This window comes from Erinaceus europaeus, chromosome 1, assembly GCF_950295315.1.
Source record: "Erinaceus europaeus chromosome 1, mEriEur2.1, whole genome shotgun sequence".
Taxonomy (NCBI): Eukaryota; Metazoa; Chordata; class Mammalia; order Eulipotyphla; family Erinaceidae; genus Erinaceus; species Erinaceus europaeus.
Genome location: NC_080162.1, coordinates 136364072 through 136436160, shown reverse-complemented (window position 1 = coordinate 136436160; position 72089 = coordinate 136364072).

The following is a 72089-nucleotide window of genomic DNA, read 5'->3' as shown; positions in this document are numbered from 1 at the left end:
GCAATTACAGAAGCCAGACCTTCAACCTTCTGCACCCCATAATGACCCTGGGTCCATACTCCCAGAGGGATAAAGAATAGGAAAGCTATCGGGAAGGGATGGGATTCAGAGTTCTGGTGGAGGGAATTGTGTAGAGTTGTAACCCTCTTATCCTATTTATCAATGTTTCCTTTTTATAAATAAGAAAATCAAAAAAGTAAAAAAAATAATGAACAAAAAAACAGACAAAACAAATGCATCCACCTGTGGGTTTTGTTTTGTTTCTGAAAGTTGAAATATTTTTTTTTACTTTTTTTTTCTTTTTTTTTCTCTTTTGCCTCCAAGGTTATCTCTGGGCCTTGATGCCTGCACTACGAATCCACTGCTCCTGGAGGCTACCTTTTCCCTTTTGTTGCATTTGCAAAAAAAGAAAAAAACAGTAGTCAAATGTTACCAAGATTTAGTAAGCGCTATGGTGGTTATAATTGGGAGTGGTAGTGGAGAAGGAAGTTTGGTAGTAGGTGTGGTCCACATCATATCTATAATCTTATAATAATTTAATCCATGATTAAATTACTAATAAAAATAGAACTCAAATAACTCAAAATAGAGTAAATGATCTGAATCAGTGAAAATATGTTTTCTTCTTCCTGGTATGTTTCTGAAGAGATGGCTCTCATAATGGGCAATGAATTGTCTATTATTTTAATAGTTATTATAATCAATTTCCATAAAATTATGTGACTTATAACAACAGAAAATAGATACACTGTTTCTCAATTCCAAACACAAATCCAGATGTCAGTAGGAGTATGCTCCCTCTAACATGCTAAATAGAATGCAACTTTTTCTTCCTTAGCTTCTGGAGAGAGGCATAAATCCTTGGCATTTCTGGACCTGTAGTCATATTACCCAAATTTCTACCTTTCTCATATTCTCATGACTCGTCTCATGCCAGTTTCTCTTCCTGTGCATCTCTGTCCAAACGTTCTTTTTGTGAGTGTAGCTATGCATTAGATTATAACCTACCCTAGTCACCTTAATTTAGTAAAATCTGCAAAGATCCTATTTCCTAAGGGCATCATATTCTGTTGGCGCTGCAGGTTAGGACATCTTTTTGTTTGGTTGTTTATATTTTAGAAGAGTGGCAGACCCAACTGGACCCATATTGACTGGTTTTAATAAAATATTTAGTAATAAATTAGATTAGTATTATCTGGAATCAAAAGTTAACAAGTATCTTGAATAAACGATAGTTGCCCTAAAATGGGGGGAGGGGATCTATAGTACGTTTCCTAAATCTTTTTTCCACTTCAGCAGACTTCTAGTGCAAATTCTATGCTTTGTTATTTTTAGTGACTTTCATTCATGGAACATGAATTTTCAAACTTTAATGAGTTGATTTTAAGGGCTTTTGTTTTATTTTATTTTATTTTATTTTATGCCTTCATGACCATGTAACTTTTTTTTTTGCCTCCAGGGTTATTGCTGGGGCTCAGTGCCTGCACCCTGAATCCACTGCTCCTGGAGGCCATTTTTTCCCCTTTTGTTGCCCTTGTTGTTGTAGCCTTGTTGTGGTTATTATTGTTATTGTTGATGTCGTTTGTTGTTAGATAGGACAGAGATAAAAGGGGGAGTCAGAGAGGGGGAGAGAAAGACAGACACCTACAGACCTGCTTCACCACCTGTGTAGTAACTCCCATGTAGGTGGGGAGCCAGCCTGGGACTCGAGGGTTCTTAAGCCAGTCCTTGTGCTCTGCACCACATGAGCTTAACTTGCTGTGCTACCGCCTGACCCCAGGCCACATAACTTCTAATAGAAATTCACTGAAATCAGAAAATAATACATACCTTTCAGTCTGGTTTCACAGTTCCAGGCGAGTAGGAATTAGAAATGTAATTAATCTTCATCTGAGAGGTTATGTACCTTATTCCATAAACATGTTTAAAATGTGTCTAACTTGAGGAACAGCCTATTTTTACCTAATGAAAGCTTTTGATTTCAGCAGCAAAATGAAAATTGTTAGGCTAATGCACTTCATTAGCCAGTAACAAGCCCTACAAAGAAAAAAAACTACAAGCAACATGCAATGCTTAGCCTTAAGATATTGCCCAGATGTTGGGAATTCGTATCTTGAAGTCATTGTTGAACGAAGTCACTGAGTTAAGTTGAAATTAATGTGTTGGTACACAGGCTTTACAAGGAATATGAACATTCTGTCATGTATAAAGAGGAGAAGATGAAGAACAAACACCTAATTCTAGTTAAATTATCAAACATCATGTTTAGAATTACTCTAAAAAGTATACATAGTGAAGTATAAACTGTGTTTGACCCATCTATTATCTGAAAGTTAAATATTTCCAAATTCATTTATTTCCTCTAATCAGCTGCTACACAATCTTCTCCAGCTTCTAACATCTGCTTTTAATTACCCAATCTGCGATCCAAATTGAATTGATAAATACTTAATAATCACAGGATTTCAGCCTACAGGTGTACTCACAATGGAAAGAAATAAGTATGTTTAGGAAGTTTCAGAAGGAGTCAAACTTAACATAAAATCCAGAACTTGGCCAAATTACCTTATTTCTCTGACTTTTTTTAAAAGAATTCATAAACAAAAATCCACTATGCATAAATAGTTACAGAATAAATTTGGAATAACAAGATTAACAGATAATGTTATTGTAGAGAGGATGGTTGAAATTAAACTGAAAAGAACCCAGCAGATTTCATAAACAAAAGTATGCCTATGAATAAAATATAACACATCTTCCAACAACAACTAAAATCTTTGAGCATCCTGAGCTAGCTGTTAATTAAAAGGCAAAAATAACAAATACATTTTTCTTCATATTATATTTACATTGACATTTTAGGCAAAGATAACCAAATGTATGTATTTTGTTCTAAAGGAAATCAAAGTAAGAGATTAAAAAAAATAACACTGTTGAGTGTCTGCCATGTGTATGTCACAGATACAATCCTGGAGATTCTAGAGGTATAGTCTAACTATATCCCTCCTACTTTAAAGATGAGAAAACTGAGCCTGAGAGATAAAATAAGTGACTTAGTAACTTCAGTACATCTGATTGTCTTCATTTTCCAAGTACCATATCCTGAAGACTACCTCTAACAAACCAGGTGACAAGCATTGGAGGTCTTTACTGGGCTCTTGTCAGTTCTACAGTATGAGAAAGAAGCAACATCTTAAAAGTAGGTTCAATAATGCCAACTTTTAAAGAGACTAAAAAATGTGTATTAAATATAGATTAATACAATATTTTCAGCCCTCTAGGAAAGTTGAATACTTCGTGTTGCCTGGTGATATGTCTGCTGAGGATGACATTTCAGAAAATATAATAGAGAGAGGGCTGGGTGGTGGTGCACCTGGTTAAGCACACATATTACCAAGAGCAAGGACCCAGGTTTGAACCCCGACTTCCCACCTGCAGGGGGATGCTTTTCAAGTGTTGAAACAAGTCTGAAGGTGCTTTTTTCTCCCTCTTTCTATCTTCCATTCCTCTCTCATTTCTCTCTGTCTTATCTAAAAAAAATTAGAAAGAAAAAAAAGGGGGGGTAATGGCTGCAGGGAGCAGTGGATTCATAGTGCAAGCACTGAGCCTCATCAACAAATCCTAGTGGTGGGAGTCCGGTGGTAGTGCAGCTGGTATGACCAGCAAGGCCCGGAGAAAGGATCCCGGTTCGAGCCCCTGGCTCTGCACCTGCAGGGGAGTCACTTCACAGGCGGTGAAGCAGGTCTGCAGGTGTCTATCTTTCTCTCCCCCTCTCTGTCTTCCCTCCTTTCTCCACTTCTCTGTCCTATCCAACAATGACGACATCAATAACAACAACAACAATAATAACTACAACAAGAGCAACAAAAAGAAAATAGATATTTTAAAAACCCTAGTAGCAATTTTTAAAAAAAAGAGAGAATATGAAAGAAGAATAAAATTGAATGAAAAGGTAGGACAGACCCAAAGTAAATTGATAGGAGCGGGTTGTCAAAATGGAAGTGAAGAAAAGAAGATGAAATACATTTTAAAAAGAGAGAGAGAAGGGAGTCCAGTGGTAGTGCAGCGGTTTAAGAAAGTTATAGTTAAGGGGCTAGGTGGTGGTGCCCTGGTTGAGTATACATGATGCAGTGCACAAGAACTCAGACTTGAGCCCCAGTCCCCATCTGCAGAGGGAAATCTTTGCAAGTGGTGAAGCAGGGCTGTAAGTGTCTCTCTGTCTCTATCCCTCTCTATCATACCTTTCCTTTCAATTTCTGTCTGTTTCTAGCCAATATGCAAAATAAAGATGAAAAAATAAAAGAAAAAGCTATATTTACTTCTTTTAAAATTATATTTATTGGGACAGGGGAAACGGCATAATGTTTATGCAAAAATACTCTAATTCCAGAGGTTTCCAGGTCCCAGGCTTACTCCGCACTCCACCATAAGCCAGAGTTGAGCAATACACTGGTATCTCTTTCTCTATGATATAAAGTATAATATATATATATATATATATATTCTTTTTTTGCCTCCAGGGTTACTGCTGGGTCAGGGTGGCCATTTTTTTCCTATTTTATTGGATAGGACAGAGAGATATTGAGAGAGAATGGGGAGATAGAATGGAAGAGAGTAAAACACCTGCAGACCTGCTTCACCCCTCATGAAGCACCACCCCTGCAGGTGGGAAGTGGGGACTAGAACCCAGATCCTTGCAGGAGTCCCTGTTCTTACACAGGTTCTTGCACTTCATACTATGTGCACTTAACCCGGTGCCCAGCCCCCTAATTTGTGACTTTCAAAGAATCATCCTACTAGTTATGTCTCCTTATCTTATATAAAGTTGTTCAGTTTAGTTAATTCCAGTTATATCTTTCTATCTCTATCAAAATAACATTTTTTTCTGTGAAACCTCACCAACAATATTATTTTGCATATGAATTATACTTTAACTATTGTCCAGACTCCATTATAGTAACTCCTACATTTTTCACCCTCCTGAAAATGTCAATATTTTGAAGAAGTATATGATTAAAAATAAGGTTTTTTGTAAATCATTGTATTGGGTTGTTAACAGTTTACCATACAGTGTTGACATATGGTTACACTTTCTCATCTTCTCCATGCTAGATGTCTACAAAACTCTCACCCCCAACTTGGTTTCTTGAAAAGTAGGGTTTTTAAGCATAGTTTATATGGGCTTAAATCTCAATGCTATGACTTTTTAAAATTTTATTTTCCTTATTTTTTTATTTTATAGAACAAAGAGAAATTGAGAGGAGAAGGGAGATAGAAAGAAGAGAGAGAGAGAGAGAATGAGAGAGAGAGAGAGATTCGCAGCACTATATCATTACTTATGAAGCTTCCCTCCTGTTAGGTGGGAATTAGGGACTTGAACCTAGGACCACTGCTGTAACTTTCTGTGTGACTTTAAATGAGGTAACGGACTTCTCTGTATTCCAGCGTTCTTTAGTAAATAGAGTAAAAGCTAATGCTTACTTTCAGAATTGTTGCTAGGCTTCTCTGAATGGACTTAGACTTGACAATTAGAGCTGCTGTTTTGTCATACTCATTTTAGAATCTTCGGAATCTCCTTCAGGGTAAGTGCTTGGGATATATTTGCTGAAACAAATCTAATTTCCTTAATGCTATCTATATGTTTTTGGTGTGCAATTTCTTTTCTTTCATCAAGAGTAAACATAGTTTAAAAAAAAAATGGAGTGGGGGTAGACAGCATAACAGTTATATAAAGAGACTCTCATGCCTAAGGCTCCAAAATCCCAGGTTCAAGCCCCTGCACAACCATAAACAATAGTTGAGTAGTGCTTTGGTAAAAATAATTTTTTAAAAAAGAATAAATAAATAAATAAATAAGGAACAACTCGTGAGTGGTGAGCCAGAACTGCAAGTCTCTGTTTGTTTATTTATTTATCAACTATCATCATTCTCTATCAAAATAAATTTAAAAACAAAAAAGCAGTGAAGTCTCTATAGAAGCACCGAGCCCCAGCAATCACCCTAGTGGCAAAAATAAAAATTAAATTAAAATAAAACAAATAACAACAAGAGAAAACAACAACAACAACAAAACAAAATTAACTATAGTGACTAAGAAAACCCAAATCTATTGCTCATAACCCTGCTATTTCAGATTCTTATGCATGGCCTGCCCTAGAATTCATAATTTCAGTTTTTGTTATAAAAACTAAAGTGAAAATAGAAGAATTAATGTCCTTGGTTTGAAAAAAAAATACTTCTCCATTTTGATATCAGGAAGTATTCCAAACTTGCATACAGATCTTAAAAGTCTATACTACGAAATTCATTTTTCAAATTTATTAAAGCCCATTGCATGTTGGTTAAGAGGAAAACATTTGTGCATTTAGACAATAAATTCCCTCTATAGAGAGAAAATTTTGCCAAAATGAGTATAAAGTTGCTTGGCCTGCTAGGGGTTTGTTAAGGGTCTTGAGACTAGTGATAGATGAATCTAAAAGAACTGCTTTAAATAAACCAAACCTCTTGGATTAACTGCAGGGACTTATAGCCCCCTGGGAAATGACGGTCTCTTATGATTTCCAGTATACTCTACTTCCAGTGAGCTGGAAATACCACAAAAAAAAAAAAAAAAAACTGTTCTCACGGTATTTTTGACTTTTCCAACTCTGATTTTAGCTAATAAAAAAGAAAGAGAGAGAGAGAGAGAGAGGGAGAGGGAGAGGGAGAGGGAGAGGGAGAGGGAGAAAGGAAGGAAGGAAGGAAGGAAGGAAGGGAAAGAAAGAAAGAAAGAAAGAAAGAAAGAAAGAAAGAAAGAAAGAAAGAAAGGAAGGAAAGAAGAGAGAGATGGTATGGGAAGATCAAAAATGTCATGTGTACATAACAGAAAAATCTGAGTATCCAAATGTGTGATCTTCAAACTAAATAGAATTCACTATGTGTTTCAAATAAAATAACTTGGAACATATCCTCATAATGTTCAGTTAGCCAGATTTCTTAAGCAATGACTATCCTTAAATTACTTTGTGTTGATACGTTGATTGAAGGCAAAGTGACAAAGTACCTAAAATTGGTTAAATTCCCTGAATTTTTCTTTAGAGATAAGTACTAGTACTGTGCTATTCTGATTAAACATATTTAATAAAATACTGTAGTATTTTTCTTGGCGAGAACCACTTTAGTCTACTTATAGAATTTCCAGATAGATTTAATTTCATGTTTAGATTATGCTTCAGTAAAATGCAGCAAATATTTATGAATTACTAATTATGTGCAAGCAGAGTGTTAAAAGCTGGGGACATGCTTGAGGGCACTGTTGACATGTGCTAATTCTTTTTTATTATGCGCAAGTACATTTATTTAGATAAAATAACCAAAGAAATTTAAAGGGAAAATAGGGAAAAAAAGGCACAAATCTTCAAAGAATAATTTGAGACTCATTTCTCTTTGATACTGTCTAGTGTTTTATTTACTATTAGCTATAGAAAAATAACTAAATTTAAGTAAAAATTAATAGGTCTTTATCCTATAAAATCTTGATTTTCACATATAGTAAGTATATAAATTTACTACAAATGAAAAAAAAAAGAAGAGGGGCCAGGCAGTGGCGCACCTCGTTAAACATACATAGTGCTAATCACAAGGACCTTGAACAAGGATTTGGCTTCCAGCCCCTGCTTCCTAAGTGCGAGGGAGACACTTCACAAGCAGTGAAATAGATCTGCAGATGTCTGTCTTTACCTCTCCCTCTCTATTTCACTCTTTCCTCTCAATTTCTCTCTGTCCTATGCAGTAAAAATGGAAAACTGACCTCCAAGAGCAGTAAGTTAGGAGTGCTGGCACCAAGCACTAGCAATAACCCTAAAAGCAAAAAAAAAAAAAAAAAAAAAAAAAAAACAACGGGGATGGGTGGGTGGGGAAAGACAATTTCTGTTTGAATTTTCTGAACAAAAAACATAGCAGCTAGTCAAAGAACAGTCAAACAGATCATAGGACTCAGGTGATAAGTAAAACCATTGTGCATATATGTATTTATTGGACTTTTCTGATAGCCCGATATTAATTATGCTACTGAAACTTAATTTTAAATGAGTTATATACATTAAAATGATCCTTCTAGTGTTTCAAAATATGTTGGTTGGGTTTGCTAGCATCTGAATATTCTTTCTATTTTTTTCCTTGCTGTGTGACTGTGTGTGTGTGACTACAATTTTGTTTTACTACTCTTTTTTTTTTTTTATCATTACTGAAGCTCCACCTCTCCAAGATGACTTTTCCATATAGAAAGACAGACATAGAGACAAAGACAAAGACAGAGACAGAGACTGAAGGAGATATACCACAGCACCAAAGCTCCCATCAGTATGCTAGAGGACTGTAAACTGTACTTCCATGATTTGTTTAAATTCTCAATCTACGGAGTCTACAAGTGTAAAATAAGAATTACAAGAATTGCTCCCCGATAAAGTTATTGAAGAGAATGAAACCATGATACACCCAGTTTAGTCCATGGCAATAATACAATATACACACGCTTGTTGTAATTTGGTATAGTGATACTAATGTTAATGAGGAATTGTATTAGTAAACTAAATTTTTTGAAAAAATTGAGAGGAGAAGCTCATGATGGGGCCAGGTGGTGGCACATCTGCTTAAGTGCTCACATTACAATGCTCAAGGACCCCAGTTCAAGCCTCCCGTTCCCACATGCAGGAGGAAAGCTTCACAAGTGGTGAAGTAGAGCTCCAGGTGTCTCTCTGTCTCTCACCTTCTTTATCTCCCCCTTCCTCTCAATTTCTATCTCTATACAAAAGGAAAAGCTCATGATTATAAAATATTTCCATTTAATAAGAACAGAAAATGTGATAATTGTATGTCTTTGTGCACTGTAAAGCAAGCACTCAACCAGGTGCGCCACCACTCAACCCCACTATTAGTTTATTTTATAAGTAGAAAAGACTTTACTGCTACTACTCTAAATTAACGGTGAATATAAGTATGTTTGTATACAAAATGACAGAGTTAATACTCAGTGACTCTCCATTAATGTAAACTTTTTCAATTCACTAATCTGTCTCTCGATGAATCCTTTAAAGCACTTTTTGCACTATATAAGCCTTAGACATACGTATATAAATTCCTTGTTATGGTAAACTACTTTTTGTGGTGAGCAATACTTTGTTACTGCTCAGGACTATTGGTCTCCTGAGACCAGAAAATAGCTCAACAGGCCACAGCACTAGGGAAAGAACTAGTGTTGTAGTATATCTCCCCCTTTTCTCTCTCTCTCTCCCTGTTTATCTCTATATAGATCTGAAATAAAAGGAGCGAAAATGCCAGACCTGTATAGTGAAGTTACACATGCATGGAGAGCAGGCACCATAAAAACAAACAAACAGGTTGCCAATTATCTAAAAAAATAATTGTGTTTTCCTAATATTGTTGGGTAACAGGAAACATACATGTACTATTCAGTATTAGCAATGGGGATTGTTTGAAGTTCAGGTTTTTCCATATGTAAATCAGGAATTCTAGTAACATGCCAGTTGCTCAAGGCTCACAGAGCTCACAGCAAGAGAAACAAGAAATAGAGCAATTGTATCTGTATATTAACAACTATTAGACACATTAAATTGCAGAGAAATATCTTTGGGGTGGATAATTGCAACTTATGAATTTATATAAGCTCTAGATACAATCAATGTTCAGCAATTAAATTCACAGATTTTCATATGGCTTTGCAAGGTTAAGTTGCATATTTTCATTTTTATCACATGGAGTAGTTTCACATGAAAGAGAAAGAATCCAAAACATCACTCTGGAACATGTGGCACATTTGAGTTATAGCTATGAAGTACTCAGATGATTGTTATAATTTCTGTTCTTATTAAATGGAAATATTTTATAATCATAAGCTTTTCCTTTTGTATAGAGATAGACAGAAATTGAGAGGAAGGGGGAGATAAAGAGGGTGAGAGACAGAGAGACACCTGGAGCTCTACTTCACCACTTGTGAAGCTTTCCTCCTGCAGGTGGGAATGGGAGGCTTGAACTGGGGTTCTTGATAGCTGCACAGTATTTCATTGTGTATATATACCACAGCTTTCTCAGCCACTCATCTGTTGTTGGGCACCTGGGTTGCTTCCAGGTTTTAGCTATTATGAATTGTGCTGCTATGAATATAGGAGTAGACACCTCTTTTTGGTTGGGTGCTATGGCGTCCTTGGGGTATAACCCCAGGAGAGGAATTACTGGGTCATATGGAAGGTCCATGTCTAGCCTTGTGAGAGTTTTCCAGACTGCTCTCCACAGAGGCTGGACCAATTTACATTCCCACCAGCAATGTAAAAGGGTTCCTCTGTCCCCACAACCTCTCCAGCATTTGTTGCTGCTGTCCTTTTTGATGTATGCCATTTTTATAGGAGTGAGGTGGTATCTTAGTGTTGTCTTAATTTGCATTTCTCTGACAATCAGTGACCTAGAGCAGTTTTTCATATGTTTGTTAGCCTTTTGGATCTCCTCTGAGGTGAATGTTTTATTCATATCCTCTGCCCATTTTTGGATGGGGTCATTTGCTTTTTTGGTGCTAAGTTTGCTGAGCTCTTTATATATTTTGGTGATTAGTTTCTTGTCTGATGTCTGGCATGTGAAGATCTTCTCCCATTCTGTGAGGGGTCTCTCTGTTTGTTTAATAGTTTCTTTGGATGTGCAGAAGCTTTTCAATTTGATGTAGTCCCATTGGTTTGTTTCTGTTTTAGTCTTCCTTGCAATAGGGTTTGATTCATCAAAGATGTCCTTGAGGTGTAGGTGGGAAACTGTTTTAGCAATGTTTTCCTCTAAGTATTTGATTGTTTCTGGTCTGACATCTAGGTCTTTGATCCATTTGGAGTTGATTTTTGTTTTCTTTCTTAACAAAAGCATAGTATGACATTAGGAGACATAATCCAAAGGGTTTATTTGTTTATTTGTTTTGTTTATTGTACTTATAGGAGTGTCATGAACCAGGATTAAGATAATTTACCTCAGAAACAGAATGGAGAATATCCCACCTGTGTATGCTGTACAGAGTGTGTCTGCACCCCCAGTCCCTACACTTTTATTATTTTATTTATTTATTTATTTTTACCAGAGCACTGTTCAGCTCTGACTTATTGTGGCGCTGGGGATTGAACTTGGCACCTGGAAGCCTCAAGCATGAGAGTCAAGCATGGTTTTCAAAACCATATGAAATTTCTCTTGTCTTACACATTTTTTTTAAGTGAAGTAACATTGTATAAAACATTACATAAGTTTAATTTATGCCTTATCGGAAGGCATATTCCTTTATTAAGTAAGATTCGGGATTAGAAGAGATGAAATTCTTCAGTTTATCAATTCTAGTGTGAGAAGAAAATTGGGAAGAAGAAATTTTTTCAATGATCGGTGTTTATCCCCCCCCCCCACTTGCAGAGCATGTAATATAGATTGTAATTATAAAACAAAGGTAGGAATTTAGCTTCTTCCCACTATTACTTTTTACTTGTTATGAATCAATATGTCACAGTCATACTTCTGTTTTCCTCATTTAATCTTCAAGCAGCCTAAGAAATATACATTTTTATCATTATGTGATAGATTATACCAAAATTTTCAAACTTGAAAATTGTTGTGGAAACTTACAAGTAAGCCTTATTTAAAACCGTAATTATTTTTCTGTTTCCTATTAGCGTATTTTTAGGATTTAAAACTTCCTTATAGATTATCAGGATTGAAATGTGATAAGATAAAGTCAAAGTCAGTTGGCTCAACCAACAACAGAGAAACAATTTACTTCTGTAGTAGTTTTTCTCCATAAGGTTACCAACTTGCAACCCACTGATATCAACTACTTTTGCAGAGTAGATGTGAAAAGCTTCAAACATTCAAATTGGCAACATTTAAAACTTTATATCTTGTCTTCTTTTTAAAAGTCATGGAATACTGAAATGTTATCTTCACTTTGAGATGGGAAAGAACATTTTTCTTCTTGGAAGATCTTAATAAATATAAAAGTGAGAGGTTCCTTCAATGCCAAAAAGTTTCAAAGAAGACTTTGAAAGCACGGAAATGTTTTACTAAGATTATCCCTTCCCTTCCTGGATGAACAACCAAGGACAAATGTGTCTACCTCTATCCTTTGCCATATCGTCTTTATTTAGGAATAAAATCATTCTGCACTCTGTGGTGTTGAGTACTCTAGCTTGTACCAAGAAAGAACCAGAACTCTGATACCCAGAGACATATTATGGAGGCAAACAGATTTCTGCCATGACCTAGTATATCATAAACACAAAATTCCCTGATTCTCAAAGGTGATGTTCTCCATTAGTCAAGAAAAATCTTGTCTGGTTTCAATAATGGGAGCTACTATCTGTCCTAATTCAACTTTCTAGGTCTTTACTTTGACACCATTTTCTCAAACAGTATTTATATACAACTTCAGGCTAGCAAATTCAAGCAAAACTATCATAACTGTGTGCCCCCAGAAATATGCCTAAAATGGACTTTCTAGCTTTCTTCTACCCTAAGATCCCTAATCTCATCTGCTCTATTCCTACTTTTTAGTTCCTATTCATTAATCATTTTGTCTCAATTTATGTCCTGCCACCTTCCAGACAACAATTTGTAGATGCTACCATGATTCCATCCTGACTTCTCTGGGGAGATGACCTCACCAGTGTGTCCTGGAACCTCGCCTCTCCAGAGCTCTGGCCCACTGGGGAAGAATAGAAACAGGCTGAGGGTATGGATGCACTTGCCAATGCCCATGTACAGCAAAAGCCAGAATTCCTACCTTTTGCACCTCAGAAACAACCTTGATCCAAACTCCCAGTGGGAGAGAAGTAATAAGAGTAAGAAGATAAGAGGCTCTGAACTTCAGCTTCATCAACACTCAGAGAAAGAAGAGGAAAAGGAGAGGGATATATGGAGGTAGTAATGTTGCCATGAGTATCTTGGAGGGGAAGAGAGGATTGGATCAGGAAGAGAAATAGGGCAATTAAGTATAAATGTAGACAGACAGTTGTAAAGATGATGGCTGATCCATATAGTGTCTTGCAGTGGGACAACTGAAGATTCAGAACCCCGGTGGTGGGAATGGAGTAGATTTATACCCCTGTTGACATGTCATTTTGTAAATCAATATTAAATCACTAGTAAAGTTTTTTTAAAAAAGAAAAATCTTGTCGGCAAAATTAGAAACATTTATCCATGTTCTTCTGATTTCCACTTCAATTAACATCATCCTCCCGTGCCTTCACCTCATTATTCCCCAAAGTGAAGGATAAGTGAAGAATATAAATAGGGACTGTCAAAAAATGAACCTCAGATTTCATCACACATCATTGGACTTTTTCCTTCTAACATTTACCAAGCAGTAGAGGACATATATTATTTTTCATTCTATTCATGCACTTTGAAGTCTACTCCTGTACTGGAAACTTGAGATTGTCTAGTTTGCCAGTACTGTGAGGGTAGGGATTAAGTTTAATTATAGGATATTATAGGATAAAAGATGATAAAAGATTAATAAATTAATTTTCCTGCAGACTCAAAGGGCAGGTTCTAGAATTAGCTTTATTAACACAACAAAACAAGAGATACTTTGATTTCTCCACTTACTTCTGTTCCAAACTTGATTAGGAGAGAGTAAATTTATATTCCTAAATCCTAATAGCTCCCAGCTGTATAAATATACAACAGTGAATGACCAGTTCTAAAAAGTTTCCCATTATACCATTAAATATCTTTCCTCTTAAAAACTACAAGCTAGAACAAAAAATGGATCGATGCAAATTGAGTAAAATGTGATACCAATGGATACTGAAATGGATATATGTGTGGTTGAAGAAGTCATTTCAACACACAGGTACTCATGGCAGTACATGGGTACCTCCATATACCTACCTAAAGAGGATTTGGGATAAATTAGGTCATTCCAGAGAAAATCCCATCAAATGTCCTCATTCATATGTATTGCACAGATGTAATGAGCAATTAATTCATTTCAAGGGTTGTAGCAAGAGGTTATGGGATATAAAATGATATAGGAGATGTCTATCAGCAGTGTTGAATTGATTAACTGGGCAAAATTTGTCCTAGTCTTCTATTCATTTATAAATGTAGAAACAAACTATACACAGAGTTTTTGCTCAAAACATGAAAGATTGACCATGTTGGGTAAGGATTCAGCTCCAGAACTATGGAAATCAATGTGTTTGTTCTATGCATTTTGCCTTTCTTTCTGTCTTATTTATATTAGTACCACCAGTGTGAAGAACTTTAAAAAAAATCAGGAAATGCTTGGCAAATTCAATAGACTTTGTTGGAGTTTAAATAAACATTAAAAGCTACCATCTTTACTTGGTTTCTGTCTTATGGACATTACAGTTGAAAGATCACTGAGAACTAGAAAAAGCTAATCACCAGAAAATCAGAATAACTGTGAGATTAAAAATTGAAAGAACCAACTCATCCAAGGGAAAAAAAATAAGAATCTTGAATATAAAGTTTAGGAAAGTGATGACTAAAGGAATGAGGACAGTTAACAAATGTTTTCCAAGTATAAACATAAACTTTAAAAGGATGAATTTAATTAAATGAATCCATTTGAGGAAGTGGAAATTTAGGTCTAACTTAACAGAAAGTATTCTCAACATGGTGACTCAAATGTCACAGAATGATCTCAAGGGAAATAGAATATTTCTACTGAGAACAGTTGAAAATATGTTGTATTTTTCCAAGAGAAAGTAAAGTGTCTATACAAAGACCTATTATACATCAGTGCTTATAGCAGCTTTATTTGTAACAGTCCCCCACTGAAAATAATCCAAATGTCTATGAACACCTAAATGGGCAACTAAATCATGGCATGTCCATATATTGGAATACTATTCATCAGTAAAAATAAATGACTTATTTTATTAATACATAAAATGGCATGGAATGGACTTTAAAATAATGAAGTTGAATAAATGAAGTCGGATAAAACTAGAGCACATATTCTATGATTCCACTAATATATGTCATTTGCTTAAGGTCTTATTAATGGTTTAATAGTGGTTTTCAAATTTATAAAATTACAGGGGTACAATTAGTGTATTGCACCAAAGTAAAAGACTCTGGGGTGGGTGAGTGTGGGGGGAGAATACAGGTCCAAGAAGGATGACAGAGGACTTAGTGGGGGTTCTACTGTTATATGGAAAATTGAGAAATGTTATGCATGTACAGACTATTGTATTTACTGTTGAATGTAAAACATTAATTCCCCAATAAAGAAATTTTAAAAAAGAAAAAAGTTCTATTGTATCCAGAGTTTCCTATACTATAACAACTGAACAAATATCTTACTGTGCTTATAACAATTTATTAAAAATACATGGAAACTATAATTAAATCAGATTGTGGCATATGTGCAAAATAACCAGTAGAATTAACATTTAATACATGGTTTTAATAATCTGAGTTGCTCATTTGATTGAAAACCTATTATCCCTGTGGCTACAGACAGACTATGACCCACATAGTCAACGACTGCCTCCTCTCCAGATTCAAAGGAGGTCTCGAAACTTTACATCAGGCTCAACCTGATGCTGTTGACTGGCTACAGAAGAAGGGCAAACGCTAGAAGAAGAACCTTTTCATTTTAATATAAGATACATATGGAAGCATATGTATGGATACATATGGAAGCTCTTCCCCAAATCTTTATTTCAAATCAGAGTTGATTTCATATTGTGTTTTCATAATACGTATGTATGCAAATGTATTCACAGAGATTCTTAAATATTAATCAAGAGCACTTAAACATTTGACTACCTCAGCTTATTCTCACTTGATAGGAAATTTGATTTTTTTAAAAAGCCAGTTGTATTAAAACTCAGTTATTTCCTAGGATGTATTTGTATTGATGTTCTTAGCAATAAATTGCTTGCCATTGTATTAAATGACAACAAAACAAAATGTATGATTGGGTAAAAGCTTTTAGCTTTTAGAATAAAATGTTTCTTTCAAATTAAATTTATTAGGTGCAAGCTTATTTTAGAAGGAAAAAGAAAATATTTTTGAAAATCTGAACTGTTGCTCCATTATCTAGAACATCCATGTACCTCCTGAACTAAAGAGAATACTTCAGGATTCTGTTAGATAATACTGGTTGTTTGATACCTTCTGATATTTTTATCTGCTATTCTAACATTTGGCTCTTATGGGAAATATCATAACACAAAATTCATTTTTTGTTAGTGGAAATTTTGGAAGAACTGTTTATAAGACATTGAATTATAATGTTATATTTACCTTGTCTATAACATGAGTTTTCAAATACAAAGGTTAGGATTTTTTTTTCTTTTTTAAAAAATACTAACATGATGTCAAACAGACTTCCCTGAACAAATGACCCCACCAATGTGTCCTGGAGCCTCGCTTCCCCAAAGTCCTTCCCCACTATGGAAAAAGAGAGACTGTGAGTATGGATCGACCTGTCAATGCGCATGTTCAGCGGGGAAGCAAGTACAGAAGCCAGACCTTCCACCTTCCCCATAATGACCCTGGGTCCATACTCCCAGAGGGATAAAGAATAGGAAAGCTATCAGGGAAAGAGGATGGGGTATGGAGTTCTGGTGGTGGGAAATGTGTGGAGTTGTACCCCTCTTATCCTATGGTTTTTGTCAGTGTTTCCTTTTTATAAATAAAAATCAAAAAATAAAAATAAAATAAAAAATTACAGGGGTACAGTTCCCCATCACATCCACCACCAACGTTCTGTCCCCTTCCCCAGCACACACCCATTCCCTAACAATAAGCACCGTAGTGCTTACAAAGTCTTAGAGACAGTTTGGATTTTTTTTTTTTGTTTTTGAAAGTTCATGTATTTTAATTCACTCTATTCCACATATGAGTGAAACCACCCATTACTTGTATCATACCTCCTTACTTCACCAAGCTCGAATTTTTGTGTCTCATTAAAATAAAAGGTCACAGGCTACAGAAATATCAGTGGCATTCCTCAATATAAACACAAAACCAAAGAAGAAACACAACACACACATACACAAATAAATTCCACTCACCATAATAGAAAATACATACATACTTACATATATACATGAATAAATATAAAATATCTAGGGATAAATCTAAGAAGGGAAGTGGAAAACTTTTATACTTAAAACAATCAAACACTTCTCAAGGAAATAGAATTTTGAAAAATCCAAAGAAATGGAAAAATATTCTATGCTCATGAAATTATTAACACCATCAAAATGACAATTCTACCCAGGACCACATACAGATTGAACGCAGTCCCTCTCAATTTCCCATGGAATTTCTTCAACATAGCAACTTATTTGTTTTGTTTCTTGTTTATACTCCTGAGATAGTAAATATAAAAAGTTGGTGAAACTAACTAGGAATCATTAAAAATACACACACCATTGCCAAATTAAAGTGGTTATTTTACTCATGGGAGGTGGCCCAATACATAAAATATATACTCTCATGTGTGAAGGTCATTTAAAACCATTTAAATATTGGAGCTGCATGGTGGCACACCCAGCAAAGCACACACATTACATGTGTGGGAGCCCAGATTAAAACTCATTTCACCTACCTTCTGGGAGAGATGGTTCATGAGAGGTGAAGCAGTGCTACAGGTGTCTCTCTTCTCTATCTCCACCTCTTTCTCCCTCCCTATCTGTGTCTGTATCTTGCTCTATCTTAAAAAAAAAGTTGTTTTTGTTTTTAATTTTTGGATCTTCAGTCTCACCTACAAATGAGACCATCTAGAATCCATCCTTCTCCTTTGAGATTTTGTCTCTTAACTTGATTTCCTCAAATCCCATCTAAGATATAGCTAAAAAGAAACTTTTATCATTTCTTGGTATTGGTATCTGGAGAAATCTATATTTAAATATGTTCCTCCTATCACTATTTGTAATATCCCAAATTTGAAGTAATCCAAGTGTCCCAATAACTCATGAATGGATAAATAAGTGGGGTGGTGGGGAAGCTTCATGAGTAGTGAAACATGTCTGCAGGTGTCTTTCTCCCTATCTCCCCTTACCCTCTCAATTTTTCTCTGTCCTATCTCTTTCTAATAAAAAGAAGGGAAGAAGAGAGAGAGAAAAAAAGAAAAAGGGAGGAGGGGAGAAAGGAAAGGAGGAAGAAAGGGTGGGAGGGAGGGAGGGAGGGAGGAAGGAAGGAAGGAAGGAAGGAAGGAAGGAAGGAAGGAAGGAAGGAAGGATTGGTTGATTGGTTGGTTTCTGGAGGCTGTGAGTTAATTGTCCAGGCATCAAACCACAGGTATAACTCTGATGACAATAAGTAAGTAAATTAAGTAATTAAAAATTTTATAAGCACAGAGTGGAATATTTGTTCTATATTTGCATAACCCTGAAAATCACATCTATATAAAATACTGCTAACTATGTAGAAGTCTTAGCTTATTTTTTTAACTTTTTATAAAGACAAAATGATATTATCTAGTAGGTGCAATTATTTTTTTCCCACCCAACAGATGCAGAGGCAGAGAGAGAGAGGTAAAAAGGCCAGAGCTTATCATCATTTCCTTCAACTGGGTGGGAGTCAGGCTCCAGCCTGGGCTGTACACATAGTGAAGCAGCACACCATCCAAGTTAGTTATTTGGCTGACCCTGAGATAATTCTTATAATCAGTGTCCCCCCCCCAGTAAAAAAGAACTTTAAAATATAAATACTTGGGAGCTGGGCAGTAGCGCAGCAGGTTAAGTGCACTTGGCGCAAAGTGCAAGGATCGGTATAAGGATCCTGGTTCGAGCCCCCAGCTCCCCACCAGCAGGGGAGTCGCTTCACAAGTGGTGAATCAGGTCTGCAGGTGTCAATCTTTTTCTCCCCCTTTCTGTCTTCCCTTCCTCTCTGTATTTCTCTCTGTCCTATCCAACAACAATGATAACATCAATAATAATAATAATAATAATAACCACAACAATAAAACAACAAGAGCAACAAAAGGGAATAAATATTTTAAAAAAGAAAAGAAAAGAATCAAATAAAATGTAAATACCATTACTTCAAGAAATAAGTATAGGAGCCAGGTGGAGGTACAAATGTAAGCATTCACATTACAGTGTGCAAAGACCCAGGTTCGAGCCTCTGGTACCAACCTGCAGAGGAAAATCTTCACAAGTGATGAAACAGGGCTGCAGTTGTATCTGTCTGTCTTTCTTCCTCTCTATCTCCCCCTCTTATTTCAATTTCTCTCTGCCTTTTCCCAATAATAAAGCTGAAAATATAAATACATAAAATAAATATGTATTTATTTAATATCATTTTTTATAACTAGTATTGCTACAGATTATAAGTATTGATCAGGAGGCTATGAAGAACTATTTTCCATTCTAAGTGAAGGATTTGATTCTTATTCAGTAAAATGACACACTGTAGGGTACATTGACCAAATGAGTTACAATTGCTTCTATAGGGATCAGAAACTCAGCTAAAAATAAGAGAATAAATAAAAACTTTAAAAATGCCTTTTTTGTTGTTGGTGATGCACTATTGTGTTCACTTTAATTAATGATATTTCTATGTCACTGACAAGATAAACTCATTCGAACTGTACAAACTGGACCTCGTAATTTAAATGTTACTTAAGACTTCAGTCATTAGAACAAAGAGTAAATACATTACCAAGATATTATAAAAATAAACTCCTCTTGTTTTACCCAAGATGTACCCAGATCCTCATATATTACCCACATACGATTGATTTAAACTTCACACTATGTGCTCTCTCTTCTAAACATGAAGGGTTATTTGGCCTTTTGATGCCCTTTGATAGTATATTTCTGCTTTGCAAAGAGCATTTCTAGATCATTTATTGGGTAAATGGCAGTTTTAATTTGATTAAGTCAGTCTAATTTTGTTACTAAATGATATTGTGTAAACCTGTTTTATTGCATAAAAATGCTACATTAATATGTAACCAAAGTCCTTGGCACTTGTTTTCCCTCTTGGATTGACCAAAAGCTATGTAAAAGACATCTCATCCTCATAAAAAGGGACTGCTGATTTCTTGATGGAAGAGGTAATTTCAAGGACAACATTTGAATCAGTGAAGGGAAACTCTGGGCAAAGATAGCAATCTTTGTAATTGTTTACAGAAACCCACTCAGAGTAATTTACTTAAGGAAAACCGACTGGCAAAATACACATTGGAAAAGGTTATGACTAATCATTTCTAGTGCCAGATTCTTATTCAAAAAGAAGGAGAAGGAGGAGAAAGAGAAGAAGAAGAGGAAGAGGAAGAGGAAGAAGAAAAAGGAAAGCACAGTTGGTAAATGCTGAGGTTAGTCTGTTGAATTTAGGAGAGCTTTCTCATCACATTAGTCTTTTCTGCAATGAAGACGTGCTCTGTCAGTAGACATACTTTCTTATTTAATAACACCTGAAATCATATAATAAGTGGGGCATAAATTAAGTCTTTATGCAGAACTACATACACTGTCAATATTGTATTGCATTAATTCCCCCCTCACAGCACAAGTTGCAAGTGCACACTTGTTCCACAGTGGAGTTTCTTATTACTGATGCCATTCAGATGCTCCCAGAAGAAGAAACTATAGCTTCTTTTCCAACTCTATTTACCCTGGTCAATTAAATAAAACAAATTTACTGTCAAGGACTCTCAAGAAGGAATTACTAAATAAAGGTCATTCAGCTGTCTTATTTTCAGACTATCAGAGGAATGATAACTCAAACTGCACAAACTCCACCCCCTCTCCTAGCCATTTCCTTTTCCCATTTGCCACTTCCAGTTAAAGATATATATAAAGGCATTGTCTCTGATCAATAAAGGCATTGCATTGCATTCCCGCTCCACCATGAGTTCCTGGTCTTTTGCTCTTCCACATCCGGACCTGGAGAAGACATGGAGAAGGGCTGGCATGCATAGTGCCTTGTAACATGGGTGCTCAGCCAGGTGCGCCACCACCTGGCCCCTGGCATGCACAGCAGAAGGCAGCCATTTTGCTAGCTCCACGTGGCCTCAACCCGCTATGCTCACACCCAACTCTGGAACGTCCAGATCAATAAAGAATTGTATTGCCACACCACCACAAGTTCCTGGATCCTCTCTCTCTGGTGAAGCTAGCCCAGCAGAGGGTGAAAGTAGAGACTTTGAGATCTATACCACTACACTGAGCACTACTCTGTGAGAATGGGAAATGACTGGGAAGGGGTTAGATAGCATAATGGTTATACAAAGAGACCCCCCCATGCCTCCTGATGCTTCAAAGTCCCAGGTTCAATCCAATGCATCACCATAAACTAGGGCTGAGCAGGGAGGGCTCTTATAGAAAAAAATGACTTGAGAAAAGGCTCAGGTTTTTCTTCACACTGTGATGACTAAAAAAGTCCTAAAAGAGTGAGCAGATTTTTGCTTACAATATTGAGTAATTACATTCCATGAGTTTTTGTCTATTTTAGTTTCTGGGTCTACAGTGCCTACTACATAGAAAGGGTTTGGTAATTATTTCTCAGGTATTTCCAAAACCTGGTGTGTTAGTATAGAAACTGCCTCTTCTTTAATATCTTCTCCAGATAAAAGCTACTATTTAATGATAATTTACTGTTAAGTGTTTCTTATCTAACATTTAATTCAATTTAAAAAACCTTCAAAATTTTTTCTGATTTAAAAAGAACACCACCAACAGCTGTAGCTTGTTTTTTGTTTTGTTTTGTTTTTTCTTTAGAGAGACTTAGATAAGAGTATTGATCAGCTCTGGTCTCTATGTCTCACAACTTCACTTTTTCTTTCTTTTTTTAAATTTTAATTTATCTATAAAAAGGAAACACTGACAAAACTATAGGATAAAAGGGGTAAAATTCCATAATTCCCACCACCAGAACTCCATATCCTATTCCCTCCCCCAATAGCTTTCCTATTCTTTAACCCTCTGGGAGTATGGACCCAAGATCATTGTGGGATACAGAAGGCAGAAGGTCTGGCTTCTGTAATTGCTTCCCCGCTAAACATGGGCACTGACAGGTCAATCCATACCCCTAGCCTACATCTCTCTTTCCCTAGTGGGGTGGGATTCTGGGGAATCAGAGCTTCAGGACACATTGGTGGGGTTGTCTGTTCAGGGAAGTCTGGTTGGCATCGTGCTAGCATCTGGAACCTGGTATCTGAAAAGACAGTTAACATACAAAGCCAAAGAAGATGTTGACTAATCATGAGCCTAAAGGCTGCAATAGTGCAGATGAAGAGTTTGGGGTCCTCCAATTTGTAAATAGCTAGTAGGCATATTTTAGTTATATTCCAAAGGGCTTGTGGCTATACTACTTTTTTTTTTCCTGAGCCTGAAATCTGATATGCAGGTAGATCCAAATTATTGTGTGGGCAGGTGATGTCATGACTGGCAGAAGGGCCAGAAAGCTGGATCAGGGAAAAGAGTAGCTCCCAAATATGGGAAAGGTGTATAAATATTGTTGACTGTAAACACAATTGATTGGATCTGATCTGGGGCCCATATTCAGCTTAGGAGCCTATGTGACCTCTAAATCCCTATAGATCTAAGATGACATTTTGTGGTCATGAGTAGGAACATTCTAAGCTGCCCCAATATCAGGAACCATCTTCCTCAGGTGTAGCATAGAGTATGTTGTCCAGTCTCCTTACATTCTCTACCATTGTTGATCCAAGTTGAGGGCAAGGTCCTATGGAGGCCCACAAAGTGGTCTGTTTTGTTTTTCCTGATAGGAATAACTGATGACAATGGAGAGAGGGATTTATTCGAGGTCTAGGTCCATCATGTATTTTTGGGCATCTCAGGACTCCCGGAATAGAGCCCCAGCTGATGGGGTGGCCTGGTAGTGACTAAAGAATCATTGTTAAAGTATGCCAGTCTCTTGTCTTTATTCAGCTTTTGCAGTCCTTGCTTTTATAAGGATAGCTTGGGAGTGAGTGAGAGAACTGTAATAGGAAGTAGGTGAGGAGGGTATCTATGTCGAAGTAGACACTATTTCATTATGAACTTTATACTGACTCACTGCAGACTATTGTGTAATTTTGCTTTCAGGTATATATTTTGCCCTAATTTATGGATACATTTGAACATATGCCCTATCTCATGGGACATGAGAATATTTTATTTATTTATTATTGAATAGGGGCAGGCATAGATAGAATAATGGTTATGCCAAAAAACTCTCATGCCTGAGGTTTCAAAACCCCAGGTTCAATCTCTAGCACCATCACAGGACAGAGCTGAGCAATATTCTGGTAAAAAAAATAGAAAGAAAGAAAGGAGAAAAGAAAATTTTTTATTATTGGATAGAGACAAAGAGAGGGAAGCAGACAGAGACACACCTCCAACCCTGCATCATCACTCATGAAACTTTTCCCCTACGGGTCAGGACCAGAGTCTTGAACTCAGGAAAGGGTCTTAAACCCAGGTCCTTGCTCCTTGTGTACTGTAATATGTGCACTTAACCAGGTGTGCCACCACCTGATCCCTGAGCAATAACTTATAGGAGAAGGCTGGTGTTATGGATTGAAGGCTTGTGACTCTCCAAGTTCAAATGCTAAAACTCACTTGCTTTTGTGATGGCATTGGGAGGCATGGTCTTCAGAATATAATGAAGATTATATAAAGCCATGAGGAGGTGGCCTGTGGACTGAATTACTACCTTTATACGAATGTTAGTAGACCAACTTCTTCTTGGTTATCTGGCATGTGAAAAATCAAGAAGTCAGCAGTAAGAAGAGAACCCTCATCAGAATTTAAACATGTGGACACCCTGAACTCATACTTTTAGTCTCCAGAAAAGTGAGAAATTAATTTCTGTTGTTTATAAGCCACCATTTTTACTTATTTATTTATTTATTTATTTATTTTTGAGAGAGAGAGAGAGAAAAGAAACAGCACCAAAAACATCCTTTACTGAGCTGGGGCCAGACTCAAACCTGGCTGGTACACTTGCCAAAACATCATCCAAATAGGATATTTTGCAAGCCCTGAATATAAAATACTCTAAAAATGAGTTTTTGATTGCTTATTTGTTTGTTTTGTTGTAGCTGTATTCAATAGGTCTAATATGTGGTAACATTTACATAGTTTTGTGGTGGTGGGTTCACTACTTCAGGTCAACTCTTGGGGGGGGGGTGGCACAGAAATACCACAGCACTGATGTATCTTAGCACTCTCACATGATGTCCTGGGGATTCAGTCCAGGGCTGCTCACATGGCAAACTAGGTGCTTTCACACATGACTTCTCTCACTCACCCTCCTATATAGTATTTTCATTATCATTTTTCCTATGTATTTTACTATTTCTATGTGACTATTCTCTTGACCTATGAGTTGGTAAAATAAAGATTTTGTATTTTCTTTATTTCTGTTTTGTTTTTATTCCCTTTTTGTTGTCCTTGTTTTATTGTTGTAGTTATTATTGTTGTCTGTCTTCACTGGTGGATAAAACAGAAAGAAATGGAGAGAGGAGGGGAAGACAGAGGGGGAGAGAAAGATAGACACCTGCAGACCTGCTTCACCACCTGTAAAGGGACTCCCCCGCAGGTGGGGTGCCAGGGGCTTGAACCAGGATCCTTATTCTGGTCCTTGTGCTTTGCACCATGTGCGCTTAACCCGCTGCGCTACTGCCTGACTCCCTCTTTCTGGTTTTTTTTTTTTTTTTGGCCTCTAGGATTATCACTGGGGCTCGGTGCCTACACTTCACTACAAATCCACTGCTCCTGGAGGCGATTTTTTTTTTTTTTCTATTTTTGTTGCCCTTGTTGTTATTGTTGTCATTGGACAGGACAGAGAGAAATCGAGAGGGGAAGGGAAAGCAGAGGGGGGAGAGAAAGACACCTGCAGACCTGCTTCACTGCCTGTGAAGGGACTCACCTACAGGTGGCTCCAACCGGAATGCTTACACCAGTCTTAAGAGCTTTATGCCATGTGCACTTAACCCACTACACTACCACCCAGCCCCCAGATTTTGCATTTTCTTTTCTTTACTGTTTTTTTTTCCCCTCTCTCCTTTTTGTTGTGGGTATTCTCAGATTGGTAGAGCACACATCTTACCTTGCTCAAGGACCTGGTTTAAGCTCCTTGAACCTGTTCTGGGAAAACTGCACAGATGCTTGCTGCAATTGCAGTTGTTTTCTTTCTCTGTCCTCCCCTCTTGTTATTTCTCTCTGTCTCTATCATAAAAGAAAGAGAGAGAGAGAGAGAGAGAGAGAGAGAAGAAAATGGAAGGAAGGAAGGAAGGAAGGAAGGAAGGGAGGGAGGGAGGGAGGGAGGAAGGGAGGGAGGAATTTCTTTTTTTAAGGCACCAGAGGGGAGGAGAGATAGAGAGGGAGATTGACACATGCAAACTTGCTTCACAGCTCATGACGCTTCCTCCCCAACCTTGAATGTGGGGAGTGGGGACTTGAACCACAATCTTTGCACAAGGTAGCCTGCATGCTCACCTGGGTGTACCACCATCTTACCCCCAAAGATGCACTTCTGAATGGAATGTGTTGTGGTTTTAGTAGTTGTGTATATATGTGCATGTGTGTAGTTTTCTTAATCATTTTTCAGAGTCAACTGTCAGAAATTATGAAGTAGTAATTCCAATCTCTCACTGCAAATCTATTTCCTCATATTTTGTATTCTGCCTTTTTAACACTATGAATATTTCACGTTTATTTGCATAGGTGACTGTAATTAGTATTAATATATATTCTAGAAGTGAAATGCATGCTTCTTACTTTAATGTTTTGAGATCTGAGTTTAATCTCCCAGACAGTACAATTACAACCCCTGCTTTATTTTGTTTTCATTGGCCTATTATATGTTTAGCAATTCTTCATTTTCAGTCTTTGACTCATTTGTTTTAGGCGTGTCTCTAATATAGAACATAAAATCGGGTTTTTATAAGTGATCTGATCCTAAAAAATTCATTTTCTTTTACTAACATATTTAGTTCTTATTACTACAAAGACATGCTTAATTGCAATATGTCAATAATTATTTACTTACCACTTTCTATCAATTTCTTAATGAGTCCATTTCCTTTTTTCACTTTCCATTCTCACTTTTCCATCATATGATTTTAATAGTTTATATTTATGCTTCTTGCCATAGACATTTATGGTCTTAAATATATTTGATTATTAATTTATTTGCCTGTGTGTGGGGTGGGGTGGGGTGGCAGGGCTTCACCACTCTGGGTTGACTTTTCAAGACAGAAAGAGAGAGACAAAGACTAAGAATCAGAAACAAAGAGAGGGGTGGGCAAGGGGACCAAAACTTCCTATAATATGGAAGCAGTGGGGCTAGATTCAAGCAAGGCTCTTAACCAGCCCTATTTACTAGTCATTGCCACACTCCTCGCCAACTATTTAGAATGATGAGAAATAATTTACTCACAATTCTTTTGTCCTTTCAATTCTGGTTTTTGTGTGTACTTTTTGTTGTTGTTGTTGTTGTTGTTGTTGTTATATTGTCAGGATTTATAGCATTAAATCTGCTCTGTCATCTCAATTCCCACTCTTATTTCAATGTCTTAGCAGAACCTGGATGGATATTTAGTGTTCATCAATAGTGTTTTCATACGCATTTTATAATTCCATTTGTTTAATTGAAGTCCTTTCTTCTGATGAATCTTCAAGAAGTTCCCCGGAGATTCCGGGGAAGATGGCGGCCTGAGAAATCGCTGACAGCGAGTGCTCTGATAGCATCGTCGGCAACGGTAGGATTTTCTGCCTTTAGCAGGCCAGTCAATAAGGGGGGGGCACCAAAGAAGTGATTACAGTTTAATTTGGGTTAAGAATTAGAGTAAAGGTGACACGGACTAGCGGGGCGCCAGAATTCCCAGGCGGCGCCAGGCAAGGCGAGTGCGCCGGGCATTGTCCTCCGCCCGCCCGGGAAGGCGGCTCCTCCGCCGGTTGCAGAGCGCAGCGGGCAGAGTTCCCGGAGAGAGCACTTTAGCTCGGGGGCTGCCTCTTGGGAGTCGCCAGGGTCCACCGTGACCCTGAGGGTGGATCCAAAGACTTCTTGAGTATAGCTCTCATTGGATCAAAGGACTTGGAGCTAGTTTTCATTTTTGAGAAAACCTTTAAAAAAGTCTGGAGGGGGGGTTTCCCGGAAAATGGCAGATTGAGAAGCGGCGAACCTTTGAGCTCCGGACACATCTCGTGTAAACAATAGGATTTTCTGCCTTTAGCAGGCCAGCCAATAAGGGGCCATAGCGGTCATACCAAGGATGTGTCTATAACTTAATTTGGGTTAAGAATTAGAGTAGGCGGGGAAAAAATTCTTTTTTCTTCCTTTTAATTTTCAAGCATACATCCTCCCCGCCGCCCCCCCCCCATAAGCAGTGTCTGGGACCAGCTACTAGCAGGATACCCCATACCACTAAACAGGGTTTTTTTTTTTTTTTTTTTTTTTAAATTCACTGATACACATTTGGGAAGTTCCTCGCACTGCTCTTTAATTACAACTCTTCTTCTTATCTTCTCCCTTTTCTCTCTCTTATCTCTCTCTATCTCTCTCTCTGTTTTTTTTTTTTTTTTAATCTTGTCATACACTTCTTTCTTCTTTGCCTTTCTGAATTTGTGAATTACTTTGGGGAAGAAATCTGACCCAGAGTGGACTCTCTATGTGTGTATCTCTGCTCTAGTTCCCTTTACACCCTTGTTACCCTTAGAATATACACTGGATAGTAGATTTGCATAACTGTCTATTCTTGCTATCCTCTCTTTCTTTTCTCTTTCTTCACTGGGATTTGGTTACTATTTTTTCACGGACTGGAGAAATTGTTTGGCTAACTGGTAACGATTAAACTCCTTCAATACTTACTTCAGTTACTACTGTTATTCCGGAGGTTGGTGAGTGCAATTGTCATAAAAGTATTTAGTACAGTGTTACCTGTGCTCAAAACACAACAACTGAGGAACAACAGAGCATTAAAAAAAAAAAAAGAGAGAGAAACACATAAATTAAAAAAAATGGGTAGATTAAAGACAAATAAAACTGCTACCCCAATGAATGAAGACAAGAGCCCAGAAGAAACCACAAATCAGTCAGAAGTAACCATAGATAAGAAAAGTATGCAAGCAATAATAAACTTATTAATCACAGAAATGAAAACAACATTGGAGGAAAGGAATGGCAGTATTAGGGAAACAACAGTTGAGACCCCCAAGGAAAATACTGATTATCTTGAGACAATTAGAGAACTGAAAGCTGAAATAGCTGTAATGAAGAAAGAAGCTGAGGCAAGGGAAAGCAGACTAAAAGAAGCAGAAAACAGAATTAGTCAGACAGAGGATGAGTTAGAGAAAACTAAGAAAGAGGTGAAAGAGCTTAAAAAGAGATTGAGAGACACTGAAAACAACAACAGAGACATATGGGATGATCTCAAAAGAAGTAACATTCGTATAATTGGCCTGCCAGAGGAAGAAAGAGAGGAAGGGGAAGCAAACATTCTAGAGGAAATAATACAAGAAAATTTCCCAGACCTGAATAACAGAAAGGATATCAAGGTGCAAGAGGCCCAGAGAGTACCAAACAGAATCAACCCAGACCTGAAAACACCAAGACACATCATAGTCACAATGAGAAGAAGTAAGGATAAAGAAAGGATCCTAAAGGCTGCAAGAGAGAAACAAAAAGTCACATACAGGGGAAAACCCATAAGACTTTCTGCAGATTTCTCAACTCAAACTCTAAAAGCAAGATATCTATAGATATCTATCGAGTCCTGAATGAAAAAGGGTTTCAACCAAGGATTATATATCCTGCTAGACTTTCATTCAAGCTAGATGGAGGGATCAAAACCTTCTTAGACAAACAACAGTTAAAGGAGGCAACTATCACCAAGCCGGCCCTGAAAGAGGTACTAAAAGACCTCTTATAAACAAGAACATCACTATAATACTTGTAATATATCAGAGTAAACAAATTGTTTTTTAGAACAATGGCACTACAATACATTAAATCCATAATATCAATAAATGTCAATGGCTTAAACTCACCCATCAAAAGGCACAGGGTGGGGGGATGGATCAGAAAACATAACGCAACCATATGCTGCTTGCAAGAATCACATCTGTCACAACAAGATAAACACAGACTTAAAGTGAAAGGATGGAAAACTATCATACAGGCTAACGGTCCACAAAAAAGGGCAGGAACAGCCATTCTCATCTCAGACACGATAGATTTTAAATTAAATAAAGTAATAAAAGATAGGCAAGGACATTACATAATGATTAGAGGATCAATCAGCCAAGAAGACTTAACAATTATTAACATCTATGCACCCAACGAGGGACCATCTAAATACATTAAACACCTATTGAAAGAATTTCAAAAATACATCAATAGTAATACAATAATAGTGGGAGACTTCAATACCCCACTCTCACACTTAGACAGATCAACAAAGCAGAGAATCAATAAAGATACAAGAGAATTGAATGAAGAGATTGACAGACTAGACCTCTTGGACATTTTCAGACTCCTCCACCCCAAAAAACTGGAATACACCTTCTTTTCAAATCCACACAACACATACTCAAGGATAGACCACATGTTAGGCCACAAAGACAGCATCAATAAATTCAAGAGCATTGAAATCATCCCAAGTATCTTCTCAGACCACAGTGGAGTAAAACTAACTTTTAACAACAAACGGAAAATTATTAAAAGACATAGAATTTGGAAACTAAACAACATGCTCCTTAAGAACCACTGGGTCAGAGACTCACTCAAACAGGAAATTCAAATGTTCCTGGAAACAAATGAAAATGAAGACACAACCTATCAAAATATTTGGGACACAGCTAAAGCAGTACTGAGAGGGAAACTTATAGCTATACAATCACATATTAAACACCAAGAAGAAGCCCAAATGAACGAACTTACTACACACCTCAAGGACTTAGAGGAAGAGGAACAAAGGAACCCTAAAGCAACCAGAAGGACAGAAATCACTAAAGTTAGAGCAGAAATAAACAACATCGAAAATAAAAGAACCATACAAAAGATCAATGAAGCCAAATGTTGGTTCTTTGAAAGATTAAACAAAATTGACAAACCCCTAGCCAGACTCACCAAACAAAAAAGAGAGAAGACTCAAATTAATAGAATTGTAAACGATACAGGAGATATCACAACTGACACCACAGAAATCCAGAGAATTCTGCGAAACTTCTATAAAGAACTATATGCCACCAAGCTAGAGAATCTGGAAGAAATGGAACAATTCCTAGAAACCTATGCACTTCCAAAACTGAACCAAGAAGAACTACAAAATCTAAATGCACCAATCACAGACAAAGAAATTGAAACCGTTATTAAGAATCTCCCCAACAACAAAAGTCCTGGACCAGACGGCTTCACAAACGAATTCTACAAAACTTTCAGGAAACAGTTAATACCCATCCTTCTTAAGCTATTCCATAAGATTGAAGAAACAGGAATACTCCCTTCCACCTTTTATGAAGCCAACATCACCCTGATACCAAAAGCTGATAGGGACAGAAGAAAAAAGGAAAACTACAGGCCAATATCTCTGATGAACATAGATGCCAAAATATTAAACAAGATCTTGGCCAACCGGATACAGCAACACATCAAAAAGATTGTTCATCATGACCAAGTGGGATTCATCCCAGGAATGCAAGGCTGGTTCAACATCCATAAATCAATCAATGTCATTCATCACATCAATAAAAGCAAAGCCAAAAACCACATGATTATCTCAATAGATGCAGAGAAAGCCTTTGACAAAATCCAACAACCATTCATGCTCAAAACTCTACAAAAAATGGGAATAGATGGAAAATTCCTCAATATAGTGGAGTCTATATATAGCAAACCTACAGCCAACATCATACTCAATGGAGAGAAGCTGAAAGCATTCCCCCTCAGATCAGGGACTAGACAGGGCTGCCCACTGTCACCGTTACTCTTCAACATAGTATTGGAAGTTCTTGCCATAGCAATCAGGCAAGAGAAAGAAATCAAAGGGATACAGATTGGAAGGGAAGAAGTCAAGCTCTCACTATTTGCAGATGATATGATAGTATACATAGAAAGACCTAAAGAATCCAGTAGAAAATTACTGGAAGTTGTTAGGCAATATAGCAAGGTATCAGGCTACAAAATCAATGTACAAAAATCAGTGGCATTTCTTTATGCAAACACTAAATCTGAAGAAGACATCCAGAAATCACTCCCCTTTACTGTTTCAGCAAAATCAATCAAATACCTAGGAATAAAGTTGACCAAAGAAGTGAAAGACTTGTATGCTGAAAACTATGAGTCACTACTCAAGGAGATAGAAACTGATACCAAGAAATGGAAAGATATCCCATGCTCATGGATTGGAAGAATAAATATCATCAAAATGAACATTCTCCCCAGAGCCATATACAAATTTAATGCAATACCCATCAAAGTTCCACCAAGCTTCTTTAAGAGAATAGAACAAACACTACAATCATTTATCTGAAACCTGAAAACACCTAGAATTGCCAAAACCATCCTAAGGAAAAGAAACAGAAATGGAGGCATCACACTCCCAGACCTTAAACTATATTATAAAGCCATCATCATCAAAACAACATGGTACTGGAACAAAAATAGGCACACAGACCAGTGGAACAGAATTGAAAGCCCAGAAGTAAATCCCAACACCTATGGGCATCTAATCTTTGATAAGGGGGCCCAAAGGATTAAATGGAAGAAGGAGGCTCTCTTCAATAAATGGTGCTGGGAAAACTGGGTTGAAACATGCAGAAGAATGAAATTGAACCACTTTATCTCACCAGAAACAAAAATCAACTCCAAATGGATCAAAGACCTAGATGTCAGACCAGAAACAATCAAATACTTAGAGGAAAACATTGGTAAAACACTTTCCCATCTACACCTCAAGGACATCTTTGATGAATCAAACCCAGTTGCAAGGAAGACCAAAGCAGAAACAAACCAATGGGACTACATCAAATTGAAAAGCTTCTGCACATCAAAAGAAACTATTAAACAAACAGAGAGACCCCTCACAGAATGGGAGAAGATCTTCACATGCCAGACATCAGACAAGAAACTAATCACCAAAATATATAAAGAGCTCAGCAAACTTAGCACCAAAAAAGCAAATGACCCCATCCAAAAATGGGCAGAGGATATGAACAAAACATTCACTACAGAGGAGATCCAAAAGGCTAACAAACATATGAAAAACTGCTCCAGGTCACTGATTGTCAGAGAAATGCAAATTAAGACAACACTAAGATACCACCTCACTCCTGTAAGAATGGCATACATCAAAAAGGACAGCAGCAACAAATGCTGGAGAGGTTGTGGGGACAGAGGAACCCTTTTACATTGCTGGTGGGAATGTAAATTGGTACAGCCTCTGTGGAGAGCTGTCTGGAAAACTCTAAGAAGGCTAGACATAGACCTTCCATATGACCCAATAATTCCTCTCCTGGGGTTATACCCCAAGGACTCCATAACACCCAACCAAAAAGAGGTGTGTACTCCTATGTTCATAGCAGCACAATTCATAATAGCTAAAACCTGGAAGCAACCCAGGTGCCCAACAACAGATGAGTGGCTGAGAAAGCTGTGGTATATATACACAATGGAATACTATGCAGCTATCAAGAACAATGAACCCACCTTCTCTGACCCATCTTGGACAGAGCTAGAAGGAATTATGTTAAGTGAACTAAGTCAGAAAGTTAAAGATGAGTATGGGATGATCCCACTCATCAACAGAAGCTGACTTAGAAGATCTGAAAAGGAAACTAAAAGCAGGACCTGATCAAATTGTAAGTAGGGCACCAAAGTAAAAACCCAGTGGTGAGGGGTAGACATGTAGCTTCCTGGGCCAGTGGGGGGTGGGAGTGGGCGGGAGGGATGGGTCACGGTCCTTTGGTGATGGGAATGGTGTTTATGTACACTCCTAGCAAAATGTAGACATATAAATCAGTAGTTAATTAATATGAGAGGGGGAAATCAATTGTATGTCTCAAAGGTTCTCAAAAGACAAACTGAATCTTTTTAATAGATAGGCTACGTATTTGATATGCGGACTCTCTCAAAAGCCTAGACCAAGTAGATTAGAAGCTTCCAATAGCACAGCTATATACAAGATACTGGGTACTGTACAGCAAACCATAACAAAGGGACTTTTCAAAGTTAACCCAATTAACAAATAATGTGATGATAATATTAACTATTGATTGTCTTTTTGAACCTTAAGACAGCAGGAACCTCACATCTTCACTATAGAGCCCCTACTTCCCCCAGTCCTGGCACCCTTGGATAGGGCTCACTTTCCCGTATGCATCTCCCAATCCAAACCAAATAATATTGCATCCGCCGATCACAACCTAACCAAAGCAATGATTGCCTTCTCAACATGCTTCACCTCAGAGTGTATCCAGAGACTTCACGTGTGGAATGACAACCCTTCAGCTTCATTACTCGGGTGAGACCTTTCCTTTTATAGTACACTCTAATTTCATCTCAGGTAGTTCACTTTCTAACAAAGTCCCATAACCTAGACATACACCAGTTTCTGTGAGAGAGAGCGTATGTGCACACGTATCCATAAACTACTGCAAAATATATACCTGAAAGCAGGATTACACTAGAGTTTGCAGTGAGTACCTCCCTAACACTTCCTCTCCACTATTCCAAGCTTGGGATCCATGATTGCTCAACAAATTGTTTGGCTTTGTATGTTAACTCTCTTTTCAATCACCAGGTTCCAGATGCCACCAGGATGCTGGATAGGCTTCCCTGGATTGAAGACCCCACCAATGTGTCCTGGAGCTCAGCTTCCCCAGAGACACACCTTACTAGGGAAAGGGAGAGGCAGACTGGGAGTATGGACCAACCAGTCAACGCCCATGTTCAGCGGGGAAGCAATTACAGAAGCCAGACCCTCTACCTTCTGCAACCCTCAACAACCCTGGGTCCATGCTCCCAGAGGGCTAGAGAATGGGAAGGCTATCATGGGAGGGGGTGGGTTATGGGGATTGGGTGGTGGGAATTGTGTGGAGTTGTACCCCTCCTACCTTATGCTTTTGTTCACTAATCCTTTCTTAAATAAAAAATTAAAAAAAAAAAAAAGAAGTTCCCCTGAAAGAATATTCTGAAGAAACTTATGTTCACTAGCTCAAAATATTTTCCTTTAACTGAAAGCCAGTTTGAACTAGTATAGAATTCTTGTTCATGCTTTCTTTGACCGTGTGTGTGTGTGTGTGTGTGTGTGTGTGTGTGTGTGTGTGTGTGTGTGTGAATTCTCTCAGCATTGACTTTTGTTGTGGAAAGTGTTAGAGAAGCCTATTGTTTTCCTTCCTCGAGGTACTTATATTTCACTCCTCAAAGTTTTCTTTCTTTTTAAAATACTTTTCTTATTGATATACAAAATTATAAGTTAGTAGGGGTATAATTACACACCATTACCACCACCTAAGTTCTCTGTCACCATCCCATTCCCAAATGGACACTGTAATATTTTTCCCAAGGTCACAGATATGGGTGAATATCTATATCTAATATTTTGCCAATTTTTATTCACTTCTACAGCTCTGCCTTCATTTTCTTTCTCTTTATTGTCTTTTTGTTTTATTATTGACTTACAAAATTGTAATTCTAATAGGGGTATATAATCCCACTGCTCCCACCACCCGAGTTCTGTGTCCCCATTCCCTCCATTGGAAACTGCAGTAGTTTCCCCAAAGTCACAGATCTGGGTTTACTATCATATTTATAACTGCCCCCCATTTTTTTTCTATGGCCCTGCCTTCTCTTCCTTTCTAAGACACACCTACATCTATTGCTACTTTTGAATGTTCGTCCTTTTTTTCTCCTCTTCTTTCTCTGGGTCTTAATGGAATCAGGGTTTAGAACCCTCCAGTCATCTTCCCCTAATACTTCCCGTTGAAGTTCATCACAATTACTAGGCTATAACTCTTATTTCATCTGACTCAACTTCTGCTCAGATATTCTGTGTTCTTACATAGATCCAAATTACTTTTCTCTCAAGAAAATAAGTTATAAATATTTGTTCTGATCCATTTTTGTTTCTCTACTAGGAATTTCAAAGTATCTGCCTGACTGCCATAGACTTTCCTTTCTAATTTTTCAATATTTTTTCATGGTCATTTCATTTTTTACATTTTACTATAATTTCAAAAGTGTTCCCATATGTAAACAATAACCATAACAAAGACAATTTTTTAAAAAGCTGTGCATGCATATAAGTAGGCATAAGAAAGGAATAAAATAAAATATAAATAGGATAAAGTGAAAATACTGGCAATTTAACTTTTAATAATCTCTCTTGTTTTCCTTCTTTCATAGTATTCTCTAATTCCATTCCAGATGTTCCACTCCCCAATAAAGTCCCCAAACCTAGATATAGTCCAGGTCCCCTGAGATAGAGCATATGTTCACACGTGCCCATAAGCTAGGGAAAAAATATATACTTGAAAGCTGAAGTACACAAGAGCCTGCAGGGAATACCCCCCAACACTTCATCTGCACTATTCCAGTCTTTAGGTTTATGGTTGTTCAACAATTTGTTTGGCTTTGTATGTTAACTCTCTTTTCAGCCACCCGGTTCCAGATGCCATCAGGATGCCGGCCAGGCTTCCCTGGACTGAAGACCCCACCAATGTGCCCTGAAGCTCTGCTTCCCCAGAGACCCACCCTACTAGAGAAAGAGAGAGGCAGACTGGGAGTATGGATCAACCAGTCAATGCCCATGTTCAGCGGGGAAGCAATTACAGATGCCAGACCTTCCACCCTCTGCAACCCACAATGACCCTGGGTCCATGCTCCCAGAGGGATAGAGAATGGGAAAGCTATCAGGGGAGGAGATGGGATATGGAGATTGGGTGGTGGGAACTGTGTGGAACTGTACCCCTCTTATCCTATGGTTTTGTTAATGTCTCCTTTCTTAAATTAAAAAAATAAATAGTTTTAGTTATTTATTATTGGATAGAGACAGAAAAATTGAGAAGGGAGGGGAAAACAGTGAGAGAAAGGGACAGAAGGACACCTGTAGTCCTGCTTCACATTCATGAAGCTTTCACCCTGCAGGTGAGGACCAAGGGCTTGAATCTGGGTCCTTCTGGATTGTGGTGTGTGTGCACTACTGCCTGGCCTCTCTTGTTTTCCTTCTATTTCCAGTATAATTTCCTCTGCTATGTTTACTTTTGATTTCATAATTCCTGAATTTTCTAATATACTTTTACTACAATTATTATACCATCTCCTCCTTGATATTTTACATTTCTGGCCAGTTTTCTTGTTTCATGGATGCAATTCCTTTATCATTTCTTTGCTATAAGTTTTCTGCTGAGAAAACTCAATCTGCTGTTTGTTGGTCTGTGCCCCTCCCTCCTGTGCCTCTCTTCCCCTTCTTCTTTTTCACTATGTCCCTACTGTAGCTCCTTTTATAATTTTTTAAATTTTTATTTATTTATTTCCCTTTTTGTTGCCCTTGTTGTTTTTTATTGTTGTTGTAGTTATTATTGTTGTTTTTATTGATGTTGTCATTGTTAGGACAGAGAGAAATGGAGAGAGGAGGGGAAGACAGAGAAGGGGAGAGAAAGATAGACACCTGCAGACCTGCATCACCGCCTGTGAAGCAACTCCCCTGCAGGCGGGGAACAGGGGACTGGAACCGGAATCCTTATGCCAGTCCTTGCTCTTCATGCCACGTGCGCTTAACCCGCTGTGCTACTGCCCAACTCCCTCTTTCATAACTTTTTAATAGCTATTGTTGCTGTTTGATAAGGGAAACAAAATTGAATTAATTTCCAGACATTCTCTCTCTCTCTTTCTATCTCTCTCTCTCTCTCTCTCTCTCCTTCTCTCTCTCCCTCTTCTCTCTCTCTCCTAAAACTAGATAGGACAGAAGAATAGGAAAGCTATCAAGGAAAGGGATAGTATACAGTATACGGAGCTCTGGTGGTGGGAATTGTGTGGAGTTTTACCCCCTCTTATCCTATGGTTTTGTCAGTATTTCCTTTTTATAAATAAATTTAAAAAATAGATAGGACAGAGAAAAACAGAATAGGAGGGGGAGGTTGAAAAGGAGAAAGAAAGACACTTGCAGACCTGCTTTTTGTGAAGCATCCTCTCTTCTTGTGGTGGTGATCCGGGGGTTTTAACCTGGGTCCTTGCGCCTAGTACTATGTATGCTTAACCCAGTGTACCAGTGTCTGGCCCCTTTCATCACTTCTCCATGATGATGTTGTTGTTGTTTTTACCTAGACTTGCTTTGGGGTTCACATTAATAATCAATAAACTATCAAAAAAACACCACTAAACATGAGATGCATGCTGAACTTACCCACTGTTTGTGTCTATCTCACTATATCTCCCACTGGCAACCAAACTAACCATTATGCTGAAATGTAGCTTCATAATAATAGAATTAGTGTGTGTGTGTGTGTGTGTGTGTGTGTGTGTGTGTGTGTGTGTTAGAGAGATACTGGATTTATCCTCCATTAAAATATCTTAAACTGACACAAAACGTGTGAAAGAAGTTCTCAGATGCTAATATATAAAAGGTGTCTCAACTTGTTTCTGAATGATACTGACAAGACTAAGGCATAGAATCTGATTTAACTGTAAGGAACACTCAATAGATATCTTGCCATTTTCTTCTGGCCTGTAGTGTTTGAGTGGAGAATTCTGCTGCTAATCTTATGGGTTTTCCTCTGTAGGTGACTGTTTTTCTCTTGCAGCATTCAGGATCCTTTCTTTATCCTTATTCCTTTCTATTCTAAATATGATGTGTCTTGGTGTCTTTAATTCTGGACTAATTCTGTTTGGGACCCTCTGGGCTTCCTGAACCTTTATGTCTTTTATGTTGTCTAGACTAGAGAAATTCTCAGGTATTATGTCCCTAAGAATGCTTTCTTCCCCTCCCTCTATTTCTTCCTCTGGTAGGCTTATATAATAAGAAATAATGTGTATATTATTTCTTTTGAAGTCAAACTATAGGTGTCTATTGTTGTTTCATTATCTCTTAATCTCTTCTTTAAAAAATTGAATATTTTCTACATAGTCTTATTTTGAAATCCATTTTCAAAGTTCTAGTCAAAATCTAAGTATCCCATCTTAATTTAAATTTGTCTGATTTTTTTGTGTGTTTGTTGAGCTAATCTTTTTCCATTCCACTTCCTTTGAGAGGGGTCAGTTGGGCTCTTCTTGTAGGAAATTTTTCTAATTCCATTTCCAATTAGGAAAATGCCTAATGACAGAATGCCAACTCAGAAAGAAGACAGAGATGTTGTTTATTAATTGATTTCGAGATGGAAAGTAAACAGTTTATAAACATCAACTAACTTATTATGTAGTCAGACCTATTATAGTTTATCAAATTTATGCCTTTGACACTGGTATCTGTGCAATAAAATGGTATGACCACAACTGAGTTACAAATACTGAAAAGTGGAGCCAGGTGGTTGCACACCTGGTTATGTGCACACATTACAGTGTGCAAGGACCCAGGTTCAAGCCCCTAGTCCCCACCTGCAGGGTGGTGAAGCAAGGCTGAGGTGTTTCTCTGTCTCTTTCCCTATCTGCCCCACCCCTCTCAATTTCTCTATCTCTACCCAATTATAAAAAAATAAATAGAATATCTTTTAAAAATACTGACAAGACTATCCAATAGGACTGAATTTGCATTGATAGATATTCAGAACACATGTCTGTATATAATAATTAAGTAAATGATCAGCAGAGGTAACTTTTATGTAATTCTTGTGGCATAAAGATAATAAACTATTTTGTGGTACATTTTATAACTCCTTAATGAGTAGAATTCCCTAGATATAAAATGTGTTTTTCAGAAGATTCTGGGAAGCATTCCAAATAGAATCAGATTCTATAAAAAAAATGTCTCAGTGTATCATATATTTATTATATTGAGATAGTTAAACTTTAGGAAATTAAATAACACTAGTTAAAAAAAATACAATTGTCTAAATAATATGAGGTTAATCATGGTGAAAAAGTTTATCCAAACATACCTAGTCCGGAGGAATTGTAGTAAGTGTCTTTTTTGTAATTTAAATTGTATCTAAGACAGTCTTTTAACTTCTATTATTTTGGTCATATCTATTTTCATCTGTCACATTAAATTTTTATTAAACAAAACTAATCATAAACTTTCTCAAACACACTAATTCTTGAAGTAGAATCTTCTATCTTACTTGTCTATGTACCAAAGTGTATCATTTTTCTGCATATAAATTTTAAATTAAGACACAACTCAGCTGAAAAATATACAAGTGGAAAATCTTCTTTGATTATAGACTTTGGACCAAGACATTTTATTAAGAAACCACAAATAGTAATCTCAGAACTATTATGTAGTTCATCTTATACCCTAACATTTTATTATAAGCAGAATATATTTTTGTCTCTGAAAACATGAATCCATCCTTTGGAGTTCTGTGTTTATGATCAACTTAAGAGGAACAGTAAATAGTCAACTGAAAAACATAATGAATATATTTTTGTTACTGAATTAAAACTGGACTCTCTGGTATATTTTGTTATTTTAAATCCAAGGAATTTAAAATCATTATTATAAAGGTTTAGAAACACTTTATAGTGTCATAAGCAATTATATAGAGTGGGGGTAGATTGCATAATGGTTATGCAAACAACTCCCATGCCTGAGGCTACAGAGTCTCAGGTTCTATCCCCTGCACCACCATAAACCAGAACTAAGCATTGCTCTGATAAAAAATAAATAAATAAACAACAACAATAAATTATATAGAGTCACAATATAAAGATACTATACTAGTTTAAAATATATATATTTCTATATCATTTTCTCCCCCTCACTTCTCAGTTCTATCTGTCCTATCAGATAAAAAAAAGAAAGAAAGAAAGAAAGAAAGAAAGAAAGAGAAGGAAAAGTAGCCACTGGGAGCAGTAGATTCATCATACAGTCACTGAGTCCTAGTAATAACCATGGTGGAAATAAAAGGTTAATTAATCATTAGTTAATTAAAATATGAATATCTGAAACTTTCATACCCTGGATAAAATGCATCTGCATCCCTATCCTAACTCAAATTCAGTGGTTAGTACTCAGTATCTCCCTGCATTCTTCTGAAAAGAACATGAATATATATATATATGTATATATATATATACATATACATATATATGTATATATATTATTTTAAATAGATATGGGACATGGGCATAACTTCATATAGATTTTGTCAAGCAAATAAAAATTCCCAGTGGAGTCAAACTGTAGCTTTGGCTACAATACCTGGCCAAGTCTCAAAAAAAAAACAAACTGTTTAAGACCTGGGAATTCCAAGTGAGAGCAGGATTTTTAGGCCAGTAGGAGAAAAATTATAGAGGAAGGAACAAAGACAAACCACAGTAGAACATTATGACTCATCTATAAATTGGCAAAAGGGTGTTAAAAAGGACAAAGGAGTGCCACTAAGTTGCAGATGCTACCATGATACCATCCTGTCTTCCATGGGCAGACAACTTCACCAATGTGTCCTGGAACCTCACCTCTCCAGAGCGCTACTACACTAGGGAAAGAGAGAATGGTCAATGCCCATGGCCAGTGGAGAAGCAATTGCAGCAGCCAAAACTTCCACCTTCTGCTCCCCATAAAAATCTTTGACCCAAAGTAAAAACCCTGTGGTGAGGGGTGGACATGTAGCTTCCTGGGCCAGTGGGGTGTGGGAGTGGGTGGGAGGGATGGGTCACAGTCTTTTGGTGGTGGGAATGGTGTTTATGTGCATTCCTAGTAAAATGTAGTCATATAAATCACTAGTTAATTAATACGAGAGGGGGAAAATTGATTGTATGTCTCAAAGTTTTTCAAGACACAAACTGAATCTTTTCAATATATAGGCTGTGTAATTGATATGCAGACTCTCTCAAAAGCCTAGACCAAGTAGATCAGAAGCAACCAATAGCACAGATATATACAAGATACTGGGTACTGTACAGCAAACCCTAACAAAGGGACTTTTCAAAGTTAACCCAATTACCAAATAATGTAATGATAACATTAACTATCCATTGTCTTTTTGAACCCTAAGACAGCAGGAACCTCACATCTCCACTATAGAGCCCCTACTTCCCCCAGTCCTGGAACCATTGGATAGGGCCCACTTTCCAGTATGCCTCTCCCAATCCATATCAAATAATATTGCATCTGCCGATCACAACCTAAACAACACAACGATTGCCACCTCAACATGCTTCACTTCAGACTGTGTCCAGAGACTTCACGTGTGGAATGACAACCCTTCGGCTTCATTACTCGGGTGAGACCTTTCCTTTCATAGTATACTCTAATTCCATCTCAGGTGGTTCACTTTCTAACTAAGTCCCAAAACCTAGATATACACCAGTTTCTGTGAGAGAGAGCATATGTTCACACGTATCCGTAAACTACTGCAAAATATATACCTGAAAGCAGAAGTACACTAGAGTTTACAGTGAGTATCCCCCTAACACTTCCTCTTCACTATTCCAAGCTTTGGGTCCATGATTGCTCAACAATTTGTTTGGCTTCGTATGTTAACTCTCTTTTCAGTCACCAGGTTCCAGATGTCATCAGGATGCCAGCCAGGCTTCCCTAGACTGAAGATCCCACCAATGTGTCCTGGAGCTCAGCTTCCCCAGAGACCCACCCTACTAGGGAAAGAGAGAGGCAGACTGGGAGTATGGACCAGTCAACGCCCATGTTCAGCGGGGAAGCAATTACAGAAGCCAGACCTTCTACCTTCTGCAACCCACAATGACCCTGGGTCCATGCTCCCAGAGGGATAGAGAATGGGAAAGCTATCAGGGGATGGGGTGGGATATGGAGAATGGGTGGTGGGAATTGTGTGGAATTGTACCCCTCCTACCCTATGGTTTTGTTGATTAATACTTTCTTAAATAAAAAAAAATTAAAAAAATCTTTGACCCATACTCCCAGAGGGATAAAGAATAGGGAACTTTCCAATGGAAACAATGGGATAGGGAACTCTGGTGATGAGAATTGTATGAAAGTGTACCCCTCTTATCCCACAATCTTGTCAATTATTACTAAATCACTAATAACAATTTTAAAATCCCAGAAATCTTTTAATATACACCTCATAGCACAGAATTTAATAAATAGCTATTCAACCCCTATCTTTTTCCTACCCTCACTGATGGTTCTACCAGATACCAACTAATAAAAAAAAAACCTTCATTTTTCTTCTACTACTTATGACCTAACTTTCTTTTTTACTACAATGTATAAAAGCAATCAAAATAAAATGTCTTGAAAAGGAAATTCACTTGGCTGGGGAGACATCATAATAGTTACTTAAAAGTCTGCAGTTCCTGGTTTAATTCCCAGCACCATAAAGCAGAGCTGAGTAGTGCTCTAATGTCGTCCCCCACCCCCTCTCTCTCAATAAAAAGTAAACTAATAAAGCATTTTTAAAAAGAAAAGAAAATTCACTATGAAATATCTCTGCTTTAAAATGAAATTTAAAAAATTTAAAAAACTATATTCCTTTTTCTAAACCAATCATCTCTGTATTGAAGTTAAAAATAGTACCATATAAAATCTGTAGCAATTCATTTAGGTTAGTTAAAAATTTTACTTATTTACTTGTTTGTTTATTTATTTATTTATTTTGATAAATCCCACTGATTTTAATGGGTAAGGGTTATCAGTTTTATATTGAAAATAGTCATCTCTTTGTCCAATTATTTACCTAGAATTCAGTTGTTAATAGATAATCTTTTTTTTTTTGATAATCTTATAAATTTCTTCTTGGTAGCTGGAATTACCAAATTTCTCAAGAGTAAAAATTAAAATCACTTCTTGATTTAGTGGCTTACTTACTATAACAATGAATACAAATATAATAAGAGAGATAAAGGGATAGAGGACATCTCTTCCTAGCTAAATCTGAACTCATGGGTGTGGCCATACTTGCCCTGGAGAAAAAACGAAACAAAACAAACAAACAAACGAAAACAGTGTAGCAGAGAAACATCTTTGTGGGACATGTTTGATCATCTCAAATTTTGTGCACGACATTATTTTCTGAAATAGTCATGCAAAACAAACTTAACTTCAATAACACATTGAATCAGGATGTTCCCCAACTCATTCATTCTTAAGCACCAAACTTCACTGTCCAACTGATGTTCTAAAGCTCCTAGGTCACATATCAGGGATTATATATCTATTAAAATTATTATTATTATTATTATTGGGGGATTAATGGTTACAGTCAACAGTAAATACAGTTATTGACACAAGTGTAAAACTTCTCAGTTTTCTCCATAACATTCTAACCGCTTGCTTCAAACAATGATTATATATATATATATATATATATATATTAAAAATAATCATTCCTAGACACAGGCTGAAAGTATAAATTGGCCTACCAACATCCATGTTCAATGGAAAAAACAATTACAGAAGCGAGACCTCCCACCTTCTTCACCCCATAATGATCCTAGGTCCATGCTCCCAGAGGGATAAGGAATAGAAAAGCTTCCAATGGAGGGGATGGGATATGGAATTCTGGTGGTGGGAATTGTGTGGAATTGTACCTCTCTTATCCTAGGTTTTGTCTATCATTATTAAATAAATAAATAATTATCATTTCCGGGAGTCGGGCAGTAGCACAATGGGTTAAACGCATATGGCACAAAGCACAAAGACCAGAATAAGAATCCTGGTTCAAGCCCCTGACTTCCTACCTGCAGGGGAGTCACTTCACTGGTGGTGAAGCAGGTCTGCAGGTGTCTATCTTTCTTTCACCTTCTCTGTCTTCTCCTCCTCTCTTGATTTCTTTCTGTCCTAGCCAACAACGATGACATCAATAACAACAACAATAATAACTACAACAATAAAAGAAGGGCAACAAAAAGGGAATAAATAAATGAATAAAAGAAAAATGGAAAAATATATCATTGCCTTCCTTTAAAAAAACTTTATTTGTTTAATTTGATAGAACAGAGAGAAATTTAGAGGGAATGGGGGTAGAAAGTAAGGGAGATACAGAGGGACACCTGCTGCACTGCTTCATTACTTGTGAAGCTTTCCCTCTGCAGGTGCAGACTGGGGGTTTGAACCTAGGTCCTTGTGCATTGTAACACATGCACTTAACCAGGTGAGGCACCACCTGGCCTTTATTATTCCCTCACTATGCCCTACTTTGAGGTATAAGTAGAAAAAAAAATGGCTGTGGGGAGTGGTGGATTCTTAGTGTCAACTCCAAACCCCAATAATGCTGTTGGCAATAAAAAAAAATAATATTACAAAAAAACTATTAGAGGAGCCAAAAAGAAAGTTCACCATGCAATCATCTAAGAAGACTTAACAATCATTAACATCTATGCACCCAATGAGGGACCATCTAAATACATCAAGCACTTACTGAAAGAATTTCAAAAATACATCAATAGTAATACAATAATAGTGGGAGACTTCAACACCCCACTCTCACACTTAGACAGATCAACAAAGCAGAGAACCAACAAAGATACAAGAGAATTGAATTAAGAGATTGACAGACTAGACCTCTTGGACATTTTCAGAGTCCTTCACCCCAAAAAACTGGAATACACCTTCTGTTCAAATCCACATAACACATACTCAAGGATAGACCACATGTTAGGCCACAAAGACAGCATCAATAAATTCAAGAGCATTGAAATCATCCCAAGTATCTTCTCAGACCACAGTGGAGTAAAACTAACATTTAACAACAAACAGAAAATTATTAAAAGTCACATAATTTGGAAACAAAACAACATACCCCTTAAGAACCACTGGGTCAGAGACTCACTCAAGCAGGAAATTCAAATGTTCCTGGAAACAAATGAAAATGAAGACACAACCTATCAAAATATTTGGGACACAGCTAAAGCAGTACTGAGAGGGAAACTTATAGCCATACAATCACATATTAAACACCAAGAAGAAGCTCAAATGAACTACCTTACTGCATACCTCAAGGACTTAGAGGAAGAGGAACAAAGGACATCCAGAAGGACAGAAATCACTAAAGTTAGAGCAGAAATAAACATCATCGAAAATAAAAGAACCATACAAAAGATCAATGAAGCCAAATGTTGGTTCTTTGAAAGATTAAACAAAACTGACAAACCCCTAGCCAGACTCACCAAACAAAAAAGAGAGAAGACTCAAATTAATAGAACTGTAAACGATGGAGGAGATATCACAACTGACACTACAGAAATCCAGAGAATCCTGAAAAACTTCTATAAAGAACTATACATCACCAAGCTAGAAAATCTGGAAGCAAAAGGAACAATTCCTAGAAACACATGCCCTTCCAAAACTGAAACAAGAAGAACTACAAAATCTAAATGCACCAATCACAGACAAAGAAATTGAAACCGTTATTAAAAATCTCCCCAACAACAAAAGACCTGGACCAGATGGCTTCACAAATGAATTCTACGAAACTTTCAGGAAACATTTAGTACCCATACTTCTGAAGCTTTTCCATAAGATTGAAGAAACAGGAATACTCACTTCCACCTTCTATGAAGCCAACATCACCCTGATACCAAAAGCTGATAGGGACAGAACACAAAAGGAAAACTACAGACCAATATCTCTGATGAACATTGATGCCAAAATATGAAACAAGATCTTGGCCAACCGGATACAGCAACACATCAAAAAGATTGTTCATCACGACCAAGTGGGATTCATCCCAGGAATGCAAGGCAGGTTCAACATCCGTAAGTCAATCAATGTCATTCACCACATCAATAAAAGGAAAGCCAAAAACCACATGATTATCTCAATAGATGCAGAGAAAGCCTTTGACAAAATCCAACACCCATTCATGCTCAAAACACTACAAAAAAAGGGAATAGATGGGAAATTCCTCAAGATAGTGGAGTCTGTATATAGCAAACCTATAGCCAACATCATACTCAATGGACAGAAGGTGAAAGCATTCCCCCTCAGATCAGGGACTAGACAGGGCTGTCCACTGTCACCATTACTCTTCAACATAGTATTGGAAGTTCTTGCCATAGCAATCAGGCAAGAGAAAGGAATCAAAGGAATACAGATTGGAGGGGAAGAAATCAAGCTCTCACTATTTGTAGAAGACATGATAGTATACATAGAAAAACCTAAAGAATCCAGCAGAAAACTACTGGAAGTTATTAGGCAATACAGCAAGGTATCAGGCTACAAAATCAGTGTACAAAAATCAGTGGCATTTCTTTATGCAAACACTAAATCTGAAGAAGAAGACATCCAGAAGTCACTCCCATTTACTGTTTCAACCAAATCAATGAAATACCTAGGAATAAAGTTGACCAAAGAAGTGAAAGACTTATATACTGAAAACTATGAGTTGCTACTCAAGGAAATAGAAACTGATACCAAGAAATAGAAAGATATCCCATACTCATGGATTGGAAGAATCAATATCATCAAAATGAATATTCTCCCCAGAGCCATATACAAATTTAATGCAATACCCATCAAAGTTCCACCAAGCTTCTTTAAGAGAATAGAACAAACACTACAATCATTTATCTGGAACATGAAAACACCTAGAATTGCCAAAACCATCTTGAGGAAAAGAAACAGAAATGGAGGCATCACACTCCCAGACCTTAAACTATATTATAAAGGCATCATCATCAAAACAACATGGTACTGGAACAAAAATAGGCACACAGACCAGTGGAACAGAATTGAAAGCCCAGAAATAAATCCCCACACCTATGGACATCTAATTTTTGATAAGGGGGCCCAAAGGATTAAATGGAAAAAGGAGGCTCTCTTTAATAAATGGTGCTCGGAAAACTGGTTTGTAACATGCAGAAGAATGAAATTGAACCACTTTATCTCCCCAGAAACAAAAATTAAATTCAAATGTATCAAAGACCTAGATGTCAGACCAGAAACAATCAAATACTTAGAGGAAAACATTGGTAAAACACTTTCCCACCTACACCTCAAGGACATCTTTGATGAATCAAACCCAATTGCAAGGAAGACTAAAGCAGAAACAAACCAATGGGACTACATCAAATTGAAAAGCTTCTGCACATCCAAAGAAACCATCACACAAACAATGAGACCCCTCACAGAATGGGAGAAGATCTTCATATGCCATACATCAGACAAGAAACTAATCACCAAAATATATAAAGAGCTCAGCAAACTTAGCACCAAAAAAGCAAATGACCCCATCCAAAAATGGGCAGAGGATATGAACAAAACATTCACTGCAGAGGAGATACAAAAGGCTAACAAACATATAAAATCTGCTCGAGGTCACTGATTGTCAGAGAAATGCAAATTAAGACAACACTAAGATACCACCTCACTCCTGTAAGAATGGCATACATCAAAAAGGACAGCAGCAACCAATGCTAGAGAGGTTTTGGGGACAGAGGAACCCTTTTACATTGCTGGTGGGAATGTAAATTGGTACAGCCTCTGTGGAGAGCAGTCTGGAGAACTCTCACAAGGCTAGACATGGACCTTCCATATGATGCAGTAATTCCTCTCCTGGGGTTATACCCCAAGGACTCCATAACACCCAACCAAAAAGAGGTGTGTACTCCTATGTTCATAGCAGCACAATGCATAATAGCTAAAGCCTGGAAGCAACCCAGGTGCCCAACAACAGATGAGTGGCTGAGAAAGCTGTGGTATATATACATAATGGAATACTATGCAGCTATCAAGAACAATGAACCCACCTTCTCTGACCCATCTTGGACAGAGCTAGAAGGAATTATGTTAAGTGAACTAAGTCAGAAAGATAAAGATGAGTATGGGATGATCCCACTCATCAACAGATGTTGAGGAAGATCTGAAAGGGAAACTAAAAGCAGGACCTGACCAAATTGTAAGTAGGGCACCAAAGTAAAAACCCTGTCGTGAGGTGTAGACATGCAGCTTCCTGGGCCAGTGGGGGGTGGGAGTGGGTGGGAGGGATGGGTCACAGTCTTTTGGTGGTGGGAATGGTGTTTATGTACACTCCTAGTAAAATGTAGTCATATAAATCACTAGTAAATTAATACAAGAGGGGGAAATTAATTGTATGTCTCAAAGTTTTTCAAAATACAAACTGAATCTTTTCAATATATAGGCTGTGTAAATGATATGCAGACTCTCTCAAAAGCCTAGACCAAGTAGATCAGAAGCAACCAATAGCACAGATATATACAAGATACTGGGTACTGTACAGCAAACCCTAACAAAAGGACTTTTCAGGGTTAACCCAATTACCAAATAATGTGATGATAACATTAACTATCGATTGTCTTTTTGAACCCTAAGACAGCAGGAACCTCAAATCTCCACTATAGATCCTCTACTTCCCCCAGTCCTGAAACCATTGGATAGGGCCCACTTTCCCATATGCCTCTCCCAATCCATATCAAATAATATTACATCTGCCGATCACAACCTAAACAACACAACGATTGCCACCTCAACATGCTTCACTTCAGACTGTGTCCAGAGACTTCACATGTGGAATGACAACCCTTCGGCTTCATTACTCAGGTGAGACCTTTCCTTTCATAGTATACTCTAATTCCATCTCAGGTGGTTCACTTTCTAACTAAGTCCCAAAACCTAGATATACACCAGTTTCTGTGAGAGAGAGCATATGTTCACACGTATCCGTAAACTACTGCAAAATATATACCTGAAAGCAGAAGTACACTAGAATTTGCAGTGAGTAACCCCCTAACACTTCCTCTCCACTATTCCAAGCTTTGGGTCCATGATTGCTCAACAACTTGTTTGGCTTCCTATGTTAACTCTCTTTTCAGTCACCAGGTTCCAGATGTCATCAGGATGCCGGCCAGGCTTCCCTGGACTGAAGACCCCACTAATGTGTCTTGGAGCTCTGCTTCCCCAGAGACCCACCCTACTAGGGAAAGAGAGAGGCAGACTGGGAGTATGGACCGACCAGTCAACGCCCATGTTCAGCGGGGAAGCAATTACAGAAGCCAGACCTTCTACCTTCTGCAACCCACAATGACCCTGGGTCCATGCTCCCAGAGGGATAGAGAATGGGAAAGCTATCAGGGGATGGGGTGGGATATGGAGATTGGGTGGTGGGAATTGTGTGGAGTTGTACCCCTCCTACCCTATGGTTTTGTTAATTAATCCTTTCTTAAACAAAAAAAAAAAAAGAAAGTTCACCACGTTCAGGTACTGCCATGCATGTGATCCAGGTTGAAGTCCTGGCATCATCTGGAAGGTGTTATGGCTCTAAATGAAGCGCCAGTGTTTCAGTGTCTCTCCTGCTCTCTTTTTCTCTCTAAGCATTCCACCAAGCTTAAAGCCCAGGTTCTACAAAACAAACAACAAAACATGAACCAAGAAAATGACTAGTATAAAGGTGTGACTCAGAATTGTGTACAAGATAAAGTATTTCCAATAGTTCAGACGAAATCATAATATTTGTGGTGTAAAGAAAAAGAAAAAAATGGAGCTGGAAGATAGCAGCCAGATCATAAAACTTATTAATTACTATGTGAGTGGAATTTTAAGTTTTATTCTGCCAGCAAAATAACTTGCCTGAAGAGTTCACATGCTTTGCATAGTGCTTGACCCAGGTTCCAAATCACACCACTGTACTGGATGAAGCTTCAGTACAATGGTGTCTTTGCTACTCTCTTTTCCTCTCTATCCAAACAAGTTAGCCCGAAGTGGTAAAACTCTAGTGACAGCCTTTCCTCCAACCCTGCAAAAATAAATAAATAAATAAAAGGTGTATCAGTTTTAGTGTTATCAGTTTCATGTGACACAATTTCTAACAAGACAAACATCTATTAATAAGTTAATAAGAGAACTCAGTAATATGGTATGCTCAGATTCTTATGTATGCTTCTTACCATTCCTATTACTAGAAGTGCACTGAGAGTCAAATTACAGATGACAACAACACAATCAAATTTTTTTAAAAGACTGCTAGCCAGCCACATTGTTCCATTTATTTATTTATTTATTTATTTATTTATTTAATAGTTATTTACTTTTTCCAAATCCCTGCTCAGCTCTGGCTGCAAGTGGGGATGGTGAATTGAACCTGGGACCTCAGAGCCTCAAGCAGAAGTCTTTTTGCAGAACCACTATGATATCTCCCTGTCTTATTTATTTATTTATTTATTTATTTATTTATTTATTTATTTTAACTTATAACAAAGAGGAATATCTTTTCTAGTAGCTTCCATTAGGTTTTAGAGCAAGTTTTACAGAAAGAACTGAACTAAAACCCTCATCAGAGAAAGAACTCAACTAAATATCCAGTTAAAAGTAGGTTAAGGGACTGAAAGAAAGCTGACTAGATAAGTCACATGTCTAGACGTAAATAGAGCCCCAGTTTGATTCCCATACTACATAGAAGTATTGGTATCTCTGTTTCTGTCTTTCTGTATTTATCTGACTGGAAAAAATTGAAATTGAATCAGTGACATCATGTATGTGTTAGACCCTAGTTTGAAAAAAAATTAATGGGCTATATTAAGTGAATATTTGGAAAAGGGGGAAAGACACCACTAAAACGTTTGGAGTATGCTGTCCCCTCATATATTACTGTAGCATTAGAATTATTTTAATCTGGTGATAATAAAGGGGGAGGGTGGTGGTAAAGGAAGACACAGGGGAACTTACTGCCCTCTGTCTACCTAAAAGCAAAACTGAAATTGGCCCAGACCAAGTACATGGAACTTGAGTCCTTTGTGGACTTTGTTAGAGAGAGAGAGAGAATAAAAAAAAAAAAGGCCTTCCATACCAGTTCCAAATTTTCCAACTTTGGGACATTACTATAAAAAAGAAATAACATCATGCAATATTTTAGTTGCTACTATATTTCATCTGTTTATCTGTGGCCAGTTAATAAGTACCTTTCAGAGTTCTAACATACTGCTTTTGAGAACTAATGACATTCTTACATAGAATCATAAAATGGATCAGGAATATGAGATTGCAGTTCAAGTCTTTAAGGGAAATACAGATGAGTGTCTTTGAGAGACATCTAGATGAAAACATAATACTTTTGGGGGCGGAGACAAGATGGTGACTTGCAAGTAGCTGCTGGCCTGAGCTCCAACAAATAAAACCTTGTGAACTGGGATTCTCTAGATAGCATAGGATACTGGGCCATCAGCAGGAGGATGAATAAGGGGTCCTATGGGTGAGGCCACTTTTGAGTTAGAAAATGTAGGCCAGGAGAAAGAGAAAATTTTTTGATTAAATTATGGACATAAATTATGGTGATGTTGTATATAATACAGCAAATCCTAACAAAGGGATATTTCAAAGTTAACCCATCGCCAAATAATGTGATTATAGTAATAACTACCTATTGTCTTCTTAAACCCTAAGACAGTAGGATCCTTCTGCTTCCTGTTTAGAGCCTATATTTTCCCTGTCCTGAAACCTCTAGGGTGGGGCTCACTTTCCTGCATGCTGCTCCCAATTCATTCATACTAAATGGTATTCCATCTGCTGATCCCAACTGAATCAACACAAGGAGTACCATCTCAGCATGCTTCACTTCAGATTGTGTCCAGAGAGTTCAGGCAGGGAATGTCAACCCTTCACCCTCATTACTCGCATGAGACCTTTCCTTTCATAGTATTCTCATATTCCGTTGCAGGAGATTCACTTCCTAACAAAGTCCCAAAACCTAGATATAGACCAGGTCCCATAAGATAGAGCATATGTTCACATGTATCCATAAATTAAGGCAAAATATATATCTGAAAGCAAAAAATACACAATAGTCTGCAGTCATTCAGTATCAAGTTCATAATGAAAAAATGTCTACTTAGATACCCTCCTCACCTACTTCCTATTAAAGTTCTCTCACTCGCTCAAAAGCTAACCTCATCAAAGCAAGGACTGCAAAAGCTGAATAAGGGCAAGAGACTGGCATACTTTAAAGATGACTCTTTAGAAACTATCAGGCCACCCCATCAGCTGGGGCCCTATTTGGTGAGTCCTGAGATTCCCAAACAGACATGATGGGCATAGACCTCGAGTAAATCCCTCTCTCCATTGTTATGGGTCATTCCTATCAGGAACAACAAAATAGACCCCTTTGTGGGTCCCCATAGGTCCTTGCCCTCAACTTGGATCAACAATGGTAGAGAATGTTCCATTCTCTGAAGAAAGGCTGGACAATATACTCTGTGCTACACCTGAGAAAGACGGTTCCTGATATTGGGGCAGCTTAGAATGTTCCTACTCATGACCACAGAATGTGAGCTCAGATCTACAGGGATGCAGAGGTCACATAGGCTCCTAAGCTGAATATGGGCCCCAGATCAGATCCAGTCAATGGTGTTTACAGTCAACAATATTTATACACCTTTCCATATTTGGAAGCTACTCTCTCCCCTGCTCCACCTTTGTGGTCCTTCTGCCAGTCATGATCTCACCTCCCCAGACAATAATTTGGATCTACCTGCATATCAGATTTCAGGCTCAGGCAAAAAGAAACAAACAAACAAAAAACACTTGTATACCCACAGGCCCTTTAGAGAATAACTAAAATATGCCTACTAGCTATCTACAAATGAGAGGGCCCCCAAATCTTCATCTGCACTATTGTAGCCTTTAGGTTCATGATTAGTCAACAACTTGTTTGGCTTTGTATGTTAATTCTCTTTTCAACCACCAGCTTCCAGATGCTAGCATGATGTCAACCAGACTTCCCTGGACAGACAACCCCACCAATGTGTCCTGGAGCTTTGCTTCCTCAGAGCCCTTCCCCTCTAGGAAAGAGAGAGATAGGCTGGGAGTATGGATCAACCAGTCAACACCCATGTTCAGTGGGGAAGCAATTACAGAAGCCAGACATCCCACTTTCTGCATCCCACAATGACCTTGGGTCCATACTCCCAGAGGGTTAAAGAATAGGAAAGCTATCAGAGGAGGGGATGGGATACAGAGTTCTGGTGGTGGAAACTGTGTGAAGTTGTACCCCTCTTATCCTATGGTTTAGGCAATGTTTCCTTTTTATAAATTAAAAATTAAATTAAAATAAATAAATAAATAGAAATCATAATAGTTCTATCAAGGTAACAATGATACGGTTAAACTCTTTATAGTTTAACTTATTTCATCTCTTGCCTCCGTTATCTCCATTATTTTTTCTCTGCCTAATTTATTCAGTGTTCTTGAACTTTTCAGGCAATGACAATATAGATTTTTAGTATTTAGATCTGAACTTTTAGTGAGTTACATATAAATAAATTCATACTTAAACATTTTTTGTTGGGGGAGAGGCCAGGTGGTGGCACACCTGATTGAGCTCACACATTATAGTTCTCAAGAACCCATGTTCAAGCTCCTAGTCTCCACCTGCAAGAAGAAAGCTTCATAAGAAGTGAAAAGGGAGTTGGGAGGTAGCACAGCAGGTTAAGTGCAGGTGGTACAAATCACAAGGACCAGAGTAAGGATCTGTGTTCGAGCTCCTGGCTTCCCACCTGCAGGGCAGTGGCTTCACAGGTGGTGAAGCAGGTCTGCCAGTGTCTATCTTTCTCTCCCCCTCTCTGTCTTCCCCTCCTCTTTCCATTTCTCCCTGTCCTATCCAACAACAATGACATCAATAACTACACTAATTAAAAAAGAAAGGGCAACAAAGGGAAATAAATATTTTTTAAGTGAAGCAGAGCTGCAGGTGTCTCTCTGTCTCTTTCCCTCTCTATTTCCACCTTCCCTCTCAATTTTTTTCTGTCTCTATCCAATAGTAAATAAAAATATTAAAAGCTATTTTTGTTTAATATGAATTCATCCAACCAACTATAACTTGCTGCTCTTCCAGTATATATCAGAACTTTACTAGCATTTTTTGCACCCAACACTTTGCTTGATACTCCTACTAAGCTGCAAGACAGGTGATTTTTTTTTCAGGAGTAGATTTGACTATGAATAACAAAATTAATCATTTAAAGTTAAAAATGAATGTCTCTAAAAACTGACATATCCATTCTATCTCAGGAAGTCACAAGAAGCAAAGCTTCTTACAGCTCAGTGTTCTGCTACCCTTAAGATGCAACACTATTCTCTTTCCCAAAAGAGAATTTGGAAATTCAGTTATAATACCCACATTCCAAGAAAAAAAGGGGGGAGTGAAGAAAAAGAGAGGCAGTGAGCACATGGGTGTCTTTGTTTAAAGGTCGTTCCTTGGGACTGTCACAGGACACTTCTAATTACATTGCAAATGTTCTCATATGACTACCCCATTTACCAAGGAGAATAGAAAAGTCTGTCTTTATAGGAAACGACTTTTTCATACATTAAAAATTGTTTTATTCTTATGGAAGAAACAGAATGAACATTAATGAGTATTGGCAGTCTCTGCTGCAACTACAGATCTCATTTTACAGATGAGGAAATAAACATTCAAAGAAGACTTGTCCCTGGTGGCACATCTGGTTCATGTCAGAGCCAGGATATGAGTTGCTTTCTTCTTGATCCAAATTCAACACTGATTTCACTCTACAACAGCAGCTTCCATTGGATTACATGTGAAATGGCTCCTTGTCCACAAAGATTTTTCCCCCTTGCAATTGACACATTATCAAGATAAGCATAAATTTTCTAGCAGTCAATGCAATATCAACCATTATTTTAATACTTGATTTTCTCTCTTTATCTTTGCATAATATGTGAAAATCATGATACTAATTTCAGGATTCATATTATTCTCTTCTTTTTTATGGTTAAACCTCTTTATGTGACAGTTACTAATGTAAACTTCTAGTTTCCTTTATCCTATGTGATATATACTTCATAACTTGAGCGTCTGTTAAAAATTTCACAATTGGTAATAAGATTGATTTTTTAAAATTTTTTATTTATAAAAAGGAAACATTAACAAAATCATAGGATAAGAAGATTACAACTCCACACAATTCCCACCACCAGAACTCTGTATCCCATCCCATCCCCTGATAGCTTTCTTATTCTCTAACCCTCTGGGAGTATAGATCCAAGATCATTGTGGGATGCCGAAGATTGAAGGTCTGGTTTCTATAATTGCTTCCCCACTGAACATGGGCGTTGACAGGTCGATCCAGCCTGTCTCTCTCTTTCCCTAGTGGGGAAGGGCTCTAGGTAATCAGAGCTTCAGGACATACTGGTGGGGTTGTCTGTCCAGAGAAGTCTGGTTGACATCATGCTAGCATCTGGAATCTAGTGGTTGAAAAGAGCCAAAAAATTTGTTGACCAATTATGGACCTAAAGGGTGGAATAGTGCAGATGAAAAGTTGGGGGTCCTCCATTTTGTAGATAACTAGTAGACATATTTCAGTTGGGGCAGCTTAGAATGTTCCTACTAATGACCACAGAATGTGAGCTCAGATCTACAGGGATGCAGAGGTCACATAGGTTCCTAAGCTGAATATGGGCCCCAGATCACATCAGATCAATGGGGTTTAGTGTCAACAATATTTATACCTCATGTCCATATTATGGAGCTACTCTCTTCCCTAATCCAGCTTTCTGGTCCTTTTCCCAAACATGACATCATCTCTCCAGACAATAACTTGGATCCACCTGCATATCAGATTTCAGGCTCAGGGGAAAAAAGAAAAAGAAAAAAAAACTAGGATAGCCACAGGTTCTTTGGAATATAACTAAAATATTCCTACTAGCTATCTACAAAATGGAGGGGCCCCCCAACTCTTCAAATTGAATGTTAACAGTAGGCTCAAATTGTTAATGCATTTATTTTTAGTTTTCATTTTTATGTTTTTAATTTATTGGACAGAGACAGAGAAAATTATAGGCAATGGGAAGATAGAGTGGGAGAGAGTGAGAGAGAAAGATAGGTTGTTAATACATTTCTAATATTGACTTGTTCTTTGAAATATTAAATCTAAAAGTTTAGATCAGGGAGAACAGAAGCAACTGATGGTGTTACTTTATAAGATATAGCTATATGTAAATAGCATAAAAGGACATAAATTATGATGAGGTCTGTTATTATACAGCAAATCCCAACAATGGAATTTTCAAAGTTAACCAATGCCAATTAATTTGATTATAGAATAACTATTTATTGCCTTCTTAAGACCTAAGACAGCTGGAATCTCCTGTGTCCTCTATAAAGTCCATATTTCCTCCTGTCCTGGAACCTTTAGAGTGGGGCTCACTTTCCTGCATGCTTCTCTCAAGTCATACCAACTGATACTGCATCTGCTGATCCCAACCCAATCACTGTAAACAGTACCATCTCAGCATGCTTCACTTCGGACAGTGTCCAAAGATGCCAGACATGGAATATCAACCCTTCAGCTTCATTACTCTGGTGAGACCTTTCCTAGCTCATAGGACTCCTTATTTCCCTTTTGGGTGGCGCACTTCTTAACAAAAACTTAAAACCTAGATCTAGGGCCTGTGAGATAGGGCATATGTACATGCATCCATTAAGTTAGGGAAATATATATACCTTAAAGCTAAAGTGCACAATAGTTTTCAGTGAGTCAATAAATGAAGCAAGCGAGTAGAAAGACCCAAAAAGAGACCATAAAGTACCAAATGAAATAGTTTTTACTTAGACCTAGATACCCTCCTCACCTATCTCCTATTACACGTTACTCAATCACTTCAAAGCTAACCTTGTCAGGCAAAGGACTACAAAAGTTGAATAAGAGCAAGAGACTGGCATACTTTATGATGACTCGTTAGTCACTATCAGGCCACCCCATCACCTGGGGCCCTAGTCAAGGAGTCCTACAATTCCCACACAGACATGATGGGCCTAGACCTCTAACAGATCCCCCTCTACATTGCCATCAGGAACAACATAATGGAGCCCTTTGTGGCCCCCTATAGGACCTTGCCCTCAATATGGATCAACACAATGGGAGGGGCTATTCTATACTCCAAAGGGAGGGTAGCAACATACTCTACCACTTGAGGAAGATAAGTCCTGAAATTAGTGCAGCCTGGAATGTTCCTAGCCATGACCACAGAATTTGAGTTTAGAACTTCAGGGATACAGAGGTTACATAGGCTCCAGTGCTAAATATGGGTTCCAGATCAAATCGATTGGGTTTACAGTTAACAATATTTATATACTTTCCCCATATTTGAGATCTACTCTCTTCCCTGTTCCAGCTTCCTAGTCCTTTTTCCAACTATGACAACATCTCCCCAGACAACAACTTGAGCCCACCTGCATATTAGATGTCAGACTCAAGCAAAAACAAGTAAAGCCATGGGCCCCTTAGAATATACCTAAAATAGACCTACTAGCTTTTTCCAAAATGGAGAGCCCCCCAAATCCTCATCTGAAATATTCTTGCCTTGAGGCTCATGATTAATCAACAATTTGTTCTGCTTTATAGCTTAACTCTTTTCAGCCACCAGACTCCAGATGCTACCATGATGCCAACCTGACTTCACTGGGCAGATGAAGCCACCAATGTGTCCTGGAGTCCCATTTCCCTAGAGCTCTGCCCCACTAGAAAAAGAGACAGATAGGCTGGGAGTACACTGTGATGATCCTGGGTCCATACTCCCAGAGGTAAATTAAGAAAGTTTTCAAGGGAGGGGATTAGATATAAAGTTCTGGTGATGGGAATTGTGTGGAATTGTACCCCTATTATCCTATGGTCTTGTCAGTATTTCCATCTTATAAATAAATTTTTTTTTAAAAATACACAATTGCCTGGAAGCAGCCTTTAAAATATTTTATCCCCCATCATACATCATATAGAGGATACCATCCATCATGTCATGATTTTGTTTGTTAGAAAAAGGTAGAGAAACAGAGGCAGAGAAGAAGAGACAGTGGGAGACCACAGCACAGAAGCTTCCTTCAATGTGGCGGGGGTGGAGTTCAAGCCTGGATCCTGTGTATGGTAAAAAGGCACACTATGGAAGTGAGCTATGTATTCTTTTTAGACACTTCACCTCTGCTGAACTCTAAAAAGACTTTTGTCTTATTCTGATGATGCTCTTCAGAGGTTCCTAAAATTCAGACACACTAGTCTTCTGAATTCTTTGGTAGGGGAGGGGGGTGTTCCATGTTTCCTCAAATGTACAAAGATTATTTATTTCCCAACAATTCTAAAATTTATTTTAAGACAACTTTCTCAATTTAATACCTTTATACTCTAACTTATTTATCTGTTAAATATATATATATGTCCTTTTTTAACATTGCCAGTTTAATTCTTCCAACGTTATTACAGATTTTGGTTACTCTTTTCTAGTCATCTTCACTGTATCTCCTGACATCTAGAACCATCTGCTGCAATTCTTGAACATTCTGTCTCCCAACCTCAAATTAAAACAAGACAAAAAAAATCTCTGCCATGAAATGGCTATAATTTTTCACCCAAATATTTAAAATGTTATTTTATGTAACTTCTCAAAATAATGTGTAATACAATGTAATGTACTATTATGTAGTGGTTTATTTTTGTTAGCTAGTGGGTATTTAGATCTGAATGCAGATATTTTTCATTGAATTTTTTAAGTAAAATTCATAGTTTTATAGCTCTTATTACCAAAGCAGTGTTAACTGATAACTTAATATCTTTGCTATTTATTGGTAAAGAGAAAAAGAATGAATACACCACAGATTTGGCATTGACCACACTTGATATGTAGAATAATGGAGATCCTGCAAGCAAATATAGAATTATTATATAGAGAGTTGTTCTTCTAAAAATATAAATTATGAGTTCATAGATCAAGTGGTTATGAATAGTAGCAGGTCTCAAGAGAATGTTTCCCCTATAGACATACATTACTGGCTTATTGACAGAACTTTCGACATTTAAACTTTATAAATGCCTTGATACAACTCACATTCTTGGAAACACATTTTCAGAGACCAAAGATTATTGAAGACATTCACTTTGTAAGAAAAAAGCAAAATGATCTGGTCATTTATTGTTCTTGATTAAATTTATTGGAACAAAATTTATTTTCTTTTCAAAGTCCCTAAAAATACTTCAGTGGAAAAAATGATTGGAAAGAAATTGCTGACTTGTTGTCTCGAAATATTTTTTAATCTAAGATACCCTACCTTTGCATTGTTGAAAATTATCAAGATTCAGACTGAAGGGTTTTTGAAAGAATTACTCTGAAAGTCAGGTCTCAAAAACACAGATACAACAAAAGTGATCTGGAAATGAACTCTATCCTTTGTCTTTGCATAGATGTGCTATTAATTTTAGATATTTATTACATTCAAAAATTTAATATTCTTCTGACTGTATCTCCATATAATTCTTTAAATTATTGTATGTTCATATGAGAAATGTATGAATATTTTATCACAGGTCTGTCCAAAGTTTAAATATATTACTAAATCCTTGTTTAGTCTATCAAATGACTTGTAGAAAGTAATAATATTCCTTTTAAATCAATTTTTCACTAACTTAGTAATTTAAATTTGTTTAAAAATTGAAAATTTTAGCAATATGATACCCATAATCCTCTCCTCATAATAAATAAGCAGAATGTGTGGCAGTTTGGGCTTATAAACTATTACTACATAACTAATTAGATTTTTCTTTTTACTTAATCCTCTTTTGATTTGACAGTGTTCAATGTATCCTTATTTTTACAACACAGTTAAATAAAAATTTTTACCTGAAAATTATCTTATTATTTTCCTTAAACCAAGATGTAATTTAAAGTATTTAGAAAATTACTCTAGAAAAAAAATCCTAGTTTTTGGGTTGTTCTTATCCTTATTATATGATACTTATTTTTTTTTCTTGCTGTTTTTTAGGGTTCTCTATCTTTGACTTTTGTTATTTTAATTATAATGTGTCTTTATGTGTCTGTTTGACTTTATATTATTTAAGAAAGCTTGAGCTTCCTGAATCTAAGTGTCATAAATTTGGAGAAATGCCTAGCTATTCCTTTTTCTTAATGGGATTTTTTTATAATAAATACAGTTTTTTATACGCATGTCAAATGTCTCAATTATCTGCAAGACATCTCACTCCCATCCTAGGTCCTCCTCTAAAACTGTACAGCAGGACCTGAACCTCACCCACCCTAGAGTCCTTTACTTTGGTGCAATACACAATACCCTATTCAAGTTCTACTTTGTGTTTTCCCTTTCTGCTTTTATTTATCAACTTCTGTCCATGAATAAGAGCATCCCATATTCATCCTTCTTTTTATGACTTATTTCACCCAACATGATACCTTTAAGTTTCATCCAAGATTAGGTGAAGAAAATGAATTTACCATCCTTAATAGCTGAGTAGTATTTCGTTGTGTATATATACCACCGCTTTCTTAGCCATTCATCTGTTGGACACTTGAGTTGCTTCCAAGTTTTGGCTATAACAAATTTTGATTCTATAAACATAGGTGTACATATGTTTTGTATGAGTGTGATTGAGTCCTTAGGCTATATCCTTAGGAAAGGTATTGCTGGGTCATAAACAAGGTCCATTTCTAGCCTTCTGAGAGTTCTCCAGCCTGCTCTTCACAGGACTTGGATCAATTTAGATTCCCACTAGCAAACAGCTCAAGAGGGTCCCTTTACCCCCAAAAATCTCTCCAGGATTTGTTGTTACTATCCCTTCTGATGTATGACATTGTCACAGGAGTGAAGTGGTATCTCATTGTCTTTATTTGCATTTCTCTGACAATGACTTGGAGCATTTTTTTCATAAGTTTTTTTGGCTCCCTTCTTCGGTGACTATTCTGTTCATATCCTCTCCCCACTTTTCAGTAGGGTTTTTGGTTGTTGTTGTTGCTGCTGACTTTAAAGAGCTCTCTCTATATTTTGGTTATTAGCCTTTTGTCTGATGTATGGCATGTAAAAATCTTTTCCCAATCTGTAAGGAGTCTCTTTGGGTGGTGGTTTCTTTTGCTGTACAGAAGCTTTTCAATAAACCTTTGGTTTATTTTTGTTTTTGTCTTCCTTGAAATTGGACTTGTGTCATTGAAGATGTCTATAAAAATTAGATGGGAAAGAATGCTGCCAATATTTTCCTCTAAGTATTTGATAGTTTCTGGTCAAACATCCAACTCCTCAATCCATTTGAGTTTACTTTTTTGTATGGTAAAATGTAGCTGCTCAGTTTCATTATTCTGCATGTTTCAACCCAATTTTCCCAATACTATTTGTTAAAGAGACTCTCTTTTTTCCATTTAATAGTTTGGGCTTCCTTGTCAAAAATTATATATTTGTGTTAGGGCTTTAAATAGGATTTCTCACCCCCTCCCCCTCTTCTGGCACTCCTATGAAACAAATATTCTTTGCGATGTTGCTCCATGACCCTCTTGCCTTTGTTTTTGTTCTTTTTCTTTGTTTATTTTAATAGTTTACACTACCTTATCCTCTAAATTACTACTTCAACAATTGGTTTCTACCTACCCACTAGTGATACTTTAACTGATTATTTAACTCAGCTACTATATGATCTCTGTTTGGACTTTTCTCATATTTCCTCCCATACTTTCTCTTTAGTGAAGCTTTCTTCCATTGAATTTTGTATTTCAGTGAGTATCCTTGGGACAAATGCTTTAAGATTTTTATGAAATTTGTATAGCTTTGTTGAATATGTGGATTTCTTTAGGTTATTGCCTTGAACTATTAATATAGGAAATCTCCTTTGTTTTCTTTCTTTCTTTCTTTCTTTCTTTCTCCCTTCCTTTCTTTTTTCACAGAAGGGTACAGCTGTTTATTGGATGAGCAGAAACGAAATATATGCTTGTGGCAACTTGAAATTTTTAAGGTCTTTCAAATTGTATAAAACAGACCTGCATATACATTTAAGTGTTCTCAGGATGCAGAGTTAGAGCTATCAATCCACCTGCAAAAAGTGTACAGCAGCCATTTCTTGAGGTCAAACCTGATACCCAGACATGCTAGTAAGTCACAGGACACGTAGCTTGTTGGTCTTGTTCCGTATCATCACAAAATCTGATCATGTGTGAACTTCACAAAAGATTCATATTGTTCTGCTAGTTTGGTATTGAGGATTTTCTCATATTCCTCCCAAATTTTATCTTTATCGTCTTTTAAAAGATGCTCACATATTATTCCAACTTGCCAGATAGTAAACGTGAGCTGGTCTTTCTTCATCCAGGAAGAACCTGGAGAATTTTGTGCTGTGAGTGCTGAGGATCAGTGAGGCTGACTTTCTGAAGTACAAGCTTCGCTCTGATTAAGGACAACTTCTAAATGTCTCCATCACTATATTCTTTTTTTATGTTCTGAAAAATTTGTTCCAGGAGGGACAAAGTGATGCAGTGCCCCCGCTTTGGGGAACCGCTGACCCACCAAAGATCAGATGCAGAGGGAATGGAACTGCAGCCCAGCCTCCCTCTCCTCAGCAGAGCTCACCTTTTATTAAATTTAGTTCTCCACATGTACTTTAACTCTGTATAGGCCCAGACAATAATCAGGATTTTGTAGTACAAGTCTCTCCAAGAGAGACTATAGCATCAACATTGAGCCAGACTGAATTAGACCAGGGACTCTAAATTGAAAATACTCAGCAACTGTGAGGTTTCTGTGGGTATAAAATGTCTTAAATTAGATATGAAAAAGAGTCTGGGGTCTGGGCCAGGTGGTGACCCTGCTGGCCAAAGCACAAGGACCTGGATTCAAGTCCCTGGTCTCCCCTACAGGGGGAAAGCTTTGCGAATAGTGAAGCTGTGTTGCAGGTTTCTCTGTCTCACTTTCTCTCTCCATCTCCTTCTTACTCAATTTCTGACTGTCTCTATCCAATAAATAAATAAAGATAATTTTTAAAAAACAGAGTGTGTGGTCTTAATATAAGAGGGTGACAGTGTCCCCTCTATAGGTCTGACAGGGTACACAGTCTATTATACTGTGAGTCCAAAAGGGAGGAGGACAGGCAGTGAGATTTCTTTAATAGCTGACTACTTTAACAGGCTCTCAGGGCACTCACTGACTATAAAGGCATACTTTATTTACTAACAGTTAGATACGGACTGGCATGGACTGCATCTATTTATCTGTCAGGAGTTAGCACTCTTGTTAAATGTCTCTCAGTCCCTACTTCAGTCTTCTGCTATAATTTGGTGGGTAGAGCGCTCCAGAAATATGTTCCCAGGGCAATTCAATATGATGAATGAATTCTAATATGACATCCATTAACTCTGTCCTCAACAAGGGTGGAGAAGTCATTAGAGATACTCTTGCTATGACTCCCATCAGATTTACTGCAAATCATTCCTTTTCCCCATTGCAATATTATAAGTATGGCAATGCATTGGGATTGGGAGCTTGGTATAACTCATCCCCTGCTACACAAATAAAGCACCACCATTTTTAGAGATTCTCTCTCAAAAGCCTAGACCAGGGAGAACAGAAGCAACTGGTAGCGCAGCTATATACAAGATGCTGGGTATTATACCCCAAGCCCTAACAAAGGGACTTTCCAAAGTTAACCCAATCACCAAATAATGTGACGATAACAACAACTATCCATTGTCTTCTTGAACCCTAAGACAACAGGAATCTCACATTTCTACTATAGAGCCTATATTTCCCCCAGTCCTGGAACCTTAGGGTGGGGCCCACTTTCCTAATGCTGCTCTCAATTTAAATCAAATAATATTGCATCTGCGGATCGCAACCTAATCAACGCAACGAGTGCCACCACAACATGTTTCATTTTAGACTGTGTCCAGAGACTTCAGGTGTGGAATGACAACCCTTCAGCTTCATCACTTGGGTGAGACCTTTCCTTTCATAGTATTCTCTAATTCCATTCTAGGTGTTCCACTCCCCAATAAAGTCCCCAAACCTAGATATAGTCCAGGTCCCGAGATAGAGCATAGGTTCACACGTGCCCATAAATTAGGGGAAAAATATATACCGGAAAGCAAAAGTACACAAGAGCATGCAGGGAATACCCCCAACACCTCATCTGCACTATTCCAGTCTTTAGGTCCATGATTGTTCAACAGTTTGTTTGGCTTTGTAAGTTAACTCTCTTTTCAGCCACCAGGTCCCGGATGCCAACAAGATACTGACCAGACTTCCCTGGACAGATGACCCCATCAATGTGTACTGGAGCTCCACTTCCCCAGAGCCTCACCCTACTAGGGAAAGAGAGAGGCAGACTGGGAGTATGGATCAACCAGTCAACGCCCATGTTCAGCAGGGAAGCAATTACAGAAGCCAGACCTTCCACCCTCTGCAACCTACAACGACCCTGGATCCATACTCCCAGAGAGATAGAGAATGGGAAGGCTATCGGGGGAGGGGTGGGGAGGGGATATGGAGATCGGGTTATAGGAATTGTGGAACTGTACCCCTCTTATTCTATGGTTTTGTTAAATGTCTCCTTTATTAAATAAAAAAATAATTAATTAATTAATTAATTAAAAGAAAAAAGTAGAGATTCTTTTTCTGATTGAACCTTGTTGTCATGCAATGCATCTTCTTTCTTGGGTGAGGGTGTCTCTTTGGATGTTAGTCTTGTGTTCCTTGCCATGGAATCTGTTCCTCTAGATTTCAGGCTGTGTTTCTGTATAAAGAGTTCCATGTATTAATATCTGTGTAGGGGGCCAGATCACCACCTGGTTAAGCGCACAAGTTACAGTGTGGAAACACTGGGGTTCAAGTCCCTGGTCCCCACCTGCAGGGAGAAAGCTTCACTAGTGGCAAAGCAGGGTTGCTGTTGTCTCTGTGTCTTTTCCCCCTCTCTATCTCCTGTGCCCCTCTCAATTTCCCTTCGTTTCCATCCAATAATAAATAAATTAAAATATTTTTTTAAAAAATTGTGTAGTTTTGTTGTTAAGGAAACCTTGCAGTCATCTCTATTTGATTATTTTGACTGCATATAAACTTCTATATTTAAAACCATGGAGTTCTAAGAGTAACTTTAAAAATATATATATTTAATTTATTTATTAGTGAGAAAGATAGAAAGAGAGAGTGAAAGAACCAGACATCACTCTGGTACATGCTCTGCAGGGGACTGAACTCAAGACATCATGCTTGAGAGCCAAATGCTTTATCCACTGCACCACCTCCTGGACCACACTTTTTTTTCCTTTACTTTTATCAGAGCATAAGCTATGATAAATAAGTAAGATATTTAGATTCTTGAAAATGTACTGTCATGGTTCTCCATCTCTACATATATTTGCTGTTATAGGGCAGTTGCCTTGATCCACTTTAAGAAAAGATAGCAAGTTTATGTGAAAAAAATCATTGAGAAATACAGACAGATCAATGAACTAGAAGCAAAATAAAATATATTAAGTAAATGCTATAGAAAGTCATAGTAATATATTTTGGGTTTTTAGTTAATTATTCATTAATTTTAAATTATGTACAAGGACCAATATTTTAGAGAAATAAAAGTATAGAGAAAGAAAATAAAATAATCACTTTCCAGATGTGGTCACATAATAATATTAACATTTTGAAGTCTCCTGCCAATCTTTTCCCATGCATATTCTGGTTTTGCATTTGTAAATTTAATAATGCACTGTGTAAATTAAAGTAATAAAGTATAAGCACTATAAAGACATTTAAATATTCAACCAGGTTTATGAAAATGAAGGCTTTTCTTAGAATAAATATAAAATTTAAACCACTGACAGAATTAATTGCATTAAAATTTAAACTCAGAAATGTCAAAAACATCCTTAAAAAGCCTTGACAAAAAAGTACTTGTGTAGCATAAAGTTAAAACTTGTATTCAGTCTTACATGAACACATTGCAAGAAAAAAACAAAAAAAACATATTTTTTAAGTTCTAAAACTCATTTCAGACCTCTGCTATCTCAGAATATATCATCAGTTCCTCATAATGTATACTTCATAAACTGTATATTTAAGATTTTATAATCTAGTTATGAAATAAAAATTCACTTATATAAAATCATGAAAATGACTTAAGTGATCAAGTATATAATTAAGGATACATTTTTAAGTATAGAATGAAAATACTTTAGGAATTCAAACAAAGAAAACATGAGTGATCAAACACTTCTTTGAAAAACAAAATTTGAATTTAGCTTCTATTTCCCATAATAAATTAATAAAAATATCTTATCTTTGCATAGATCATTTATGATCTCAATCTTGAAGTTTGTTATGATGGAGCATAGTATTAGAACAAAAGTAATAATTACACAAGGCAGAGTCAGCACGAGGTTCCTATCTGGTCATGGGATTAGCCTTTAGAGTCCTTTTAAGGTCCAAATCACAACATCTAATTGAGTTGATGAAGTTGTTTAAATTCAGTCTAGCACTCAGACACAGAACATCTGCTCTCACGAATGGTAATCTCTTAATCAGTTCTGTCTGCTGTAACACAATATCATAATCCAATGTCTAGCAACAAACATTTATTTCTCATAGCTTTGAAAGAAGTCCTATACTGGGCCTGCAAAAAAGCTCATTTGTCTAATGTGTTGCTTTGCCGTGTATATTGCTCAGATTTGAGAGTGTCACCCACCATATTGAAGAAAGTTTCTGCACTGTGATCTCTTTAACTTTGTCTATCTACCTACCTATATAAAGGACAAGAGAGAGAAAGAAGTCCTAGATCAAAGTGCCAGACAGGGAAGATTCTTGGTGAAGGTCCACTTGTCAATTTGAAGATGGTCACCTATTTTCCTTGTACCCTCATGTTGTACAGAGAAAAAGGAGCTGATTATCTTCCTCTTCTATTAAGGATATTAAATATCATCTGGAGAAACTCCAAACTCAAACATAACTATCTCCCAAAGTCCTCTCCCCCCTCCAAATACCATCACATTTACGACTTTAACACATAAGTTAGGTGGGTATTAATACATAGTCTATAGCATTCCATCAAAGCCTGGAACATTTCAGAAGCCTGTCATGATCTTGAAGATGAGGGCTTCAATTTAAAGCAGAGTCTCAGTACTTGGTGATCATGTAAGAATAGGGTCAGTTCCCCTGGCATAGGGGTCAGCAATCACTTGATCAAGGTTCCCGGGAAGGTCTTAAGCCAGTTATGTTATTGTTTGGAGTGGGCTAGGATTTAATATTTATTTTATTTATTTATTCCCTTTTGTTGCCCTTGTTGTTTTATTGTTGTAGTTATTATTGTTGTTGTTGTTGTTGGATAGGACAGAGAGAAATGGAGAAAGGAGGGGAAGACAGAGAGGAGAGAAAGATAGACGCCTGCAGACCTGCTTCACCGCCTGTGAAGCGACTCCCCTGCAGGTGGGGAGCCGGGGTTCGAACCGGGACCCTTATGCCGGTCCTTGTGCTTTGCGCCACCTGTGCTTAACCCGCTGCACTACAGCCCGACTCCCGTGGGCTAGGATTTATAACAACAACATTGAATACAAAACAAGATATTAGATTCAAGACAACCAATGATGGTTGACCACCATTTTAGAAAAGTCTAAAAAGGTGATGCAAGTGCACATGGAGTTCCCCATTGGTCTTTCTGAAGAGTTTCAATCAGGAACGCTAACTTCAAATTGTATCCTCTAGTATAGGCATGATTCCTTAAACATGGGCAGAGTAAGGAGATTTGAGCTGAACAAGTTGACTGCAGCTGAACAGAGTTTGGCAAATCAGAAGTTGACTTTACTAATTTCCCACACACTTATGTAAGAGTCACTTATTTTAGATCTCAAATTCTACAGATCTGAATTATAAGAGCAGGTGCTATGATCTTCATTTTAGAGGAAAGACATGCCTAAATCCTGTGTTCATATTCCAGTGCTGCGTTGTTGTTTTGTTTGCTCTCTCTCTCTCTCTCTCTTTCTCTCTCTCCTGAAAGGAAAGAAAAAGAAAAACTTTTCTGTCTCCTGCTCAGTGTTCTTCCCTATGAGATGTAGGGAAATCAAAGACATTTTTATAGTGGAATAGTGACATCATTAAAAAAAAAATAAAGGAAGAGAAAGAAAGAAAGAAAGAAAGAAAGAAAGAAAGAAAGAAAGAAAGAAAGAAAGAAAGAAAAAGTTGTGATCACACTGAAAATAACGGTTTTGATTTGATTTGGCCAGATGACAGGAACTCAATGCATGTCTAGAGAATTAGAATTATATTGTGCAACTTCAACATTATAGATGTATTTACAAGTGTTGCCATAACAAACCATGTTATACACTGGATGGTTTAAATAACAGAAGTTTATTTTCTTACAGTTCTGAGATCTACAAGTCTGCAGTCCAAGTATCAACAGCATTGAGACCTCTTCCCTTGGCTTGTAAATGAGTGTGATCATCTTTTGTCTTCACATGGTCACCTGTGTGTGTCTGTGTCCAACTTTTTTTTTTTTCCTCTTCTTACGAGAAAGCCATGCCTATCAGAATTAGCATAATTAACATAATAATATTATTAACATAATAATATTATTAACATAATAGCCTTTTTTCAGTCTCTATTTTCTTATATAGTAACAAAGGGGGTCTGGAGATTAGGATATCAATACAAAACCTGGAAACCAGAAATTATGGTAATATAAGACAGTTTTAAAAATCTAGGGCAGTGACTCAGTGCTAGAGTACATGCTTTGAGTGCATGAGACTTTGAGTTCAGTCAATGCCCCCTCACAAAATAGTGGAATGGTCCCCTGTTCATTCTCTCAATAAAAATAGAGTAAAATAAAATCACACATTTGAATATAGGCATGATGTAATCGAAGGCAAGAAGCCACTGAAAATGTTTGAAACAAAAAAATGTAATTAAAGTAACATTTAAGACCAATTAGTTTGGCAGCGGTTTATAGAATGCGTACAGGAAAAGAATAGTAAACATTGATAGCTGACCTGGATGGTGTGCTTGCATTGCCAACTGTTTCACCCAGGTTCAAGTTTATTGTTTTTATATATATATATATATATATATATATATATATATATATATATATATATATATAAATTACTGGGGTACTTTTACTGGGGTTTATAGGTTTATAAAGGTAGCAAGTTTATTAGGTGCATAAAAACCAAGGTGGGAAAAAAAAATCAGGAGAGGAAAAACTAGCTAGACAGGTGTCAGGAGCCATGAGTCTAAACTTTATTCACCAGTATTGGGCTACAATGTGTGCAGCCCCCAAGAACAAACCCCAGGAATAGGAACCTAACTAACATCAGAACAGAGGGAAGGGGAAAGAGCCAAACTTCCACAAAATGCTTGCTTAAGTTATTTTTCATACCCACAATTCCTCGCAAGTTTATTTATTATTTTTAATGAATTTTTATTTATTGTTATATACAGACAGAGAGAAAATGAGGGGGGAAAGGGAGAGAATGAGGGAGAGAAAGAGACAACAGTAAACCTGCTTCACCACTAATGAAACCTCCCCCCTGCAAGTGGGGACCAGGGGCCTGAACCCGGGTCCTTGTGCACTGTAATGTGTGCTTTTAACCAGGTGAGCCACTATCTTTTGTTGTTGTTTCATCCCTCCAGGATGACATTTTTATAGAGAGACAGAGATGGAAAAGGAAAGAGACCACAGCACCAAAGCTTCCTCAACTGTGGTAGGGGCCGGGCTAGAGGCTGGGTGGTGCACCAAGAGGATCTTGGAGATTGTCTCAGCAGGGGCCTGGGCTGTTCCTGTGGGGAGTGCTGGGGGAGGGGGCTTTGCAGTGAATATAACCCACATAGAGTGCTAAGGCTCTGGGGCAAGTTCTCATCCCATGGTGTCTCTCTGTATGTGTGTGTCTCTCCCCTTTATCTCTGCCTGAATGAAATTGTTCATGTGAAAGGCCCTAGTTCTGGAACAAAAAAGAAAAAGAAAGAGTAAAAAAGGGGCTGCCTTGGCAATCCAGGTGGTGGCTCAGCAGCAGAGCATAGGAATTGCATGTGTGAGTTCCCAGGTTCAATACTTAGGCACTTCAGTTGCCAGAGTTATGCTCTTTTTATAAATTTCATTTTATTTATACAAAGGAAACACTGAAAAAACCAAAGGCTAAGAGGGATACAACTCCACACAACTCCCACCATGAGAACTCCATATCCCATCCCCCTCCTTTGATAGCTTTCCTATTCTTTAACCCTCTGGGAGTATGGACCCAAGGTCATTCCTCACAAGTTTATATCCTATGCTATATGTCTGTTGTCTGCTCATGACATCAACTGTATGCTAATCATGTACATGACCCATAATTCCTTTGGCTTACAGTCAATACAAACAATGTATTTCCAACACAAGCCAAGCCCTGTCACACTGGAGGAAGCTTCAATGCTGAAGTATCTTTCTTTTCTCCCTCTGCCTCGCTATTTCTATCTAAAAAAAAAAAAAAAAAAGAAGAAGAAGAAAGAAAAAGAAACTGCCTGGAGCAGTAAAAATCTTGATGGAGAGATGAGAGAGAGAAGGGGAAGAGTGCCAGTGGAAATAGTTTAGTTTAGAATTATGATGATATTTCCAAATATATACAGTTGTTAATATATGATGGAACTCCTTCATTTTTTGCTTTGTTTGGTTCTTTTGTTTTTGTTCTTTGAACCAGAGGACTATTCAGTTCTGGATATTGATAATGTCATGCATCAAACCTAGAAACTCTTGCATGCAGGCCCTGTGCACTACCACTACACTATCACCCTAACTCACTTTTTTTTTCTTTTTCTCTTTATTGGGAGGTAGGTGGGTAATGGTTTACAATCAACAGTAAAATACAGTAGTTGGTACATGTGTAACATTTCTCAGTTTTCCACATAACACTCTAACTCCTCATCTAGATCCTTCTCCGACATCATGTTCCAGGACCTGAACACTCCCCCGCCACCTCAGAGTCCTTTACTTTAGTGCATCTCACAGTTTTAATCTTTGAGAAGTATGTCACACAACACACTACCATAAGCATTATAGTTGATTCTATGATAGAGGGGAAAGCACAAACAGTAAGTTTAAAGGCATTGTTGTGCTACATTAATATTATATTACATGACAAGTGTTAATTGTCTATTGACTAGGAATGTATTTTGCAAGCATATACTAGGAAGAAAGTGTGTGCTCTAAACAAAAAATAAAACATAATCCTTCCCTAAAGGAATCCACTATTAGTCTTTATGCTCCCTGAAAATAGGTGCATGGATTTTTTTTTCCCAAACAATTCTAATTTTTTTTTTTCAGTCTTTGCCAAAAAAACCTCCTCCAGGGTTTTAGATCTGTGATCCATCACACACTTACCCACCTATAAGCCACTGGGAATTCAAGTTCTTTTCCATTGGGAAGGAGAGCATTTTCTTAGGGAGAAAGGAGCATTTTAAATATGCCAAAGAACACATTCATTCCTGCAGCCTGCTCTGAAGTCCTTTCAATCAAATCACCCTAATTCCCATCAACTTCAAAGGGAGCTCAGGACAGATACGGTGGAGAAACAAGAAGTTGGCAGGATATGTACCAACACATCCTCAAACCACAGTGTGTTAAAAACACAGACCTTTCATGACTCTAAGTGCCAACAAATGATACTTAGCATTTTCAAAGAGCTTCCCAATAGCCTAATTAAATGTTATGAGGTCAATCAGTATTATTAGCCTCATTGTGTAGATAAGGAAATGGAAACACAGAAAGGTTAAGTGATGTGCCCAGGCATTCACAATTCAGCAGTGTTCATGACAGTGTTTGAACTTAAGAGAGCCTGACAACCATGGAATGCTTCAACTCATCTTCCATCCCACCACACACACACACACACACACACACACACACACACCAATATGCTATACTAACTAATAATTTGTTAGTTGCTATTTATGAACATATTTAGAGTTACTGATGTTTTCACTTTTGAAGGTAGAGTAATTGTTTCACATCAAAATATATTACTTTGATAAAAAAAATAATCATAATAAACCTTCTGATCGCAAAAGTCCAAGGAAATGTTTACAGGCAAATAACATTCTGTTAAATATAGAATTCCCTCAATAGAGAAAGCTACAAAAGGGGAGGCTGGATGGTAGTACACCAGGTTAAGCGCACGTAGTCAGAAGCACAAGGACCCGCACAAGGATCCAAGTTCGAGTCCACCTGCAAGAGGGTTGCTTCACAGGCAGTGAAGCAGATCTGCAGGTGTGTTTCTCTCTCACTCTATCTCCTTTTCCCTCTCAACTTCTCTCTGTCCTATT